The sequence below is a fragment of the Nyctereutes procyonoides genome, unplaced genomic scaffold (assembly GCF_905146905.1).
Source record: "Nyctereutes procyonoides isolate TBG_1078 unplaced genomic scaffold, NYPRO_anot_genome, whole genome shotgun sequence".
In the NCBI taxonomy this organism is placed as follows: Eukaryota; Metazoa; Chordata; class Mammalia; order Carnivora; family Canidae; genus Nyctereutes; species Nyctereutes procyonoides.
Window position 1 is genome coordinate 3252602 of NW_026575140.1, and position 72089 is coordinate 3324690.

The window sequence follows — 72089 nt, forward strand, 5'->3', positions numbered from 1 at the left end:
TCACCAAAAATACTTGTAGAAACAAAAGATGAAGAGAAAGGAATCAAAGTATAGCACAACAACAAAAACAGCAAATCAAAAGGAAGACATCAAGAGAGGAAAAAAGAAATTATGAAACAATGAGAAAACAATGAACAAAATGGCAATAGTAAATCCTTATCTACTAATAATAAAATTAAATATAAATAGGTTAAATTACTCAATTGGAAAATATAGAGTGGCTATGGATAAAAAAGTAGGACTTAACACTATGCTGCTTACAAGAATCTAACTTTAGCTTGAAAGATATCTATAGGCTAAACATGAAGGGACAGAAAAAGAAATTTTAGGTGAATAGTAGCCAAAGGAGAGCAGGGGTGGCTGTTCTTAGACAAAACAAATTTTCAGTTAATATCTGCTACAAGAAACAAATAAGATCACTACATAATAAAAAAAGCCATTCTGTTACAGTATATAGAAATTGTAATTGCATGTGCAACTAGCATTAGTTTATATATAAATCAGATAATAACATAACAGGAGGAACTAATAGCTATGCAATAACAGTAGAGGACTTCAATACCTCATTTTCAAAAACAGATAATCCAAAAAGAAAATCAATATGGAAACTGTGAACTTGAAAAACTCTATAACCAACTATGTGCCTAATAGATATTTATAGAGCATTCCATCCAACAATAACAGAATACATATTCTTTTCCAGTGTACATGTAACAGTCTCTAGGACAGATCATATACTAGGCCACAGAAAAGTCTTAACAAATTTAGGAAGACTAAAATCATATCAAGTATCCTTTTTGACGATAGTGTCATGTAACTAGGAATCAATAACAGCAACAGCACTGGAAAATTCACAAACACCTGGAAAGTAAACAACACACGAACAACCAACAAGTCAAAAAAGAAATCAGAAAGTACCTTGAGACAAATGAAAATGGAGTCATAACATACCAAAACTTATAGAATACAGCAAAAAACAGTTCTAAAAGAAGTTTGGGTGGTAAATTATTACATTAAAAACAAAACAAAACAAAACCCAAAATGAAACAGAACACCTCAAGTAAGTAATTGACTTCATACCTCAAGATACTAGAAAAAGAGTAAACTATGCTGAAAGTTAAGAGAAGGAAGTAAATAACAAAGAATAGAGTAAGGAAAAGAAATAGAGAATTAAAAAGTAAAACCAATGAAAATTAAGAATTAGCTTTTAAAAGATAAACAAAATTGACAAATCTTTACCTACACAAACCAAAGATAAGGGACAGGGCTCAAATAACAAAATTATAAATAAAGGGGAGATATTATAACTGGTACCACAAGTCTTAGAAATGTTAAGAAACAGATTAAACTACTATAAACAATGATATACCAACAGTGTGGATAATCTAGAAAAAAGGGACATACTCCTAGAAACCTACTGACCAAATTATAAAGAAATAGAAAATCAAAACCAACAAATTACTAGTAAGTAGATTGAAGCAGTAATCAAAAACTAGCTCCTCCTCCCCAAAAAACCTAAACCAGATGGTTTCATGGAAGTGTTCTGCCAAACATTTAAAGAATTAACTCCAATCCTTCTCAAACTCCTCCAAAGAAAATGAACGAGAAGGGAATACTTCCAAACTGATTTTACAGAGCCAGAATTGCCCTCATGCCAAAGCCAGATAAGGATGCTACAAGAATAAAAATTTTAGCGCGATATCGCTAATGAACACAGATGCAAAAACTCTGAACAAATTTTCAGAAATCGAATTTAATAGCACATTAAAAGGATCGTACACCATTTTAAAGTAGTATTGGTTCTTGGGGTGCAAGGATGGTTCAATATGCACAAACTGAATCATGGGATACACCACGTTAACAGAATACAGAATAAAATCATTTGTCTATCTAATAGATACAGAAAAAAGATTTATAAACTTCAAAATCATTTCAAGATAAAACTCAGCAAATTAGGTATAGAAGGAATGTACTTCACTAAAATTAAAGCCATAAAAAGAAGCCTACAGATGACATAAGCGGTGGGCTTCATCATGAAAAAACTGAAAGCTTTTCATAATATCAGAAATAAGTCAATGGTGCCTTCACTCACCACCTCTATTTAAATATAATACAAGAAGTTTTAGCCAGAGAAACTAGGAACAAAAATGAATAAAATTTTAAAAGCCGTAAAACAAAATAAAATACATGAATAGGAAAGGGAGAAGTAAAATTGTCTCAAATTACACATAACATGATCTTAAATACAGAAATCCTTAAAGGTACAACCAAAAAAATGTTAGAACTAATAATTTAATTAAAACTGCAGGATACAAAATCAGCTAATAGAAATAATTTACATTTTTATGTACTAACAATGAAGTATTCAAAACTAAAATTAAGAATATAATTCCACTTACAAATAGTATAAGAGCTGCTGTGTATCTTTCATAATTGAAAATCATTCCATTATGACAGCACCAAAATACCCAGGAATAAATTTAACTAAAAGAAGTAAAAAGTCTGTGTGCTAAAAATTAAAAGACATGGATGAAACAAATGAAGATGACACAAATGAATGGAAAGATATCCTATTCATGTATAGGAAGAATTAATACTGATAAGATAGCTATACTACACAAAGTGACCTACAGATTCAATATAATCTCTTAAATTTGCAATGATTCTTGCACAGGAATGGAAAAAAAGATCCTAAATTTTGTATGGAGCCACAAAAGACCCCAAAGAGCCAAAGCAAACTCAGAAGAGGGAGCAAAGCTAAAGGCATCACACTTACTATTTTTAAACTATATTAATCAAAATAGTATAGCGTTGTCATAAAAACAGTACTTTGTCCAATGGAACAGAATAATGAGCTCAGAAGTAAACCCACACACAACTATGGTCAACTAACCTTTGACAAATTCACCAAGAATAAAGTATAAGAAAGGGACAATCTCTTCAATAAATGGTGTTGCAAAAACTGGAAATCCACATGCAAATGAATGAAATGGGATCCTTATCTTACATAATAAACCAAATGTATCCTGGAATTAAAGACTTAAGTGTAAGACTGAAATTATAAAACTCCTAGAAGAAAATGTAAGAAAACATGCCTTCACATTGTTTTTTGCAGTGAATTTTTAGATATTAACTCCTAGGACACAGACAGCAAAAGAAAGAAAAATTGGGAATACATCAAACTAAAAAGCTTCTGCACATCAAAGAAAATAACAAAATGAAAAATCAACCTACACTATACAAGAAAATATTTGTAAACCATGTATCTGATAAGGAGTTAATAACCAAAATACATGAGGAATTTGTTCAACTCAGTAGTAAATACATGAATCAATAATCCGATTTTAAAAGGGCAGAGGATACTCGAACAACTTATGCCACAAATATGATAATTTAGATGATATGGATCAATTCCTTGAAAGTTACAATCTACCAAAACTCAGACAAGAAGAAATAGTTTATGTGAAAAGGCCTATATTTATTAAACAAATCAAATTGATCATTAATAACCTTCCGAAAGAGGAGGGCCAGGCCCAGATGGGTTCACTGGTGAATTCTACCAAACATTTAAGGAAGAAATTACACCAATTCTCTACATTTTCTTTCAGAAAATGGAAACAGATGGAATGCTGCTGCTGCTTCTTTTTCTTTTGAAGATTTATTTATTTTGTTTATTTGAAAGAGAAAGAAAGAGCACAGGAGCACAAATGGGGGCAGAGTAGAAGAAGAGGGAGAGAGATGCCATGTTGAGCACAGAGCCCAATGTGGAGCATGCAGGGCTCCATCCCATCACCCATGGGATCATGAACTGAGAGGAAACCAAAGCGGAACACTTAACAGACTGAGCCACCCAGGCGTCCCCAGAGGGAAGGCTTCTTAATTCATCCTATAAGGCCAGCATTACTCTAACGCCAAGACCAGACAAGACTTCACAAGAAAACTACAGACCAATATCTCTCCTGAATACAGATGCAAGAATCCTCAACAATATATTAAAAACTCAATGTAACAATGTATGAAAAGGACTATAAACTATAGCCAAGTGCGATTTATCTGATGTATGCAAAACCGGTTCAGCATTCCAAAATCAATTCATGTAATCCATCACGCTGATAGGCTAAGACAGAAAAATCACATGATCATTTCAACAGAGACGGGGGATAAAAGCATTTAACAAGACCCAACACCCATTTATTATAAAAATTCCGAGTAAACTAGAAGTAGATAGGGAAATTTCTCACTGTGATAAAGAATATCTAAAAAAAAATCTTATAGCTAGTGTCATACTTAATGCTGAGAAACCTAAAGCTTTCTCATTAAGATCAGATGCAAAGCAAGGATGTCCTGTCTTACTGTTCCTTTTCAAGAGGACACTGGAAGTTACTGCTAATGCAAGACAAAAAATAAATTAAAATAATAAAATAAAATAAAAGCAATTTGGAAAGGAAGAATAATAAAAACTCTTTGTTTGCTGATAACATTATCTGATTATATGTATAGAAAATCCCAAGAATTGACCCCCAAAAAACCCCTCCTGTAATTAATCAGCATTTATAGCAAGTGTGAGACACAAGGTTAACATACAGCAGTCAACTATTTTCCTATAATGATGGAGCGGAATTTCAAACTGAAAACACAATATTTACATTAGCATCAAAACCCAAATGAGAGGATCCCTGGGTGGCGCAGCGGTTTGGCGCCTGCCTTTGGCCCGGGGCGCGATCTTGGAGACCCAGGATCGAATCCCACGTCGGGCTCCCGGTGCATGGAGCCTGCTTCTCCCTCTGCCTGTGTCTCTGCCTCTCTCTCTCTCTCTGTATGACTATCATAAATAAATTAAAAAAAAAAAAACTTTAAAACCCAAATGAGAGATGCCTGGGTGGCTCAGTGGTTGAATGTCTGCCTTTGGCTCAGGCTGTGATCTCGAAGTCCTGGGATCAAGTCCCGCATCAGGCTCCCTGCATGGAGCCTGCTTCTCCCTCTGCCCATGTCTCTGCTTCTCTCTGTGTCTCTCATGAATACATAAATAAAATATTTAAAAAAAATTAAATGCTTACATACAAATCTAAAAGAAATATGTAAAAAATCTCTATGAAGAGAACTATAAAACTCTGACAAATGAAATCAAAAAAGAACTAAGTGGAGAGATATTCCATGTTCACAGATAAGAAGACTCAATATTTCCAGATCTCTGATCTTTCCAAATTTATCTATAGATTCAATGCAATCTAAATCAAAATTCAAGCAAGTAATTTTGTGGATATCAACAAACTCTTTCTGAAGTTTATATGGAGAGCCAGAAGACCCAGAAGAGCCAACATAATTAAGTAGAAGAACAAAGTAGGAAGACTGACACTATCTGACACGAAGACTTACTCTAAAGCCATCGTAATCAACACAGTGTTTTATTGGTGAAAGTATAGACAAACAGATTAATGGAATAGATTAGAGAGCTCAGAAATAGACCCATATAAATATAGTGAACCGATCTTTGACAGGGAAGCAAAGGCGATAAGATGGAAAAAAAGAGTCTTCCAACAAATATTTTTGGGACAACTGGACCTTCACATGAAAAAAAGTGAACCTAGACATAAACCTTTTACCTATCACAAAAATTAAATCAAAATGGACCACAGTCCTAAATGTAAGACATAAATCTGTAAAATTCCTAGAAGTCAACATAGAAAGACCAGGTAACTTTGAGGATGATAATGGCTTTTGAAGCTACGATAGCAAAGTTACAATGCATGAAGGAAATCATTGACAAGCTGGACTTCATTAAAATTAAAAACATCTGCCCTGTTAAAGATAATGTCAGGAGAATTAAAAGGCAAACCATAGACTGGGAAAAATATTTGTAAAAGACATATCTGATAAAGAACTATTATTCAAAATATACAAAGAACTCTTAAATTGAAACAACAAAAAAATAAACAACGTGATTCAAAAATGGGCCAAAGATCTGAACAGAAACCTTACCAAAGAAGATAGAGGACATTAAGCATATGAAAAGATAGCCCACACCATATGTCACTAGGGAAAAACAAGTTAAAACGACAAGTTGCTATTGCACAGCTGTTAAAATGTCTAAAAGCCAGAACAATGAGAATGCCAAATGCTGGTGATGATGTGGACAACAGGAATTCTCACTCATTGCTGGCAGGAATGCAAAATGGTACAGCCACTCTGGACGACAGTTACTCGATTTCTTATAAAACTAAACAGATTCTTATGACCCAGAAATTGTGCTCCTTTCTATTGACCCATAGAAGTTGAAAACGATGTCCTTACAAAAACTGCACATGGATATTTATAGCTGCTCTATTTGTAATTTTCAAAATAAAATGGCTGTCAGTAGGTGAATTGGTAAAAAATTGTGGTACTTCCACATAATGAAATATTATTCAGCGCTAAAAAAGAAATGAGCTATCAAGCTATGAAAAGACATGGAGGGAACTTAAATGCATATTAGTAAGTGATAGAAGCCAATCTGAAAATGCAACACACTGTTCATCCATGTGATATTCTAGGAAAGGCAAAACCATAGAGTCATTAAAAAAAATAATAATAATCAGTGTTTGCCAGGGTTTGGGAGTGGGGAGGCGGGGAGAGCCAGAATGGTGAAGATAGTGTGTATGACACCATGATGATGAATACAGAAGCCAAAGAGTGAATCATTATGTAAACTATTCCTTTGGTGATTATGATGCATCAATGTGGGTTTATTGACTACAGACAATGTCTCAGTCGGCTGGAGGAGGTTGGGGAAGGCTAGTGCGCAGAGGACAGACGTTATAAAGGAAATACCTATACCTTCCCTTCACATTTGTTGTGAACATAAAATTCCCCTAATAATCTAAATTTTTAAAATGGACGAAAGACCCTAATAGGTAAATAGGTATATGAAAAGATGTTTAACATCACTAATCATGAGAAAAATGCCAATCAATACTATGATGAGATATCACCTGGGTAGCCATTAGAATAGCTGTTATCAAAATGAGCATTGGCAAGGGTGTAGAGAAAAGAGAATCCTTGTACATTGTTGGTGGGTAGGTAAATTGGTACAACGAGTAGGGAAGGCAGTATGAGGTTTTTCTCAAGAATGTAAAAATAGAATTACCATATGATCCAGGAATCCCACTTATGAGCATATATCCAAAGGAACTGAAGTCAGTATTTCAAAAGATATCTGTACTCTCACATTCACTGTAGCACTATCCATAATAGCCAAGATATGGAAACATCAGTGGGTGATTGGAAAAAGGAATTGTGGTGTGCGTGGTACAACGGAGTATCATTTGGCCATAAAAAAGAAGAAGATCCTGCCATTTGCAGTAATAAAGATTAAAATGGGGGACATTATGTTAAGTGAAATAAAGCAGACCACAAAGACAAACCCAATATGACCTCATTTCTATAGAGACTTTTAAAAAGCCAAACCCACAGGGCCGAATATAACAGTGATTTTCCAGTGCTAAAGGGTAAAAGAAATAGGGACTATGTGTTCCAGAGGGTACAAACTTTCAGATACACAGTAAATAAATTCTGAGGACCTAATATTCAGCATGTGATGACTGTATTTAGTAATATTGTTCAGTAGACCCGAAATTTGCTAAGAGAGCAGATCATTAAGTGTTCTCACACATACAAAAATGCTATCTATGTGAAGTAGTGAATTTGCTAATATGCTTAATTATGGTGATTATTTCACAATACATATGATATATTAAAACACCACATTGTGCACCTCAATATATATATATTATATATATATAAAATCATATATACATATATTTGATTTTGTTTGTCAATTATACCTCAATAAGAAAAAATAATGGAAGGGAAGAATACAGATAATGAATTTGTCCCTGAGAATTGAAAAGATGTAGTAAGAATTAAGAATTTGTAGGTCAGTACTAGAGCCATGATGATCTGGAACCATCCAACAACAGGTCAGATGTAGACCAAAGTCAAGTGTGATTTTATTAAGATCAGCTTGTTTATCAAAGTATCCACATAGCTAGAAGTGCGCTGACATGAAAAATCTCTTTCTTCTTACACATGGAAGGTGACTTCCATCAGGATATGTTTCATTTTATTTTATTATAACAAAGTAATACATAAAATGAAAACCTGAACCTCGATAAAATAGTAGAGGCCCATTTAGGACTACAAAAATAAAAGCAATCCAATTTAAAGATAAAAATAAGAATGATGATCCCTGTTTAGCTACACTAATAAAAGCTTTTCGAAAGGAAAAGCTCCCAAACTTCAGGAGCTTAACACAATGTAAGATTATTTCTCATCTACGTGAAGTCAAAATGGGTGTTAACAATCAGTGAGTGTTCTCTTCCAGGACAGAATTCATGACCACCCAGGACCCAGGAGTTCAGCTGTCTCCCAGAGCTATGATCCAATGACAGGCCCTCTGCAAGTGGAAAGAGAGAACTGGGATGATATATCTCCCTCCGTTGGAGATCATCAGTCTCATGCCCCTGCCCATGTGCGGGATGGAGGAGGAGCACCGGTTTTCACTGGACATCTGCATAGACTTTTAAGACTGAGATCATATTGCAAATTTTATTAGCATGGTGTCATGAAAAATGCTTACTCTTCTGAAGATGTGCTGAAATGAACCATAGCACTCGTGTCTTCCACAGAATTAAAAAAAAAATAATTAAAGTACCTATTAAGTACTTCCTACCGTAGTCAACATTATCAAGAATACAGAAAAATATGATTGGACATTTAATGAAGAACGTTGCATTATCATCAATAAATAAATGAAGTAGTAACAGTTAGACCAAGATAAATGCAATAAATTCCAAATTCTGTGATCAGGGCAAAATAAGATATTAGGGAAGGGACCTTGCAGAACTTCATCATAAGCAGAGTGTAGATGGGCACAGAAAGAGGAGAAAGGAAATTCAACACAGGGGGCAGAGGAAAATCATGAATCATAGTTCTCTGCTTCCAAAAATCACCATTGTTAATCATAATTCAAAACTTTTATGAAGTTTTTATATATGACACTCTTTATAAATGACAGAAGGCTTTTAGCCAATTGGTGATAAAATCGGATTAATCAAAATTTACACAGGCTCACAGAGTATTGCAAACACTGTGCTTTACTCATCTATTCTGAAAAAAATAGTATAATTGGTGCAATTTTATCATTTTATCCCATGAGGCTAGAGAACGTCTTACTGTGGCATAGTATTTACTTCAATTGCTTTTCACTTTTTGTATCCATTTGGTTTAGCATTTAGAAAGAACTTGATGATATCAAAGAAAACCACAGCACAAATCACAACTGTCAACTCTTATAGTTTTAGGCTTTAAATGACTAAGATGGATTACTTCATCATTGAATAAATCATTACTAATCATAATTTGTGTATGTTCTTGGACTGTGCAATTGAGACTGGCAGTACTACAGCCTGCCCAGAACTAATTGCTATAAATGTGCCAGATGTTGTAAAAATCTGGACACATTTGTGATAAAGCCGAATGGTGCAAATTTGGTATGAAGCTAGAAGTGCATGATTTAAGGGTGTAATCTATATTTCTGACATTATAGGTCAAAGAAATATAGTAAGTATAGAGAGCCTTTATTAATATTGTAAAAGGTTATTTCCCTCTGCACTGAAGACCATTTTTTTTTTCCTTTTATGTCTTGATCCTAATAGATCTGAGCTCGGCTATAAATTTCTATGCTCCCACAAAGGGCATCGGTCTGTGGAAAAATAAGAAACCGAGGTTTAAATTAGAACCCTGTTCTTTTTATTTCAGGTATTAACAGAGACTTCTTCCTTGTTATACACAAAAATGTGTAATAAAATAGAATGTTTCTACTCTTTAAGAGTGCTAAGACCATTAGGACCGAAATAATACGTTAGGAGGAGAAAACAAAACAAAACAAAACTCCTTGGCACTTTCTGATTCATTTAGAATTAAGCTGCATATCCGTACATTAAATAATAAGCAAACAGTACTTAGAGGTTATGGGTATCAATATTTCCATTTTCTGTGCATTGTTATGGTAATAAAGCCTTTTAGTCAAGGAAAATATGAAGCCATAAAACTTAATGCTCTATTTGAGGAGCAATTATAGCAAATTATAAGCAACTGGGTTGTACAAAACTGCCATGAATAAAATTTTAAAGTATAATAATATACTGTAAGCATTTATATAGCTGATACTATCCATTTATTTTAAGTGTCAGTCTTTCTAAAGATAATTATTAAAAAAAGCTGGATTCTTGAAATAATTACCATGTTGATTACTTAGAAGGATAGGCTTCAAATAAATTTCAGATTAAAGAATTTTTAACAGAGTTCTGGCGTTAAATATCACATTTGCTATTCCATCTCATTTAATGCAATAGAGAATTCGGGCCTGCTTCATGGTGGTATCACGTTTGTGTGTGCACATGCACGTGTACATGTTGTGTGTGTGACCTGCTTACCTGGACAATTGTCCATCTACTGCTATTTTTGACTAGCTGTTGAAGACGTTTTGTAGAACTTTAAGGATTCTACTCATGACATTTCCCAAATTAAAACCAATATACTTTGAAACATACTGAATGAATAGATGTATTTCTATCAAACAGAGTTTATAAAGGACACCTCAATAGGCTTTTTTTTAAAAAAAAAGATTTTATTTATTTATTCATGAGAGATACAGAGAGAGAGAGGCAGAGACCCAGGCAGAGGGAGGAGCAGGCTCCCTGCAGGGAGCCCGACGTGGGACTCGATCCCGGGACCCCAGGATCACACCCTGGGCCGAAGACAGATGCTCCACAGCTGAGCCCCCCCAGGCACCCCTCAATGGGCATTTTCCTGTGCACACTTTCACCAAACCATAAAATACTGAAAGCAATAAGTAACCAAACATATATCTGTATTGTACATAAATCAGTTACAGATCATAAAGAATTATTAGTGCCAACGTTTTATTAAAACCATTTCCTAAATCTGTGTAATGCTGGTTTGGCAATTTGAGTAGTATTTATGTTTCACTATCATTTAATTAATTTTCTTGCTATTTGTGATAAGCATAACAATATTAATACACCAATTTGCTTGAATATCACTGTAAAATTTAATTATACATTATGTATTTAGAGTCTGCTTGATATCTGTTTGTTTCCCCATTAGTCATTTTTTTACGATATTTTCTCCCTTTGTCTATTCATATGGAGTATTTGGGATGATTTTCAGTTAATAATGAGATATTCTGATTAACTATTGGTTTATTTCATAATCTTTCACAGCACAGCTAGAGGAAACTCCTCAAATAGGGAGATTTTAAAAAAATGTGTTTAAATAAATGTACCTTGAATCATTATAAATCTCTAGACAATTCTAGAGGATTTTGATATTCTGAATATGTGTTTACTGGTCGCATGAGTGTGTGAACACAATGCAAAAATATACCCTAGACATGTAATTGAATTGTCTGCTTTATCCATTTGTTAGTAGCTTCTCTGAGACATACTGTGCCTGTTGGAACCACTAAAAGGGCAGCCCTACGGAATATTTTTATAACTTGACCTACTGGCAAACACTGATTGGCTCAGAGATGGGCACCGGTCCACCTAATTGGCTACAGGGTTAGTTGATTTCACTTAATAACGAAAATGAGAGAAATGGGATCTGCATGTCAGCAGTATTACCCCTGAGCTGAATTATCTGTTTGAGCAGGAGAAGAGTCAGGGCCACAGCAACCCAGAGACCCACCATAGCCAACTTTGTGTTGCAGGAGAAACTATTTGTAAGCATATTAAACTTTTTATCCAGGGAGAAGACATCAGCACATGGAAAATGAGCTCACACGCTCATGTGCACACGCGAAGAAAAATTAAACCATGCAGTTCTTACAAGTGAGAACTGGGAAGGCACTTCAGTTTTCAGATTTTATGTTCAAGTTTCAGCTTCCAGGAGGTGTGCTGTCCTTTCTTTTCGTTTGCTAACAGATATCTAAGGAATTGAATTTTGTGTCTTTAATTACTACCCTTTTACTGTATGCTACTTTTAATAATTTTCTTTTATTATTTTTTTTTTATTTTTTAAGTTTTTTTTTTTTAATAATTTTCTTTAAGTTGCAATCACAAGCCCGGATATAGGGAAAAAAAAGACAATAAGAGAGATGATAGATAGATAAAGAAATCTTTCTAAGGCTGCTTTCTAGGAAGTTGAAATTTTAAACAATGACTTTTAAAGAACAAACAGCCAAAAGCCTGTGGCTGGAAAGTGCAGATACTGGCTTCCCTGTAAAATGCTTCATGTTCTACAATCCCATGGTCCTGTTCCCAGAAAGCTTTCGAGAATTTTCCACAAGAGAATTCACTGCCAGGCATTCCTCCTTGAGCACACCTGATGAGAGGTGGGCGAGCCCTTTAGGCGACTAATTCTTTCTTCATCAGTGTATTTTCCGGACTAAGTTTCCTGTTCAGAACTCCCAAGTTCACTAAGATATGTGGCAAATTTCATAAGCCAATAATTAAAGAGAGTAAGAAAAGAACATTAGCAAGACATGAAAAGAGAGTAATCTGTGTGAGAGAAGGGAGCGAGGGGCAAGAGTGGCCAAGACCTAAGAAAGGGGCAGGGGAAAATATCAGAATATGAGAGGAGACCAACAGCAGAGTTTTCCCCCATCCACTTCTTTTACAACTTGAAGAATAGTTGCCATATTTTAGAATCAATCTCCATCACAATTGGGCCCTTATTCATCCTTTTCAGTCTTTTATTCTAAAATGTTCTGTGCCCAAACCCCCTGGATGAATTCTACTGAGAAGAACTCTACTACCCTTTAGGTGTGCCCCCCCCCCCATTCCTGCCCTGAAGCCTTCATTCTGTTACTGAGGCTTTTTATCTTTTAAACAGCCCAGATTTCTTATACACTTTTTCCTCATTTCTTTAGGAAAACAGTAGAGTTTGGTTATTGATGAACAACATAGAAAATGATTCTATTTTAACTATGAAATTATTATAGTTTATTTTCCATTAAAAGACTTCCAAATGTATTTTTTATAGCGCTGCATGAAGTATTTGGGATTGCCTTTTATAAAAATATACTATACGATTATGACTACTAATAAAAGCTTCTTACACTGAACTTTCCCATAATCTTCCATACTATTTTCTTTAGGTAGAGCATATGGCAAAAAAAAAAAATCCATAAATTAAATAAGTATAAACTAAAAAATAAACAAAACTAACTTCTGATGGCCTACTCTGTCTATAGAAAAGGGAATCTCTAAAGTTCCCATTTTTTATAATGTTTCGTAAATTTTCCCTGTAGCCATGTCCTTATACATCCCCTAAAGCAAATGTGTATGTTTTATTGGGCAGAGACCAATACATCTATGGTCCATGTTTCCTAGTGTACCAGGTCACATTTCTAGTTTTGAGGGCTAGAAGATTTCACACATGAAAATCACATTACAGCCTCTCTCTCTTGCCCCAGGCAGTCAGAGTGATCCAGATGGCCAGTCTGTTTCCTTACATGAAGACACCAAACCACATCAGGCACTCCAGTCCCAATGTTTTCTGTAAAATGGGCACAATTAATTGGAGTATTGATTACCAAATACGGTGTTATGAAGGTTAAAGAGGAATACAAAAAAAGTAGATAAAGCACTTACCAAGAATAGGTAAATATCCATTCGATGCTTATGAGCATGGTAGGTGTTGCCAATTTTAGATTTTATTGCTTTGTTTATTTATTTACTTATTTTTAAAGATCTTATGTATTTATTCACGAGAGATACACACAGAGAGAGGAAGAGACAGGGGCAGAGGGAGGAGAAGCAGGCTCCCTGCAGGGAGCCCGATATGGGACTCGATCCCGGGACCCCAGGATCAGGCCCTGAGCCGAAGGCAGATGCTCCACCACTGAGCCACCCAGGGGTCCCTATTGTTTTATTTTGATACCCATGATATCTAGGTCAGTAAAATGCAACACAGAGAGGAATTCAGGAATACACTCAGGAATACCTGAGTCAAGCCATGACTAAGTCATGATCTACTTCTTCCAGGTGACTTCAATATCTGGTTAATCATTTACATCCTAAATTCCCTTTAAGCCCCTAGAGTTCAGATTTACAGCTACTGTTGAACAACCAATGATTCATTGTTCGCACCGGATGCTCCTGCTTCAATGCCGGCCCACCCTGTGTCAGCCACCAAGCTAGAAACTTAGCTTCCTCCTCACTCTGGCCCCAAGAACACAGGGGACGCTAGATTTTTGCACATTTTCTCTGCTATCTACCTCAAGAGATCTAGCAAACGTTGAAAGGACTTGTTGCTTCCGTTTCAAGTAATTATTCGATTTCTGTTGTCTAGAAATAAAAATGTCAAAGAGAAGTAAAGGTAGTAAATCTGAAATGTGCTAAGCTATCCTAAGATGCCACTAACACAGCATGGCCGGTTTTCTATCAATCTATCATCTTGACATTATAGCACTTACTAGTTATTAGCCCGAGGAGACATGCATTTAAATCCGAAAGATCACAATAGAGGAATATATACTATTTTGATGTCATTATTTATATTTCATTCCTAGCCCTTTTTTTTTTGTTTCTCATTTATAATGGGACTAGATCATAATGGCTAAGGTTAATGAGACAATTAACTTTATACATGATACCAATCACAAAGATTGTTTTATTGTAATTAACCATGGTGACTTCTAGCAGAGTTCTCTGTACTCATAAATATATTTTTCAGGAGTTCTCAAGGCGTAAGGGAATTATTTCAAAAGTTTCAAAAGCATATCAAGAAGCTAGATGTAGAAATATTTAATTAAGTTTTGCTATGGGAGAGGAAATGAGCATGAATCATGAGAAATGAAAGTTTGTGGTAGTCAGCAGTATATTAGTTTCCAAATAGATAGATACAGGCATTCACGTGAGAGCTTTTAGTGGGTTTCTAGAACCTCCCGTTTGACCTTTTCTTAAGTCTGTGTTTCAAATGTGCTTGTTTTCTGACTGATGTATTCAAAATGCTCTTTTTTCTGCTGACAGTGCCCAATTTTGTTGTTTTATGGGATGCAGCTCGAGAAATTTGCAAAGACATGACCAGCAGCTCGTGTACTAAAGTGGATTTCAGAAATTGAAGAGCTGTAATGTTTCTTGTGTTTTCTCCCCTCACAGTGAAGCTTGTCAGCACCTCATGCAAATGCATCTCATAATTTTACAGACTCAGACCTTTAAAGGTAAACCCACTGTCAGGATTTCACTCGCTTGGTGAGGCTTCCCTCTCTTGCATATTCCTGAGACTTTAAGTGATTTCCTTCAGGTGCTTGGAGAGAATGAGGAGTCACTTTGACAAAGTGATAGGATATCAAGACGAGACAAACAGTCGCTACCTAAAAAAAAAACAAGTTTTTATCTTTAAACACATCTCTAGAGGTTCTTATTTCTATTATGCTCCCTGTCAGTGTTGAGTGAAGCAGTAATTAATTTGGTTCCTGCTATTGTATGGAGTTCTCCATTTCATTTAACTTTTTATTTATTTATTTTTTTTTTTTTGGAGAATTTCAATGTTCTCTTTTTTTTTTCTAGAATGACACAATGACATATCTCTGTACACTGGTGTCCTAATTAGTTTATCTCCTGACATAATTTTAATTAGCTTTATGATATGTCTGGCTGGCTTCTCCTTACTGACAATTGTTCCTGTGACTCAAAAAAAATGATGATATTTATGCTACAACCTCATTTACTTTTGAAATCCCCCGATCTTTAGCACAAAAAAAGAGAATGTTTTCCTTTCCACTAACGGAAGGCAGAAGTTACAGTAAAACAAACAATGAATTCCTTCCCTGATCAGCCACTTTTTGACATCAGGACCCTGGAGAGCAGTTGGAGAGTGTCTGGGAGGCCACCACTCGGCAAACCTGCCTCCTTGCCCTCTCCAGCAGAACCCCGGATTCCCAGCAAGGTCCCTGACTGAAGCAAGATTTGACCTTGAGGGAGTTCTACTTGTTGTTTGTTTGTTTGTTTGTTTGTTTGCTTGTTTCGGGAGGTTTTGAATCTGGTATATACTTCTTGAAGTTTTACCACAGTCTTTTACATTACTTCTCTACCAGTTTTTCCATTCTTTTAAATCCAAAACATACTTTTCTTTCTACCCAGCAAATCTTGAGTTTCCCTTGTGGTTTAGTACATACAGATCACTCATGAGATGGTGAGCATGTATCACTAGGCTCATTTCCGAATTACCCCAAAGATGTAGAGTAGGAGTTTAGGATTTAAAATCTATTGTGGAAGACCATTCCCTTCTTTTTTCCAGCTACCAGGTAACAATTCGAAGCAGTTATGGAAAACCAACATGTAATCTGTAGCTCCAACTCAGCTTTTTAAGGACACGATTGTTATGAGGGAAATTCTGGGGTCATAAATATCTGGTCTGTTTCATGTGTAACTGGGATAACTATATTCACATTAAAAAATGTTAACTGGTATATTTATAAAACAAATTCTGATATACTTTCTATCCGGTCTTTGATTTCTGAATTTGAGCTCCAAATCCCTATGAGGAGCCAGAAGAAGGTCCGGCTTACATGCACCTTAGGAATTCTCAAACTCCAGTTATTTAGAAGAAAACTCTAATAGGGGCACCTGGGTAGCTCAGTGTGACAACCATTCACTCTTGATTTCAGCTCAGGTCATTATCTCAGGGTCCTGAGAATGAGCTCTGCCTTGGGCTCCAAGCCCAGCATGGAGCCAGTTTAAGATTCTCTCTTTCCTTCTCCTTCTGCCCTTCCTCTTCTTCTACTTCCATGTGTGTAATCTCTCTCTCTCTTTTTAAAAATTATTTATTTATTTATTTGAGAGAGAGAGAAAGACAGCATCTGTGCATGTGCATATGCAGGGGGAAATAGCAGAGGCACAGGGAGAGAAGTAGACTTACTGCTGAGTGAGTTGCTCCATGCAGGGCTCAATCTCAGGACCCTGAGTTCATGACCTGAGTGGAAATCAAGAGTCGGATGCCCAATCAACTGAGCCACTCAGGTGCCTCTCTCTCTCTCTCTCTCTCTCTCTCTCTCTCTCTGCTCCTCTAAAGCAAAATAAAACAAAACTCTGTTTCAAGGAAAGGGTATCTCATAAAAAAGCAATAGTGGTATCCCAGATGACCAAAGACACAAGCGATAACATTGTGTTTTAGGAAAATATGTTTATTTCCTCACAAAACCTTATTAAATAATAAATAATACATAATTAATGCTTAAAAAAAACAGGGTCTGTAGTCTGTCGAATGAAGCTTGGTTCTATTCTTAGATTTGTCATCATAGGAAAACTACTTCATCTCCCTAAGTCCCAAATGTGTCATTTAAGTGATAGGTATGATTATAATATCTACTTGAAGATGGTTGTAAGGCTTAAAGAAACTAAAGCATGAAAATAATTTAACATAATGTCTTAACAAAATGATCCCTTATAAATACTGTCATCATCATCACTGTAGTTGTTAAGGCGTACATATTTAGGTAAAGTTATGTAAGAATGGGAATGGATTTTATCAATCTGTGTTCCTATTGATTAAATTATGCTTCTTTTTTGTCCACAAAATTACTGGGGGTTACTTTTTGACTTTTACTAAAGTGGGAACTTCTTATAAGTGTCTTGATTACTTTGATTGATTCAAGGCCATGACACACAGAAGAGTTCCTATAATTGATGCAGTCATGGAACAATGCCAGTCACTCATCTTTTTCAGATCATCTTAAATCTTCAAAGAAAAAAAACGTGAACTTTTCTTTCAGGGTTCTATGAAATTCACTTGACATCTCCAAAGCTAAGAAACTGTGCTTCCCCCCTCCTCCTCTCTATTTCAAACATAAAATTAATGACTTTGCAGCTGAACTGGTAAGAGCAGTGTCATTTAATGTCTCACATGAAATGAGAGGGGGCAAGAATAGTTGTGGAATCTCAGCTGCTAAGAGGCTCCTAAGTGGCAAAGCTCTTAATACACCACTTTACCTCTTCAAGAATTTTAATACCTCCAACTGGAATGCTGATACACCGCAAGGTAGATCTCACTTGCTCTTCCATAATCAAAAGCATTTGGTGCCATATGTGGGAATGAGAGACTGGCACCCAGGGGTTGCTCCCTGTGAATGTCCTCCAAAGTCTGATTATTTCAACAGGCTAGTGCTTCCAGTACCTTATAATGATGTGACTGTCCCCAGCCTGGTGCTGAAGGCAACCCTCTCCAAGGTCACTCAGCAGTGGATCTTGTTTCTCATATGTTTACGGTTTTTAGTTGCTTTTAAGCACAAACCAATTATAGCTACCTGGAATGACAGTATCTTTCTGAGGTTAACTAACAGAGACTGCTAAATATCCTTTTGCAAATCCAAGGGAGGGTGGGTGAATCTTACTGTAAGTTTTCTTCAGTAATGCATCATTTTGAAATCAAATTCTGGGTTCTTTTTCTTCTGCCTCAATGTATCATAATATAAGAAAACTCATATATTGTCTTGCTTCTCTCCATTCTTCTTTCTCCTCTTCCCTTACTTTCCCTCCTTCATCCTTCATTGAGATTATTAATGGGATTAAATGAAGTTCTATAGTGATAATATCTAATACGCAAAATATAGTGAACAAATGAATGGTGAATAAAATGTCATTGAAAAGCTCAAATCAAATACATTTGCTAAGGACTCTGATCAATTAACCTCTCACTATAAACATTGCCCTTAGTTTTACACATGCAACAGAATATCTTTTTCCCTTTTTTTCTTTCGTTTTCTTTTTGATAACCATTTTTCAAAAATAAAAATAACATCTGCTTATGGTAGGATGCCCAGGAAATCCCATCACTTCCCTGAGGACATCAGCATATCCAATGTGAGCTAGGACACGAATGTTGGTAAAACTTAAAGTCTCACACGGTTGCCAAAATCACTTTATCAGAAAGGATTCCTTTGTCTTTCTTCACGCTGTCTTTGACTTTAAATATATCTTTTTTTCAGTTTTGCATCATTGTATAGTGAGGACATCATATACTTTGGGTCATGGAAAATTTCAGCCTGAATCCCAATCATATCTAGCATTTGCTAGATATTAACTTTGAACATGTTATTTAATCTCTCTTGGGCATTTAGAACATGTAGATAATATATTCACCCCACAGAACTATTGTCATACATTTGCGTGTATGTACATATTTATGATGATTTCTACAAAGACAAACACTAGAGTTAGGCTCACAGCCTCTATTCAAAATATGATATCCACCTATCTAAACTACTTATGTCCCACGTGGCACTGTCCTGCCTCACAAAGGTATAAATTGAGCTAGGAGGACAATTGCTATTACTATTTTGTTTCTTGCTTTTCAGATACGTGTTTATATGTACATGTATCTGTGTTTGCATGCATGTGTACATCCCTCTATGTCAATGTCACACAGATGCATTCACCTCTGGATTTGTAGTAAAAGGACCAAAGGTCATGTTGAAGCTGATTCGGTTAAAGAAACTGTATTCTGAAGGGAAGAATATTTGAAGGAATATTACAATTATATGATTGTAGGAAAAGAATATCTAAAATTAAGAATTTCCACACTTATATATGAAATTATGAGTTCTGCTTGATTTGTTTGTACAGGAAAGGAAGATTGTTTTACTCCTTAAGATCGATACTATGCATGTCTAGTAGAGCCATGTAATGTGGGAGTCTGATTTTCTTTAAAATGTCCTATGGCGATACAGAGTAAACTGATACTCAGTTTGAGCTATGAAACTGCAATAGAAGGACACCAGCCTAAGATAAGTGAGCATCTGGTCGAGAAGTGCCTTGGAGGGGTGGACTCCGATAAGATTCTAAAGAAAGCAGAAATTAGGTGGTGATCAACTAGAAGAAATGCGGAGGATAAATGTGCATATTACGGTTTATAAACACTAAGCGTGTGAGCCATTATGCAATGTGTCCACCTGCGTATCAGATACAAAACATCACACTCTCTCTCGGCCCAAGTGCAGCCTCACAACTTTTTTATCAGCATAGCCTTCCAGGGTGCACAACCAAGCAACAACAACCAAGCCTCTAGATAAATCTTGCCTAGTGTCATGATTCCCCATCAGGTGGCCTTTCTGCAAATCATTGCCCTGGCTAAAGAATGGTGAGTATTGAGCCTGTGGGTAGGTAATCTGAAGGTTTAAGTCCCTTATGATTTCTCTTGCAAAATTCACCTCAACTTTCTAAAATTTGGCTATGCTCCTTTCCACAAAGAAAAGATCAGCTAAGGTAAGGCATGTGAGCGTGCTCTCTGACTTCCGAATGCTGCTAGATTCTTTTGTAAGTATTAAGAGCTACATTCCAGGCTCTTATTTTTAGAGATTCTGGTTTATTATGCCTGAGGCAGAGCTGTGGAATCTGCATTTTAGGAGATTGCTAGATGATTCCAATGAGCAACTCGAGGATGCACTACCTCAACATTCGACACGCAGGTACAGAGATAGACCATGACATAACGACATCAGGATGATAGAGTGGGAATGATGATAGTCCCAAAAGTAGAAGACACGTGAATTTGGACTAAATGTCCTCTAGAAAAATGTACAATTCTATTCAAATGAACTTAAAAAAAAAAAAACCTTACCTGGATGAAAATAACAGTCCTTCTTTGAACTTCTTACATTCCCTTGCATAATTCAAATTCCTTTAGTGCTTGAGGGGAAGTGCTTGGGCATTCAGAGATGAAAGACAGAATTTCATAGGTAAAATTACTCCAACAGAAGCTACATCAATGGCAGTGGAACAGCTGTGCTAGATGTCTTTCCCAGCATCCTTGCCACACCTCTTTTTTAGTTAGCTGAAAATCAGGTCATAAAGTTGAAACATCCGCATGAGATCTTAAATCAGATTCAGATTTTTTTTTTTTATATTTGCTTAATGTATTGAAGGACAATATAGAAAAAAAATCAGTTCTGGTCTCATAGACTTATTCTCATTCCAATTCCATCACTGTCAATTGGTTGTTTCTGTGCAAAATCCTTCATCTTTGGAAGTCTGAATTTATTCTTCTATAAAGCGATGACAGTAATTCTTATCTAGAGAGGTCGTTGAGAGAAATAGGGTTGAAAATATTTGTGTGTATCTATATAATGGCTTACCCTGTCCCTAGCATGAGAAGTTACTGGATTTTCCTTTCTGCTTGTTAATTCCACAGGGATAAGACAAAGAAGGCATCTGCAATTATTGCAAAGTGAAGCTATTGAGTATGGTTACAAGAGAATGATTTTGGAGTCGACAGATCTGTTGGACACTGGCAGAGATGATATTTAGGTCTCACACTGGGTGGGTGCAGCATTTCTTCCAAAGCGTGTCCTCTTGGATATGCAGATGTCACGAAAATACTCAGGCTGTTTTGCTCACAGAAAGTGCATGGAAGTAGTTGTTCAGAAGCCACATTGTTTTATTTTTAAGAACCAAGAGTAAAGAGAAGTGCTTAGAAGTAAGGAATAAAAAGAGAAAAAAAAAAAGCTTTTAGGAAGTCCTCTTGCCTTTTCCAGACCTCTATACAAATATTTCTTTACTTTGTTGGTGGAGGAGATCTCAGATTCCAATTTAACAGTTTCCTAACAGTATGTTTCTCTTCTAGAAACTACCTTTATCATTGACATCAGCCTTCACTTTTCAAGAAAGTTATCTATTATTCTTTTTCAGATTCCACCCAGGACTCTGCAGGGGCTGTTGTGTGACTTACATGTGACATACGTTACGGTTTCAGTTCAACTATGAGGTCTCCTTAACTGCTTGGATCTGTTCTCTGTGGGCCTATACTCATGTTCCTTCCTCCTAGTTCTCATAATTATCCTACTCTGGCTTGAAGCAGCCCTAGCCTGGAAATAAACTGGAGATGTCACATGGATCGTGGCTACTCTGAAAATAGTTTGTAGGTTAGGCTGGTCCTAAGTCTGACACAGACATTAAAAGATCCTTTATGTCTAAATGTGAGGTTTTTCTCTTCTAAGATTTGGAATGAGTAGGATGAGGGAAATGATCAGAATCCAGAAAAAGAAAGGACATGGAACGTCAAAAGAATTTTTTTGAAGGTCAAATTTCTTAAGGAAGGCTTCTTTTGAATCTTAATTGGGACATTAAATATGTATATTAAACATATAAAGTATGTATTAAGTATGTTAATATAAATGTATTAAATATGTTAACATATAAATGTATCATGTAAGATTTATATCATATTTATTAAATTACGTACATATTTGTATTTTTATATGTATATGTACATATATATACATATATATATATATATTATATGGGAAAGGAATATTCCTAGTGAGGGCATAACATCAGGAACAAAATGACGTATCAGAGGAGCGTTGAGGACAAGTGACCTTCCTCCTATGGACTAACCCAGCAGAACCTACGAATGCATGCTCTCACTGGGGCTGGAGAACATTCTAAACCCTAGTCTCTGTACCCTAAACCAATTTTTCAGTTTTGCTCCAGATTTGACACCACCTCTGACACACTTTTGGAGACATAATGGAGACTGGTGCCATTTCAATCCCATTTAATATGACCCTTCAGAAAAATAGTCTTGGCAGCCCCTGCCCCATAGGTCCCCGTTCATCTCAGTTTTCTTATTAGTTGACGGTGTGAACTTTCAGCATCTGTAAGACTAGCCGTGCTAAATTCCAGGGCAGTGATTATAGATGTCTGTTTCTGCTTCAATGAGGAAACGAGGACACAACATTCAATAAAGGAATGGGATGATAGTTTGCTGAAGCTTTCACTTGCGAGAAACAAGGTGGGCATTCTTCGACAATAATTTTTCTTTAACTTTGCAGAGAAACTTGGCCTTCGTCAGGTCCTTCCCCTTCTTACAAAGTCTTTAGGAGTTCGCGTCACCTCTACCTGAGGTCTAAGCCCTCCAATATGGTACTCACAGTATCTATAATCTTGCCCAATCTACTAAGCATGCCTCTGTAACCATCTCCAGCCATAACTCATACTTCAGCTATTAAATAACTTCTCAGCACCTAAATAACTTACCAAGGACTTAACACAGTACACACTCGCAAACCCTTATAGTTATGTTTCATCTACTCTGAATGCCATCCGAATTATTTTCTACCCTATAAAGGTCTATTTAGAGGTATTGTATGTTCTTTCATTATCCCTGGTTTGAAGCACTTTAATCCCATTCAGATCCCACTGGTCATTAGTTGTTCGGCGTGTCCCCTTGCCGCCACAGTTGTATCAGCATTCCACAACATTTAAGCACCTCTTAACACATCTGTTCTTTCTACCATATTTAAGCACATGAGGCTCCGGAGAGTTTTTACACCTCTATGTATCCCTCCAGTCTCTGCAGCCAAGGACGGTTGGGTGAATGCATAGATGAGTGAGGACAGGATACAGCCAGTCCGAATCGCAGTGGGGCTTGCGGGACTCTCCACAACCCAGAGAGCATATGGGTCTCTGAGTCAGGACCTGAAATAGTGTTTGTTTTGACTCACTTTTTAGAGGAAGCCTCTGCATTGTGTTCAGGGCCTACTGGCTGCACAGCAGCTTGCACATCACTCTCTAGATGCTTGGACCTTTTAAGCCCAAAGCCAGCAGCCTGGCTGAAGGAGACCACACAACCTTCTGTCAAGGCAAAGAGAACTTACCCTTCTCTGCAGCATCCTCAGTGAGGTTTTGCTTGTTACTGCAAAAGCAGTCTGCACATGCAAATCAAAAATGATAGTGAAATAATGTGACAACGCACAATAAAGACCCGAAAGTTCATGTGGAGGGCTGAATTGCACCATATGGCTTTCAGTTCTGTACCTAGACCCAATAGGGTGCATGAAGAAAGTCATTTAGGCAACGTCCTGTTGTGCCCGGTTGTAGAGGGGCATATGGTATATTATCCCACACCAGAGCAATTATGAATTTCCTTGTGTTGATCTTTGCCTCTCTCAAAGTTTTGTGTTTTTTGGCACAAAGGAGACTTCAGCAGGGATCTCTTGTTAGACTTCTGTGGTTTTGCTTCTTTCTTTATTATTCACATCTAAGAACTAAACTATTCACATGAAGAAATAAGTTGAAGTACTTGATTCAATTATTTCTTACAACACTACAGTTTAAAATAAGAAAAAAAGGGGGTTCTTGCAGAGTAGCAACTTGCAGTTATGGAAGAGCTGAATGTTTCTGACGTGTATTTACCTCATAGCTTGCCACGAGAGAAAGAGTTTGGTAAATGGAAAGAGATCCAGGGTGTACTCAGTTGGTCAAAAATAATCTAACCACACATGACTGGATAATCACTGAGTGCTTAACCCTATTCTAGGTATGTTGCATAATTAATATAGTTCCACTCTCATGATGTGTTGAAGTGGTGATTTTTTTTTCCCCACGTCCCTTACCACCTTCTAGCAGAGTAAGTTATTTACTTTGCCGTTAGAATTGTGATTTATTGCCTGTTTTTCTCACAGGCAATATGTAAACTCCACCAGGGGAAGTATTTTGCTGGGTTTTAACCAAGCATTATCCCATACGCCTAGAACACTGTCATGCCGCACAATAAATGGTCAATGAAAGTTTGTTGCATGAATAAATTATATCTACTTTGCAAGATGAAGAAGAAGCTGAGGATCATGAAGTTTGGATAATTGCATCCACGTTACAAAGCAAGATACCAAATGAAGTTGGGATTTTGAACACTAAGTGTGATTGCCAAGAGTGTCTTTTTATTCTAGAATGTTATAGCATATGTCCCAAAGGGAAAATATCTATATTTGCTCCCCAGGAGAACATTCACTGGATTTTTAATCTAAGGAAGTTACTCATTCTTCATGAATCTACAAACTAGAGAAACACAAAGATAATTGCACAGATATGGATCAGATATAGACATGGCTATAACTACACACGCACACTAATATACATATTTCCCTTAGTTATAACTCTAAAGTGTAGATGGGTTAAGTATCATGCCCATTTACATGTACATCTCTATCTAGTTATAATAATTACACACAAAAACAAATTCAGGGGTGTAAAAATCAATGAGCTAGATTACCATATGGTTATGAAACCCCAATAGTTTATTGATTGTGACAATGACTTTTGGTGTCACTCTGTCAAATCCCTGGCTCTGACACATACTACATGTGCGGCCTTCAACTTACAGGGTAATATCTCTGAGCCTCAGTTCATCCTGCATTAAATTATGGAGTCTTCTTTGTAGAGTTGTTAGGTAAATCAAACGACATACAGATAAATTGCTCAGTATATTACCTGAAACACAGTGACTCCTCAATGGTATTTATTCCTTTTCTTTCTTACTTGTGTTACATCAGTTTTGGGTTGGTGGTGTCGGTGGTGGTTTTGTTATGTTTTGTTTTGTTTTCATCACGGCCCTCATTTCAAAACCAAAATACCTAAATAAATCCATATGGATTTTGGTCTAATTCTACCTCTAGATGCCCATTAACTCATAGCTATGCTATCAGTGGGGAAATCTCTTCTGATGCCCTAATTTTTACTACTGTTAGCTAATTTTTATATTTTTCCTTTTGATTAGAATTGCAAGGAAAAAAAAAAGACAAGCTTGGTAAATTTTCAGTCACCCAAGTAAAATCCATTCATTTCCACTGAAACAATACTCAGAAAATAATGACAAATTATGAGAACAAGAGATAATTTTCAAATCTCAACTGTTTGGCCAAAAATTGGATTCAAAATTTCAGAGATTTTTGGGACACCTGGGTGGCTCAGCAGTTGAGTGTCAGATTGTGATCCCAGGGTTCTGGGATGGAGTCCTGCATGGGGCTCCCCGCATGGAGCCTGCCCCTCCCGCTGCCTGTGTCTCTGCCTCTCTCTCTGTGTCTCTCATGAATAAATAAATAAAACCTTTTTAAAAAAGTTTTACAGATTTTGGTTTATGGATTTTTTTAGGTATTCTACTTTTTTAAGTTTTAAAAGAAAATCCATATGATTTAGCATGTGTGCATACTTTTAAATATTTATATAAACGTCAATTTGTTTCCTCAATCTAAAAGAAAAAAAAATGGTCAGTTTCAAGAAAAGATTACCAGTAAAGGCAAGCGAAAATGCTGAGCATGTTGAAATGTAGACAATGTTCTGTTAAACACACTTTTCTCTTTCTTTTTTAACCTGAAAAAATTAATTTATAATAAAAGTTGTATAAACCTAAATATGTCCCCGAAGTTAAGTTCTTGGTAGGTCTTAAATGTTCTAAAAATGGCCTCTATGTGACATTTTTGCCCCACTTGTCAATTTCTTCTTTATATGGTTTCAGCGGTTTGAGAGTTGGGATACTGCTGCTAGGCACTTTTCAGCGAGTTTGAAGATTTAAACTTCTCTGCCCTGCTGTTTTATCTTATCTTCACAATTTCTAAAAGCATGAGACAAGTAAGTTCTTTGACCACCAGAACTAGCCATACCCTGAAGAGGCTTGGACTCTGGATGAAGACAGTGTGTTAATATTAACATATGGCACAAAACAACTGCAATACATTCATATTTATCAAGAGATTAAATAGAAATTTGAATATGAGGAAGTGGGGCAAAAATCCTACGAATGGAAGCTTAGTCTCTATGGCTGTGTGACCTGTTCGCCACCAGAATCCTTTTGCACTAGAAGCAGAGAAACCAAATGTTGGCCTCTCTATGGGTGACATTTTGGCAATTAGTTATATCTGCAAATGAGTAATTGCAGGTGCAACCCAGCTGGTTAGTCAACAATTTGTTAATGTTTGATGCATAGCACACTAAGCATTTTAGCAATTAGAGACCCGATATAACAATTAATTAAGGTCCCAAAGTCAGTCAGGCAAGAAATGCCATTACATTCAAAGGGTAAATTCAAAGAGATTTCAGAAAGCAAATGTTGCTAAAGAAAATTTAAAGGGAACCTCAAGAGAAATCATGTCTAAATTAATATACAGAGAACTGTTAAACAGATGACCTATTTCACAGACTTTATTAGTTGGCCGATATATACATATCTATGTTATTAATAATATATATATATATTATCCACACACACATATATACACAAAATATACATATGTGTGTGTAATAGAATTAGCATGAATGGGAAACCTTGGAATAAATAGGTAATTCAGTCACCTAGAGGAATGTCAGACTCTATCCTTACAATCCTTTGTCAAACATCAAGGAAGGAGTTCTTTGGGTCCTCACACTTATCCCATCTGACAGTCCTAAACTTAAGGCTCTTTTGATAGGAATAACAACACTGTTAAAGAGGAATGGTCATGAACACACTTAGAGTCTAGAAGAGGGTTTACTTCCCTTCTGGCTGCCTCCCCGATGATGTCAACTCTGCCTCATAAGACTGCCCAGCAAAATCCTTTCACTGGGCTCCCTCATGCCTTAGATTTGTGCCCACTTGCACACGGGATCCCCGCTTTCTCCTTCTACCACCCAGGGAGAGAAGTGTCTAGTCGTGTCTGAACGTGTTGCCTCCCACATTCTGCATAACGCAGCCCAAGGACAACAGATCTCTCTTCGCGCACCAACTGCCTCCCAGACCCTGACTGTTGCATTGTTGGGCCAGAACACACGTCGACTTGCAGGAGTGAGGACGGAGAAGCACAAAGGTAGCAGAGAACCGGACTCTATAAGGTATGCCTCCAGTCATGAAGCATTTTTTTTTTTAGAAATATTCTCTATAATTAAAGAAATGGCAAAGTCGGTAATATATTCCAGTCCCTGTGCCGAGCTATTAATGAGGAAAATACTAAGATCATAAGGGCTGTTAGCAGGGATCTCTCCTGAACTAAGACAATCTGGCAAAGATCTAAAATGAAACTGGCTAAAGAAGTGGCAGTGGGCGTAATCGAGAAAGCACAGAGGAACAGCCCACGTTGGTCAAGCTCCCCTTCAGCCTATTGTCGGGAGATTTCCCCACCCTAGACTTATGGGGTTGGCTGGTCACAGGCACCTGAGCCGGGCAGGTGGAGTCACCAGCAGTTTATTTGTCACATACACTCACAGCCCAGGGGTGGAGGATGATGGGGGTCCTGGGGGAGCACACAGAGGCTGTGCTAGGGATAGAGTTCACAGCCAGAGCCTTTAAGAGGCAGGGCCTGTCATTACAAGAGGGGGAGGCGAGTCCTGGTGCTTGAGAGAGGATACAGTTGGCTGGTTTGAATAATTCTGCAGCCTAGCAGGGAACTGAAGCCCACTACGCACGGAGCAGCAGTGCTGGGCCTGGCCCCCATGCTAGGAGCATTGTTGGACCCCATGACCTTGCTCGCAGGAGCCCAGTGGGCCTGCCTGTCCTGTTTTACTAAAGCTCCAAGCCGCACATTATACTGGATCTTAATTGCAAGCCTTCCGCTGCACAGACTGGCAGCGCGTCAGTGTGAGGGAACAACTGTACATTTGCCCCATGGCAGGGGCTGCGGCAACAACAGATGTGCTAGTCGGTCAGAGTGGGACTTATTTAATTCCTGGGACGGCCTCTGAAGCCTCGCAATTGTTTTAAAGTAGCTGCATTTGGGACTTTCTGACTGGAAACTGCTGTGTTTACCACATTCTGAGAGAACTGAGTGAAAAATAGCAAATCACAAACTGTGAGTCACTGGTGAGCCTTGCTCAGCTTTGGAGGGTTTAATTTAGATTCTTTATCAGATAACAACCTGCTTTTTTGTGTGTTTTATTTCCTTTATTTTTTATGATGGCACTAGAACGCGTGTGGGGCCACTCCACCGACATTCAGATAGCATTTCCATGGACACCACATCGGTTGAAGCACCTGCAGCGACACCCTAATGACACTGTTACTGTGTCTCTGCAAGTAAATGAACCACTTTGTTGATGTTGTAGCACCTCTAGTGCTTGCAGGAGGTGGTAGTAGTGCCTCGGGGCTATTGCTGTGGCGGTGGAGGGGCAGGTGGTACCCAGATGACCCTGCCGCAGACCTGGCACTAATACTTTCAGGAAACCCATGCAAAATGCATACTGACACATACACGTACATAAAGAGTTTTACACAAATGGCCGGTGGCTTTGACCACACTTTTAATTAATACTAATTACACACATGATGTATCTAGTTATTTTTAAAATATAATTGAGAAATAAGATCATATTCACCTGTATCGTATCTGTACATCTACACATGTGTATATTTATCTACATATACCTAAAGATAAAGACATATGTCACCAAAAATTTCATGTTGGTAAAAATACCATTAAAAATGGAATTTCATTAATTTTTGAGACTTCATAGAGTTAACGGTAGACATGCAGGAACACCAAGAGTTACTGGGGCCATCCGAGTTCCAAGGTGGCCTGAGATTCGTGCATCCTCGTACACAGAGCCCGTACAATTCCCACCCCTTAAGTGCGGTCAGGATCTATGCATATGATGGGGTATTGATCTCACGATTAGGTGACCGCCTATCCCAAGGTGAAGGGATTTCACAGATATAATTAAGATCCCAAGTCGGTTGATTTGAGTTCATGGAGGCAGATTATCCTGTGTGAGCCTGATTTAATCAGGTGAAAACCTGTAAGAGCGGGACTGGACCTTTCGGGCGGGGCCTCCTGGTTGACTGAGCCTGTTCTGAGAGGCCTGGAAGACAGGCCTGTGGCAGGGAACCTGGAGGGGCTTCTTGAAGCTGAGAGTGGGCCTGGACCACAGCCAGCAAGCAAACAAGGGCCCGTCACCTACCGTAGACCTGGATTCGATTCTGTCAATAACACGTGAACTTGGGCAAGGGCCTCAAGCTCCAGAAAGAAATGTGTCCAGGCACACAGCCTTGAGAGGCTCTGAGCCAGAGGGCCAAGAAACTGAGATAATCAACGAATGTGGTTTTAAGTTGACAGGTTTGTGGAAACTTGAGACACATCAATAGAAACTAATATAGTTTAAAAAGGTTATTACCTATAAATCATTAATATCATTTTTTAGCATTTGGGGCATTTCCTCTCAGTTCTTAAATTCACTTTGGGATTTTCTTTTTTTTTTTTTAAATGACTGAGGTCACCAAATATATAATTATACATTCTTTAAAATTTATACAATTGTCTCTAAAAAGTACTTCAAAATCTTCGGAATTATGACTTTAAAGGCTTATTTTCCTTATGGTAAAGTAACATCCGGGCATTTTGGGAGACACAGAAAATAGTAAGATGGACAAAACCACTCATAAACCTACGGCCCAGGATACCCAGTAAATAAATAATTTTTCAATTATAAGGTCATATATTTTAATTACAGAGAATTTAGGATGTAAAGGAAAAAAGTTGATGATCCAAATAAAGTTACCCGCCATCCTATCTATCAGCTCACCTTTGTTAACATGTAAATATTAAATGGAGACAAAGTCTAACTGGATTGATACAAAATTAGATTTGGTGGATAGATAGAACTGTACAATCAGAAAAGATGGGAAGATGAATTTTGGTTCTCAAATGTACCTACACCCTAAAATCATCTGCTCAGATTTTGTTTTTATTTTTAATGCTGATACCTAAGTCCTACCTCCAGGTATTTTGATTTACTTGGTCTAGGTAGAGCCAAGTTTGTTGTTGTTGTGTTTGTTCATTTTTTAAATTTTTTTTTTAAATTTATTTATGATAGTCACAGAGAGAGATTGAGAGAGAGAGAGAGAGAGAGAGAGAGAGAGGCAGAGACATAGGCAGAGGGAGAAGCAGGCTCCATGCACCGGGAGCCCGATGTGGGATTCGATCCCGGGTCTCCAGGATCGTACCCTGGGCCAAAGGCAGGCGCTAAACCGCTGTGCCACCCAGGGATCCCTGTTTGTTCATTTTTTAATAAAAAGGGGTCTGAACCTCTAAGTTGGCTGAGACAGAGACAGTCAAGTAAATAGAATGGTACTGGAACGGGAGAAAATAGATAATGAATCATTGACTAAGTGACAGCCTCATAATGGTCTCAATGAGGTGAAAGCTGGTCACATAGAAACACTAAATAGTGCTTCTCAAAAGTAATATGCATACGAATTACCTGAGGACCTTGCTAAAACACAGATTCTGTTTCATGAAGTCTGCGTGGGGTCTCATACTCTATAACCCTGAACAGCAAGGCAGTAAAAGCCATTAACTTGAAAGAAGCAAAGTATCACTAGAAAACACAGTGCCTGAGTTAGAGGTTATAAAGGTGAAGTAGGTTCAGGTAATGACAATTTTCAGAGGTGAACTTAGGTGAGATAAATGAGCAGGACTTAATCACAATATGCTTTGGAGATACTTGTTTCACTTTCCAAAATCCCACATGAGGTCTCAGTATCATGAAGTGGAAGTCTTTCCCCTCATTTGCTACTTGCTTCTAGTGTCATGGGCCAATGAAGGTGGTTGGGGTGAGCTAATATGCTTAAAAAGTTCTAGCCCAAGGAGCATCCGATTCTCAGTTTTGGCTCAGGTTGTCATCTCAGGGTCGTGATCGTGAGATCAAGCCTGGGTCGGGCTCCTCACTGAATGTGGACTCTGCTTGAGAGTCTCTCTCCCTCTTCCTCTACCCCTCTCCACCTAAAAAACAAACAAACCCAAAATAACAACAAAAAATTCGAGCCCAAAGTCTGGTGTTGGAACACAGACTGTGGTTTGCATATACATTTGCTCATTCTTGCATTTCACCATGGATGATACAGTCTTGCCTCATTATGTTCACATTGAGAATAAAATATTATGGAAAGCAACGACTATATATTACTTGCAAAAAAAAAATAGGTGCTCAATAAACTTCTTTTCTGCCCCCTTCCTTCCTCCCACTGATTTTTTTTTCTTTATATACGGGAAGCAGAGGTCGACCTCCTGAATTTTCATTTAGAATGGTGACCGTATGTAAATGAATCTAAGGTTCCAGATGTTGATATGAATTAGAATCTGTGGTTGCAGAACAACATGTACTTACCATCTAAATTATAACAACAATTACAGCCTCTGACAGGCAGTTTGGTGAAATCATCATGTAATAATTTCCATTATTTACAGTTGAATGGTTGTTAGAAAATGATAAAGAGAATAGCTTATGTTTGTTAAACAAAGCAGGGCTTATTTCATTTTCTATGTATAATAGCAAGCTAAAATAAAATACTCTGCAAGATTTAGGTTTTAAATAATTCCTGATGGCAATGCACATTAAACTCCCTCAACATATTTCCCAATAATATATAAATGATATATTTGTTTAAAATTATAGAGATAGATCCTTATAAGCTGACTTACTCTCCTCAAGAATTTCTATCCAAGTTTCGGCATGCTTTTCCATGTGAAAATGTACAAAAGTTTCATTTATTGATCAGATATACTTCAGGGTTGTTGAAGTTTAGATACCAGGCATATTGCGGTGAGCTCCACATGGGTTTTCTCCAGATAACACAGCCATATAAATTCAAAGACTTAACAAGAGCTCTTTGGGAGTCCAATATGGGGCTTTCATTAAGGATAAATGGAATGTAGACAAAGGGCTCTCTCTAAACCATTTTATTCTAATAATTTTGAAGCTACTTAGTGGGACCCGTAGGAGCTAAGATTTTTTTTTTTTTTTAATCTTCAAATATGTGCTGTGCTTCCCTCAGTGAAAATCCATTTCAAAGTTATTGTGGAATAGTGGGAATTCAGACAGATGTGAATCTGAATAGTTGCTATGCTGCTTATTAACTGGTTGGCCTTTGGAAATAAACTTTCCGAGCCTCAGTTTCTTCATTAGTAAGATGGAAGCTGCAAAGGTTCGTTGTTGTAGTTTTAATAGATATTGTGTTTAAATGGCCAGGCATAGCAGGTGCTTTGGTGTGTTTTAATTTCTCTCATTCCTCAGCCCTACCTATGACCCATGATCCATTTTCTTCTTGAGTTTGAATGTCCCAGAGGGATATAGAGAGCCACAGATTGGCGGAAAGGAGGATTGTGGTTCTGCATCTGCACTGATAGAATCACAAAGATAAGGGGTCATTCTTCACACCGACATCAATGAAAACAGATATCGGCAACAGATTGAAAGGAAATGCCATCAGGATATAAAAGCATTTATAACAATAAAACAAAGCAAACGGAATCCCTAAATTGCCAATAGGACAAAAAAATGGGGGTGGGCAAAAAGCACCGAGAATGTATAAATGTGAACTAAACATGGTTAAATCACAGTTGGAAAGAAAAATCAACTTTATTCATTTGCCCAAAAATATTGGGAAGTGCCTACTATATATGTCATATGCCATTAGAGGCTCCTAATGTCCAAGAAAGAAATAAACGTGTGTGACAGCAGTAGGTTGTCATCTTTGATGACAAGAATTGTCATCAAAGTATACACACATAAATGATAGCAGTTACAAAGATTATATGCAGAGGATACGTTCATGAAGTTCTAAATATACTTCAAATCTTGTCTGGTTGAAGAAGTAATTTTGCAATAACTGTAATCTATTTTGTGTTAACAGTCTTTTCTTTTTTTAAATTTTCTTGCATCATGTTAAGTGATTTCCTGTGTGGATTGTCCTCAGTTAACAGTTGGACACATTATATATCATTTGTTTGGTATTTCACAGTATTATATCTAACTTCCTTTCTTAACCCATTGCTATTTCAGCCCATTTTTCAACACTTACAATGGCTCCTGTGTTTGGCGAAAACATAGAGAATCAAATGTCATGGAGAAAAAAATTAAGAGTTGAAGAAGTACCAAAATCACTGAGAAGTCTGGATACATGTCCTGAGCAAAATTTAAACAGTACTGATCATTATGGTAAACTTAACAAATTAGCACCTTAAGAAGCGGCACGATGTAGGCAAGAGCACCAACCGCTTATAATTGTGTAGTTGGCTCGTAATTACAGCCTTAGATTCTTCATCAATTATAAATAAAACGATGTGATTGGTACTATTTCAAATGCTCTTTAGTAGAGAGTATCTCCGTTACGATGCGGTGTTGTTCTGTGTCAACCCTGCATGTTTCCAGCTCGAATAAAATGACTCCACTTTGTACTAGAGACTAAAATATGCACTAACGTATAAGGTAAAAAGAAAAGGGATAATGGGGAAGGTTGAGGAGGCCGAAAGAACACGGAACGGAATTGCCTGACACAGAACAGGGAGGTCTGAAAAGAGTCACCGAAGGAAGCAACGTTTAACCTGCCGTCTCAGGGCTAAAGACACTGTTTCAGGCAACAGAAGGCAAAAGCGAGGCACTATTTTATATCATAGAGAAGGAAAGACACCTTTTCCTCTACCCTCTAATCCCTCTACCAGGATCCCTATGACAAAAGACAGATTCACAAAAGAAAGACATACAAGTTTAATCGGTGTAGGTGGTCTACAACACGGGAGGCTTTATAAGGAGATGAAGGCCCAGGTAAATGGTTAAACCCCAGTGTCTTTGTGCTAGATTTGAGGAAGGGTGGAAAGTCACGGAAAGATAGGACAGGGCCGAGTGTATGCGGCAAGGGGAATAAATAAACTAAGGGGAACTTGGTAAGGTCTGCTCATTCGCGCTCCTCTCTGTAGTCCCTTGTCTTCAAGACAAGGATCTTCCTTCCCTCTGGGTATGAAGAGGGTCCCTCTTCCAAGAGTTTTGCAACCTGCTTTAAGTTTCAGTAGGCATCGGCCTACCCTTTTTATAGGCCCCCGGGGCTTCCAATTGAGTGTCCATAACCTCACCCCTTAAAAAATGCCAAAGATGGGGGGCATCTGGGTGGCTCAGTTGGTTAAGCGTCTGCCTTCAGCTTAGGTCATGATCCCGGGGTCGTGGGATCAGTCCTGGGTCAGGGTCCCAGCTCAGAAAGGAGTCTGCTTCTCCCTCCCCTCTCCCCCTCACCTCCACTCATTCTCTCTCTCTCTCTCTCTCTCTCTAGCTCCCTCACTCAAATAAATAAATAAAATCATTAAGGAAAAAAAAAAAAGATCCAGCTCTGCCCTTCATAGGTTCCCAGCTGACTCCCTGGCCTCATGTTTCATGCAGCCTCAGGCTCCATCAACTGTCTTGAGGGGGAGACTGGTAGTGAGCTGGAGGAAAGGTCTCACCCAGGCTGGGGCTTCACCTCCTAAATACTGTAAGACTGTGCGTGCTTTCACTCTACATTTTTGTTTTTTAGATTGTATTTATTTATTCATGGAGACCCAGAGAGAGAGGCAGAGACCCAGGCAGAGGGAGAAGCAGGCTCCCTGCGGGGAACCTGATGCGGGACTCGATCCCGGGACCCCGGGGTCACGACCTGAGCCCAAGGTAGATGCTCAGCCCCTGAGCCCCCGGGTGCCCCTCACTCTACCTTTTAGATGCATTCAGGTTACTCCCTCCCATCCTTTCCGTGCTATCCCCCAACCCCGGAAATACGCTGTGGGGATCACGGCCCATGTCCCTCAAGCCCTGGATTTCCAGCATGTGTTTTCATCTTCCCAACTTGTAGAACTGCTGGTTTCTCTTCTGCCAGCAGGCTGGGCCTGGGAAAGGGAGGGGAGAGGTACATACCCTCAGGGTCTGTAGAACAATAGCTGATAACCTTGGACTCACAGGCATTCTTGCCTTAACTGGAGTTTTTATTTATGGAAGCCTTTCAGCTTCCAGTTTTTCGATGCCTTAAAAGTATAGATTCCCCACCCCCCCTTTGGTAATATAGCCAGCAATATAGCCAGCATTTTCTATCTATGCAAAGGCATTGCTGCTCTGCCACAAAGGAATACATCCCGCCTGGAAATAGAAGGCCTCAACCATTTTTAAAGACAGGAATATTCAGGGTAGAGAATAATATCATAGATTTAAGATAAAAGGTTGGGGAGAGTATCCTAAGTAAGGATACAGGGCTGCAGTATTCTTCGGTCAAATAGGAATATTAAAAAATATTATTGTTATTTTTCTTCCTATGACAAGTCATCCTGTTGGAATTCTTGGAGTGGAGGCAAATGGGCACAGAAAAAGAACTACCCTTGTGACTCTGAGAAAGTCAAATATCCTTCCTGAGACTCAAATTTCTCATTTGTGAAACAGGATACACAATTTTCATGTTTTGCTTTTGCAGAGACTGCACGTCAAATCATGACAACAAGTCTCTGAAAGCAAATTAGATGGCGATCGTCTCGCTTAAAAGACATTACATCGTAACAAGCGGTCTCTCACATCCCATAGGAGCATATTTTGAGTCGATCTGGGATTTGCATACACCCTGTGAACTATAGCAGATGAGTTTGCTCTAGGCACACACAGTATATAATGACTGATTTGGTGAAAGTCAAATCATTGCATTTTGGGTTTCACTGTGTGAGTCTTCACACGACTTAGAGCTTCACTGTATTAAAACTGGCAAATTTCTGCAGGACAAACATTGCACTGTAAAGGTATCCCGATGCCCTCCTACATATTCAGGAAACAAAGAACCCAAAATATTGCTGAGGGCCAGTCCATGACAGGCATGATGGATTTTTTTCCCCCAGTCTTACAAAATAAAAGTCTACCATCATCTATAAATAAGGGAAGTAGTAAACATCTACAATCACCTATAAGTAATAAAGTATTAAGAATTCAGTGTTGTGAATATTACAGTATTTTTTTCAATATTGGTTTATGCCTTTTAACTTGTACAAACCTATGATGGTTGGGTTAGTGTTCAGCACATATTCACTCCCTTTCTTCTCCCATGGTGGACAGAGTTTACTGCCCCGGCCCATTAATTTCACATATTGGAAAAGGACTTGATTTGACTGCAAACATGACTCAAGTACAGGCTAAAAATGTGCTTGTCCAGTTTGGCCTGGCATTGGCCCAGTGACCTGCCATAAGAAGAGAAAGTATTAGGAAGCCACTGCCCCTTCAACCTGGCCCAAGAATGAGTACACATGCAGCAGACCTAAACCCAACCGTCTAAAATTGTACTCCTCCACCAAGTCCATTCTGGAAAAGCAAACACATCACTGACCCTCCGATTCATAAGTATAATTCAAATTTGTGTTTTTATAGGCCACCAAGTTGGGGGGGTTGTTATACAGCCCTATTATTTCAATGGCCAATTAACATAATGACTAAACCTGTACATCATTTTTGTTACTGCCCACAGGTGCCATTTCTCCCTATTAACGCAACTGACTCAGTTGATCAATTAAATAAGCACTGGAGATATTCAAGGCGGGCTCACATGTAGAGAAAGCAAAGCAACATGGATATTGTTGCAGTTGTTGCGGCCACTCTTTGTATTTACCAAATTAGGGATGAAGATGTGCAATCTTCCCATTAAAAAGCTATGTCAGCGTGCCAGCTGGCACAGCGCCACGATTTAAGGAACAGTAATGAATGAGGCAGAAGTAAATGGCCACCATCTGGGTAAAGCTCAAGTGAGCTTGTTTGGACAAGGCTCCAGGGTCAAGTAAATGAAACGGACTTTAATTTCAAGATGCAGCTGTGAGTGAATAATTCCCCACTCCCGCGAGCCCTTGCAGGTGTAGGAAGCCGGCAATATGTTTTCAAACGAGGTGGGATGCAGTTGTGTCTTGAAGGCACTGGCAGTTGTCATGTCTGAAGAACCATGGGAAGTGGCCCTTCAGCCAGCATCAAGAGACGGGAAGGTGTTATTAGAGCTTGCTTGAGCCAGAAGAAACCTCAGAGGGGGTCATACTAGAAGAAGTGTGTTTCTATAGGGCTCGTTACAGCGTGCTGATTCCTTTTTCCTCTGCAACCTGGGTCACTAACACTATTACTTTATGGAAACGCCTCGATTGCTAGCATTTTGTTGCTAAAGTGTTTAAATCGGTGGAGAAATCATAGCTAAACATATGGATCCTGGTGATTAATGTTTCCCTCTTGGGCAGTTGGGCTCCGAATGCATTGAATAATTTTATTTTTATTTTTTTTTTTGCATTGAATAATTTTAAAAGGGAGACAGACATGGGGTTTAACTTAAAAATTAGTGAGCGTAAAATTGGGTCCAGAGACAACTTCTTTGACTTTTTATGGCTTCCTTAGGTTCGTCACCCAAAAAAGAAACTAAGTTTGTGCAAGAAAGTATCCACTGACTATACTTTCAAAATAGGAAAAGTGTGAATTAAATTATATTCATTTTATGATGTAAGATAAGAAGCACTGAAAACAAATTGTGAAGAATATACAGGCATGAGAAATGTTTGATTTATCATAGTAAATAAAGAGTCTGCATGCAAAATTTCCGATTTTGCCAAATTGTGAAACAAGTACATAATGACTGAAGGCAATATATTACAGGTAAAATAATTACAAGATGAAGCATTTTATTAGTGAAATTCTAGTATGAATTCCAAATTTCATGTAACTTATAGTTTCACTATTATAAAAATAATAGAATACAAATTAATTTAAAATAATTCAGTATTTTCCATTTAGCACAAAGGACTATGTGAACTCTGGTGCTTCTGCCCTAGAGAAGCTTAGTGTATAATAAAAGATCTAGATATATCAAAATATTATAATGAATTCTGCATAGGTGCAGCTTGGAAAGGGTGCGGATTCTCGATGTAGGTGCAAAGACTGGTCGGGGGGTGTTGGTTAAACAGGATGAGAGACCCAAAGAGAGGGTAGATGTAAAAAAAAAAAAAGATGAATAATTCCTTTTTTTTTCCTTTTTTAATTTTTAAAAATTTGACAATATTTTTCCCCAGGCAGATAAACATGCTTTTTTGTGTCCAACGCAGAGGGACTAAAGTTTGGGGGCAGACATATAGCAATGAATTCAAGTAGGGTGGACGATGAGGTGGCAAAGGTGAGTAAGTGTAAATCTTGGGTTAAGGAGTTAATCTTTGAGTTGATGGGAAGTCAGCAGAGGGCTCTCAGAGGAGAATGTTCTGTATTCTTTTATGGGATGATCATTCAGGTACAGCCACAGGAGGAGACACAGAAGAGGCTCCGGAAAAAAACAAAGTTTATTATATTCACAGGTCCCAGAGCCAGGAGCCCTCCCCCCACCCCTCCGCATCATGCAGAGCCAGATGGGAAAGACATCTGGGTGATTAGGAGGCAGAGGGCAGAAGAAAGAGGAAAAGCTTTGGACCAGATCCTTTACTGAGGTTTCTGTAGGGAAAGCAGGGGAGGGCAGGTGAATGGTTTAAGGACCTGGTAGTTTAAATAATTTTGGAGAGTTTGGGGCTATAGAAATGGTCCCTTGTACCCTGGTACCTGGTTTGGAGATGATTAAGGCAGAGGGATATCGCCTCCTCGAGTGCATGCCCCACATGGAGGAGTAGGGCTTTAGGCTGCCTGATCTGCACGTCAGATACATGGTCCCGGCTGAGTCCTGTCCTACCCCTAGATTGGCTCGTCCTCGGAGGAGGGGAGGCTCTCCTCAGCCAGACAGACTGTTTAAGAGGTCAAACATCACGACGTGCAGACAATTTAAAATATTTTCAATGCAGGGAAAAAGAAAATGGATGCAAATACTAAAGGAAAAAAGAGAAGACCTAGTCTTCTAACTTACCAAAGAACAAATCGATCTGAGCTTCTAGGTAACAATCATTTATCTTGCTCTCAGATTTCTTCGTATGCCTTTATCATTTATTTTATACCTAAGACTCCTATGGCATTGGCATCCGTTTCACTTTACCAACATGAGTAATTTCCACCGCTTCTTTTAAAATAAAATCTATTTTTTTCATGTTTTAAACCTAAGGTAGGATGTAAAGGCAAATTGTTCTTTTTAACAGAAAAGAAAGGGAGTAACACATGACTCCAGGAGACCTCTTTTGTATTTAATCTCTTTTTGTTGCAAATAACATGAACCAACCATTTAACAATCCAGTAATGATTATCATTTTTAAATCAACATATAGGGTATCCCTGCATGGCTCAGCGGTTTGGCGCCTGCCTTTGGCCCAGGGTGGGATCCTGGAGTCCCAGGATCGAGTCCCACGTCGGGCTCCCTGCATGGAGCCTGCTTCTCCCTACTCCTGTGTCTCTGCCTCTCTCTCTCTCTCTCTCCCTCTATCATAAACAAATAAATAAATATTTAAAAAAATAAATCAACATATAGATGATGGGATATCATGGACTCAAGGAGAAGTGGTCTGTGGTTTGTCACATTGAGTCAAAGGGCTACAGTAACATTAAATTCCAAAGATAAATCGAGGATTTGTCCTCAGGAAATTAAACCAACCCTACTGCGTACTAACTACATTGTTCCCTATCATCTTCAAACCACACCCAGAAAGTTTTTAACTCTCATTTTCTATAAAAGAAAACTGAACTTCAGAGAGGTTAATTAGCTCAACCAAGGTTGCATACGTGTATGTACAAGTTTTGCCTCAAATTAAGCTCCTCCCAAACGCAAAATCCAATTCATTGCTTGTGATATGCTTTCTGTATTGTACTGTGAGCTCCTTAAACTACAGGAAACACTCCAGTGCACCTGTGCCTTGAATATCAAATGTATTAATGGTCCTGTCACAGGAGATGCATACGCAACTCACTTCATCAAATTAAAGAAGAAGAAGAAGAAGAAGAAGAAGAAGGAGGAGGAGGAGGAGGAGGAGGAGGAGAGGTATGTGACATGCTCCAGAATCTGGTGAAAGGAGATGACTCAGACCCTGTCCTTGTAGACTTCTTGGTCCAGTGGAATGACTGATATGTAAATAAATGGTTGAAAATCTTGAGGCGCTTAAGTGAAGTAACGCCAGTCGTATGAGGCATGATGTGATAATTTATGATGGACAGATGTCCAGAGGAGAGAGTCATGATTTGCACTTGAAGGACAGAGAAAGAGATAAGAGCACATTTTAGAGGGAGTGATGCCCTGCTAGATTCACCCATAGTCTGCAATACAATTAACCACCGCTGATATATGGCCTGAACCAGGGCCATGAACTTAGCCTCTCTCCCTCTGTCAACATCACTCCATTGAAAAGAAACAACATCTCATTCTATGATGAATATGTGGTCCCTTTACTGAGTGAGATTAGTTCACATGAGCTGACAATCTGTCACTCCGCATCCATTTTAGGAATGACTGGAAATTATTCTGTTGGGAGAAGCTTGGATGAAGGACTGGTTTGGGGATGCTGGCTCCTGCCCCTCACAACCAGGCATCCCTTTTCAAATCCTGGTTGCCATAACAACTACATAGCACTTTTGGTCCCAAACACAACAGAGTCCTTTATGGTGATGATTATTATTAGTCACTTTGCACTCCAGGCAGAAATCTGATTTACTTTCCCTGAGGAAACTTACCATATGACATGCAAACTGTCAGAGAGAGAATAATACAAACTGGAAATATGGAAGTGCTACAAAATAAAACATGTGTGGGAAAATACACCTTGCGAGTCCTTTATTATTTTTAAATGAAAAGTTGTCAGATTATTCAGCCCAGAGTGGGAGTTAACTGTGTCATGCCTGTGAGCTATAGAATAGTGATTGTGAGGGCCACGCTTGTAGATTATCTATTAGAGGGTGTTTGATAAAATGTGACACCCGAAAAACTGTGAAGGGGCATGGATTTTTGACATTATTCTGTAGACCTATTGATGGAAACTAAAAAAAAAAAAAAAAAAAAAAAAAGGCAAGGAAGTATTTTCCCTAGCATACCAACCAGTCAGAATGAAACATATGCCTGGCTTCCTTTGCAACAATTTAAGAATGGGAGAAAGAATCTCGCTCTCAAAATACAAGTGCTCAATGATTATGAATAAGGTATCCTGCTCCAAATGCTCCAAATGTGCTTCTTCCGAAAAGTAGGATATAAGCAGTGTTCTTCCCAAATAGAGCCAAACTGTTATTTTAACCTTTAATGAGGTTTGACCTTCAGGCCAACCCAGAGGAAGAAAACTTTTTGGAATCTCTTGTGTGAAAAAAAAAAAATTGCATCTGCTGTACAAGCCAACTATGTCTTTGTGGCATGTTTATCAGTAATGTGCCCCTTCCCAGCAAAATTGTGTCCTTGAACCAGGGATATAAAATGATACTATTAAGGGAGCCAAGCCAAGTCTGGTCAAAGAAAGCCATTTATTTTCACTGACCCAGCTGGTCAAGTGAATTTAGGTTCAGCAGCTTGGCTCACTTGAGAATCAAGCACTGCCATCATGCCTGTAATTACAGCTTGAAAGTGATTTCCAGGAAGGAACATCGAAAAGGAAACAGACTTTCCCTGGCAATATTATACTTCAGTCCAAGACGGTTGGCAAGGTGAAGAGGAAGCATCTATTTTCATGGGATTTATGTTATAAAAACACTTTCTATATGTATCAGCTTTTTTACATAGCAAACCACCCCGAACTTAATGGATTAACACAATAAACGTTAATTATTTGTTCAAAATTCTGTGAATGAGCTGGGCAGTTCTTCTAATCTAGACCAGCTCCTCTGGGGCTGAATGGTCTAGGATGGCTTAAACATATGGGGCTTCGGCTGCGGCCTTTCTCTAGGTGGTTTCTCATCCCGCAGAGGCTGACTAGAGCTTCCTTAAATGATCTCTGAGAGGTTCCCAGCATCAAGAGTGGCTGAGCTCAATGTAAAGCAATTTCCAACTTCTCCCCAGATTGTGTTTACTAATGTTGCATTGGCAGGTACGAGTCATATCACTAAGCTGAAATTAAAAAAAAAAAAAAAAAAAGGAGAAATAGATGTCTTGATGAGAGTTTCAACAAAGAATTCGTGAATTTTGTTTCCGATGTACTTCAGCACTCTTCCCGTATTTGAGGATCATAAAATCACTGATGTGTCTTAACACTAAATATTTTAGTTTAGTTTTCCATGATTTCTCTTTCTTATAAAGAATGTTGATGTCTCCAAATGCATCTAAAGGTGGAAACAGTTGCAGCAAATTTACCGAGGTCAAACACGTAATTACAGCTGCCTCCAAAAAAAAAAAAAAAAATCTCAATTGCATGACTTGAAATCTAAGCAGCTGAGTACGTAGTATTAGTTAGGTCTATCTTCGTTTTGTTTTGTTTTATTGTTGTATGTGACATAAGATAATTCTACGGTCTGATCTATTTTTACCACAACAGCTGTTTTGGCCCGGATGTCACAATATTTTGGAAAGACAGAATGAAACATTCTCTTGCCCAGATTGGAGATTATCAACAAATATTTACTATAATTCCCATCAACTTACTGTATTCATGAGAGGCGGAAGACCATTTATTAGGAGGTTGTAGAACAGCAAGGAAAGTCTCACAGCATTCAAGTCATCCATTCTGTATTTAAAAATCACCCTCAGCTCAGTGGCTTAAGACACAATCATTCATTCTCTCTTGCTGTTTCTGTGACATAGTCTTTAGAAATGACTCAACTGCAAGGTTCCAGCCCAGAGTCTTTGATGAGTTGGAGTTCGGAACGTTGCTGAGGCTAAAGCCATTTCCGAAGCTTCTGACCTTGCATGACGGGAGCCTGCGCCAGGAAATGCAGTAGCTGGGAGCTGGACCTACTGGGGCTCCTTCAGCGTCTCTGTTTCTTTCCAGGATCTCTTCAGCGTGCCAGCCTTGGGACAGCTAGGTTCCTCATGTGGACACGCAGAGCTCCAAAAGTCTCCAAGGGAGAGACAGGTGGAAAGTGCATCTTCTTCTCCAATCTAACCTCAGCACTGTCACAGCATGGCTCCCTGTGCATTCTGCTAATCCAAGTAGTCACTAAGGTCCAACCAGATCAAAAGGGGAGGACACAGACCCCCAACTCCCGATAGCGGAGTGACAAGATTTTGGAAGGGCATGCAGAGCTTGACATAATTTTTGGTCAATTTTGGAGAAGTGTAATCTACCATATTTAGGGAAACCTTAAATTTTCTGACATTTCAAGATGACCATTATATTTGTTTTGTGGACTTTGGTATATTCGATCGTAGAAAAGCCTGAGAAAGGACTTGAGTATAGATAATCTTATTTGGGAAATAATCCCAGAGAACAGAAACAAGGAAAGAGGACAAAACAATGTAAAGAAGCATGGCCACTGTGGTAGGTGAGTAGAGCTTTCAAACTTGCCAGAGCATTCTGAGAAGACTTATGAATTCTCTCTCAGAGCTATGCATTTAGCTAAAGTATGGGACATATGTCTTCTGGCATTGGTCAAATGTGGCTTCAGGATCACTAATTCCCCCTTTCCAGCTTGCTCCTGTATGAAGCCTTGTGAAGTCCACAAGCATCCTGCAAAAGGCATTCGGAGAAGCACCAGGGTGCAAAGAGGAGGCATCTGAAGTGGGTTCATGGTGAAGAGCCTCGGGCCGCCCTCAAACCACGCTGGTAGAAGACTATTCAGAACCAGTCACTGAGGAAAGAAGGAGGGGCAAGCTCATTTGTCGTGGGCAATGAGAAATAGAAGATGCCTGATTATTCAAGCCAAAGAATCAACACTGCCTGCTAACTGTGCACTGGCACAGGGGGTACAGGTGTAAAAATGTACGAAGGTCGACACCATGCACACTCTAGAGTGATAAAGCTCCAAGCGAATAGGCCATCACCACAGGACAAGCGCTATGAAGAATAATATGATGTGCTATTGACACATAAGACAAGTGTGACAAGGAAGAGAGGGTATGACTAGAACCCTCTATGGAGGGTTGATGACTGATTAAATCTTCAACAACAAAAAATATTTTTCTGAATGGGAAATGGGAGTAAGGGGGAAGTAGGCAGCAAAAGGGGGAAACAGCAAACATATGGGGTGAAAGTCATGAAGATTATATATTAAAGAGCCCATTTCTAAAGCCTCTATAGACCGCAGGACACACATATTATATACAAGTAAATGGAGATTCACTGAAATTTGTCATGTGGCCAGGGTCCTACCACTTTTCATTTGCTGCTTCAGATAAAACCCCCCAAATCCTGTGCTCTCTCTGTTTTTCTTTTCTATTTTATTAGGCTTAACAAATAATGATTTTCAATAATTTATTTAAAAATATGCATCATAGCCCATCGCCACTATTATTTTTTCCCCTTTCTATTAGTGCTTGTGTTCATTAACAAACTGAATCAATCTTGCTTGGTTTTGGTTTTCTCCTTACGAAGGGATTATAAAATGTAATCAAGAATTTACAGTGAATATGTTTTCCAGTGATCACTTATTAGGAAATCAGTCCCTCCCAGGTAGAAGCATGGACCAAGGTTCTGGTTTTGTTTCAGGCAACTAAGTTCCTGTAAACCATGTTTTAAAGACCTTAGATATAATAGCAACTCTAGACAACGCAGAATTGGTACATCTGACCCAGAGGTTAGGAATGTTCCGAGAGGACAGAAGCAAAGGCAGGCTCCGTAGGGATACAGAGCTGGGGAAAAGCAACAGGCACGCAAGACAATGGGTGTGAACAGGAAGGAACTGGCTTTGGATTCCTCCAGCAGCCAACACTTTAGGAAACCACCGAGTAGAGTGTTCACAAGATTGCTCAAGTGTCTTAAGCAAATATGTCAGAGAAAGGACAAGTTAGGGTTCTAGGAATGGATTCTTGAATCCCATATTATCTGGTACTGTTCAGCAATTTTAGAAAATTTAGAGAAATTTTAGAAAATTTAGAGATACAGCTACTGCTGGGTCAAGTATGTGATTCCTCTAGCCTTTCTGTCATTCTTTTTGGGGGTTAATGGATAGTTCACCTTTATAAGGAGCTCTGGAATGGACTAGGGGCAGATTTATTATTATTATTTTCTTTTGAAGCTATAAGGCTAGAGAAGCACTTCAAATCACTGGAATCACTGTAGCCACAGTGAAAGCCCAGATGAATTCATTCCTTTTCTGGGAGTAAGGGAGGCATAATTGGGGAGCCTTTCAGAAATTTCCATTTCATCTTTTAAGTATTTATGCATCTCCAGAAAAGGAATAGCTGTGCCAAGGAGGGGAGGGCCATTATTCAGGTACTGGGGAAGTAAAGAGTAGGATATTGGTGATTATGGACTCTATAAAACAAAAGAGAAGAAAAAGGAAGCAAACAGATAAATTAGCAAGTATTTAATTAGGTTTGAAGTACTTGAATGGAACTGGGGAGTTACTGCTCTTTGGGGGGTCCCAGTAAAGAAACGGTGCCCAATGCAGTAGAGCAGGAACAAAGAAGGAAGAGTAAGCATGTATTTGTCTGTTTTGGGATTTCCTTGGTAAAGTTTGTTTTCTTTTACAATGAAATATGGAGTCAATGTAGTATCATGTCAGCTGAGTCCACAAAGCCACAAACTAATGCCAAATTAGAGAATCAAAGCATGCTCAATTCTGACCGGTTCAAACATCTCTCCTGAGCATCTACAGTGTCAACAGAAATAAGCATCGTGTGACTACGGTATGTCTTCCACACATTTTGCTTAAGACTGAAATTGAAAGAGAAAATGATATAGTCCCTATACTTGCATAACTGGCCACCTATTATAGGAGGCCTAAATTTTCCATTCCAAATGATATTGTGATAAAGTCACCCAAACTATTCTAGGGGAATTTTGAGAAAGGAGGATCATATTACTTCATATTGAAGATGAGCTGTAGGCTGAATCTTAAATTGTGTGCTTAGTTTATCCAGGTAAATAAAGTGAGGAAGGCCATCCTAGGTAGGAGAAAGATCATGAGATGATGCATGGAGCCAGGAAGGAGACTGGTATTCATGGGATCTGTAAGTGACTCAACCCTGCGGGACTTTAAAATAGAAGTCAGACTATAGGAGGAGCCAAGGAGATGAAAAACTTGCTGGCTAGGGCAAAACACTTAGATTTTAGGATCCAGTTCTGTACATGTTATAGATATCTAAGTTTTGCCTTTTGTATATGTAGATTCAAGATCTTCATGTCTAGAAGCAGAAGAATTAGTTAGAAATCTATCATAATGAGCCAGACAAATAATTAGGCTTTGAAATAAAGTAGTAACAGTAAACGGATTTCAGAAATATGTAGGAAGGAAACTTGTCAGGATATAGTGGCTGATATAACCTGAGGGATGAAGGAGACTGAATGCCCAGAACAATTCCTGTGAGTGGGAGATTAAAAGAACAGTAAAGTCTGAAGAGTTGGCAAAGCATCATAGCCAGACCAGAGACTCCAACAAAGTTTGGCAGCTTGATGATGTGGCAACAGCTTTGAAACAGATTTGATGATGTCTGTGAGTGTCTTGACGGAAAGACAGCAACTAAAAGCGGGACAGCTTGCCCTGATCCCTCCAGGTCATTTTCATTGCCACCTCCTATCCCACACCAACAATACGTATCCAGCGAGTCTTAGATATTCAAGGGGATAAAGCAGCATGCACTAAGAAAATCCCAAATCGACATCCTTTACCTGACTTTAGGTGTCTGCTTCCTGATGGAAAAGGGGTGAGACTGTTTCCAACTGACTCAAAATGATAAAACAACTTTCTATACACCGAGTGTCTTCTGCGGTGTCCATGAGGAGTTTCAGATTATTAAGGATAGAAAACCAAACCGGAAATCACCAATATTTCAGAACACCAAGCTAGACATTACCAGAAGGGGGGGAGGGGGAGGGTATATACACTCTGCATGTGTCAGGTTTGACTATCGTTAGCATTTGACTTATTCTGATCCTCAGAATCACAATCAATAAGGAGGGGGTGTTAAAATGTGGTTTTCCAGGCCCCATCCCAGAGCTAATGAATCAGAATTTCTGGCAATGGGTCAGAATTTCCTGCTTTTAAATGAGCTTTCATTGTGAGTCTTAAATCCACCTAAGATTAGCATTACTGACCCTGCTCTTGACACACCCTAACTGTACCCTAACCTGTAACTGCAGCCATCACGGAAAACTCACAGGGCACTGGAACTTGAATCATAGAATCCCTATCAGCTACCCTTTCTTCATCCCTAGGAATGTCCTCACGAAACATCTCTGAGACCTACCTGGACATTTCTCCTCATTCTTTCTCTCCTCGTCTAATTCAGTTTTGATTTAGTGACTATACTTTTTTCCTCTGCCTTTATTCTCACCTAGAAACCCCTGTCCTCAGTCCTAGGACACTTCCAAGAGCAAAAGACAACCCATGCTTGTATCACGGCAGAGCACAGCATCCTCACAGCTCCTGGATATATCCTCCTTGCCTTTCCAAGTCAATTTATATGAAATTTTTATGACGCTATCAAGTACTCAAGCACCCATATGAAACTGGATTGCTATTACTATGCAAATAGCATGTAAATAGTTGGAAATATTTGACTTCCGGTCTTAAGACTAAAAAAAGCACATGTGACTTAGACAAGTAACTCAAGTTCTCTGGTGCTTTGGTTTAGTCATCTTCCAAGATGAATCAAAGCAGGATTTCTCAACTTGGACACTACCATAATTTGGGGCCTGACAAGTCTATAATGGAGGTGGGATGTAGTGTCCTGTTTATTGTTAGAAGTTGTGACAACCAAAAATGTCCAGGCATTGCCAGATGTGCCCTAGACAGGGAGAAAGGGTGAGCAAAATGGTCCTCATAGAGAGCCACTGGATTAAAGGTACCCATTCCACAAGAATCTTGAGATACTGAAGAAAATAGTGTATTTGCAAGTGATATTAAATTCTAACAGATTTTACAAACTAAGGAGCTGTTTTTATGATGTATAAGGATTTGATGGGGTTTAAAGTTAACTGTTAATGTGGTTTAAGCTATGTAACCATTGTAAGACGTTGGTAACACTGGTACAAGACTTTTAGGGAGCAGATCAAAGAGTTACACAGACATAAATTTAAGCAGAGTGTGACCTTGGTCAACTTTTTATGGGCTGAGAGGGCAACCGAGAATTGCACTACCTGGAGAGGGGTGCGCAGCATGAGTCTGAGCAGCCAGGATGCATTTGAGCAAGTCCTTTGTGCTTCTATAAACGCACACCCCTCTGAATCAGTCACTCGTCAGCTTTAACGATAAGAAAGGTATTCTGAACGAGGGGAGCTGTCATACTAAATAAAACAAATGTTGGAAGTATGTATTTTTAAAAGATTTAAAAATTTTATTTATTTTTTTATTTATTATCTGAAAGAGAAAGAGCCTGAGTGGGAGGAAGGTCACAGGGAGAGGGAGAAGCAGGCTCCCCGTGGAGCCCGACTTGGGGCTTGACCCCAGGACCCTGAAATCATGACCCGGGGTGAAGATGCCAACCTGGCTGAAGTACCCAGGCAGCCCTGGAAGCCTGCACCTCTAAGCTTCCCATCAGCATTTTAAAATACAAAATAAATAAATAAATAAATAAATAAATAAATAAATAAATAAATAAAATAAAACAATAAAATAAATAAAATAAATAAAAGTAAATAAAATAAAATAAATAATGAAATAAATAAAATAAATAAATAAAATAAAAAATAAAATAAAATAAAATAAAATAATAAAATAAAATACTGCAGCTGAAATAACGACGTGGCCGGAACCAAACTAAAACTCTAAGAAGTCTTCTTCAAGAGAGAAAATTATATTTTAGCTTCCTTCCATTTATTTATTTTTTTTAAAGTGCTACTGCTTTCTAGAAGCACTCTCAGCTAACAACCATGGAATGGAAAACACTTCGTTTCTAATTCTGGTGACAGTGGGATACAGATGTTCCTATTGCTCCTCTGCCTTTCTGCAGCTTTGTGTCTGTGGAGAAGTCCCCATTTGAAATCTCAGACTTCTCATCTGTAATGTGTAGACTTTAGCATTTTCTTTGAAATACAGCTGCGAGGGTTGAATGAAAATACAATATTTATATTGCTTAAACACTAGATTGATTGATTGATGATTGATTGATTGAGAGGGAGAAAGATAGGAGGCAAAGGGCAGAGGGAGAGATAGAGAACGCTAAGCAGGCCCCATGCCCAGTGCAGAGGTGATGTAGGGCTCGATCCTACAACCTGGAGATCATGACCTGAGTCGATGCCAAGTCAGACACTTAACTGACTGAGCCACCTGGGGGGCCCAACATTAGGTAGTTTTAAAAGGTTAATATCTTTCCTCCTCTCGTGCATTTTCCCTTAATCCCTGCTCGTGTAGCAGAGTGAAGAGCTTGTCTATTATTTCCTCAGGTAAGAGACGGGTGCCTTTTCACAACTTAGCTGTAGCTTTCTTAGACTCACGTAAGAGTCATGCTCCTGTAAACGTAGGGGAAGTATCCATCACGAGGGAAATCCGTAACACTATAGATTGGGATTTCCACTGGGAAAAATTATTTCGATTCATACCCGGGTCAGCAATGCCATGCATTTCTGGCCAGGCTTCCCTGCAACAGAACCCGAGACAAAGGCCTCTCTGGGAGTACGTGGCCGTTGAGTGTGGTCCCGCAGACCACCAGCGAAAGGTAGCTAAGGAGGGGGAGGCAACGCAACCATCTTCCTGGGGAGCATATGACACTCATTTCAGGGCCATCATTTTTTCTTGGTGGGTGGGGTAGAGGAGCTCCTTTTCTACATTGGTGGAAGTGTTAGTCCATGTTGCCATACCTTCTTGGGGAAAGAAATAGACACACAACTGGGTACAAAAAAACAAAAAACAAAAAACAAAAACCCAACAAACCTAATAAGCACCCATTGAGAGAGAAAAAAAAATTAGCCTTATCAAGCACTAGTTTTGTGGCTCGACTCCAGTTGATGGCTGAATCTTCAGCCAGGTTCTCTGACACCCAAGTGTTTTCCTCTGCAAGCAGAGGTGGCCTCTTGTCCTCCCCTTATTTGGGCTGTTGTATGCTTTACTATTGCAAGCATCACCGTTAGCGTGGGCCTGGAGGTTGCTGTCGGCAACTGGGAACCTTCTCCCTGGTGTCCAGTGAGGGTCCTTTTCCCACATGTTATTGCACCAGTTATTTTTCTTTAACGTTTTCTTTATTTACTCATGAGAGACACACAGAGAGAGGCAGAGACACAGGCAGAGGGAGGAGCAGGCTCCAAGCAGGGAGCCCAGTGGGGGACTAGAGCCGGGATCTGGGATCAACCACTCAGCCCCCCAGGGGTCCCGCACCAGTTGCTTATTACTTGGCCAACCTGCTGTACCCTTAGGGCGTGGGAGGAAGCTGGCCTCCTTTTGTCTACTCTCTGGCTTGAGAAATAGCTTCCTTGACTCTGTATTGGTGACTAGACTGAAGCTCTGGAACCGGTCAACTGCCTCGTCTCTTCTTCTGTGATCTCAACTGCTTTTCAGACTGATGACAGTGATATAAGCTAAAACGGACACTGAATTATTTTGGATTGGGCCTTCGACATGCCTTGTCTCATTAACTCCTCCCAACTAACCTGCCAGGCACGTGCTACCGTCTCTGCCATTCTCCTGAGGACTAAACTGACACAGATAAAGTGTCTAGTCGGTAGGCTCACAACTGGCAACATGGGGCCAGAATTTGACATATGTTCTGTTTACTGAAGGGCCATATTGCCACTTGCATGGCCTTTCAGTCCTTGAGAACCTGATGCAATCATGTCTTAATACAGGGCTGGGAACACTTCCTAGACTATTGATCCATATTCTCTCCCTCTTTCTCCCTCTGTGAAGTTGAGAAAATGCCAGGGAGATTACAATGATCTCCCACCCTTACCCCACAAGTCTCTCTCTCCATCCCCTGCCATCCCTCCCCCAAAGTTTGATTTTCATCCTTAAGCTTGATAACTATTCCTCTTTGGGGGATTTTACTTCATAATAATGCATTTCTTCCCATATATAATCTATAGGCTATTTATCTGTAATGCTTCTTTGTAAATGGCTTAGTGTGATATTGGGGAAAAAAATTATTGAAAACTTGGAAATAAAATAAAAGTTTGACCACATGTTCTCTCAGTCATGGCAAATATTTCTAGCAGGCCCATCCAAGGAATATGTGATTCCCTGGGAAAATGTACCTTTATTTGACTTTGCTGTTTGTTATTTGATTAAAGCTCAGGTACTATAAAGTTACATGTTAACTTATAGATTTCTGTCCAGTGGGAAAGACAGCCCAAATATTATAATGTTTTGCCCTAAAGGAAAGCAGGCAGCTTTGTATCTAACTTAGTAAATTTATTCTAACGTATTTTTATTTTTCTTAAATGTTCTGCTGGAGGCTGAAATAAACTCTTTCTCCTTAAAATCTGTGAGAATCGTTTTTTAATTCACTGGCCCCTCCGTTAATGAATCAGTTGAATAAAATATTTAAAATGTGCTCATTCCATATTTGCATAATAATCATGCTTTTAACCTTTGGGTAATTCTACTTTGATGATGGTTACTTCAACATTCTTTAATTTCTTGTTCATTCATTTGTTCAGGCATTCAGTCATTCATTTTCACAAATATTTCTTATACGCCTGGTGCTGGGCCTTGTAATAACCTGACTTAGTGCCTAGAAATAATTGGAGAAAACAGAGTGAGCTCCAGCTTTCATGGAGTCCAAAAGGGAAGAATGACCTGGGTGGAGGACAATAGATAAAAATGGGAAGATTGATTTGGGGCTATGGGTATCAATGTTGTATAGTATCACCATGGAATCTTAGTAGGCTTAATAATCATGTAATTTCCAGTGTGTCACCCATGGGTATTTTAATTTTATGTCTCTTATGGCAGCTAATTATCTTCATTTTAACCTGCTCTTTAAGCAATTCTGATGTACTTAGTCTTGGGAACGTATTTTAAGAAAAAGAATCAGAGATTTTTATATATTTTGAATGAATCAACAGATGGATGAATAAATAGAACTTAAATTTTTCTTTTTTGTTCCTTCAAATATTCAGAAATTTACTCTTGGACAACTTAAATCCCATCTCATCTCTAGGCTTCAGCTTATGTCATCCTTAAATAAACAGATCAGACAAGATGACCGTTTATGTTTCTTCCCACTCTAAATTCTAGGGACAACGTAAAAAGTTAAACATATAAATATCATTCATGACCTAATATTCATCTTTGCATAGGTTAATTTATTAGTATTAGAGTTCATTAGCAAATATCAGAATTAATTAATGCAACAGAGATTATGAACTTGTACAAAATTTTGTTTGGTTTTTGTTTTATAAGATATGCAATAAATCAGATCTTCCGCAAGTTAACATTTTGTTGAAATACTGATCTTTCTTGAAATACTGCCTAATGAAAAACAGCTAATTAATATGCTTCTAATAATTTACTGAACCATATTCCTGGCACTTGAAATCAGCATTCAGAAATAGCTGGAACCATGATGCATGGGCATGCCTGTGACTTCCAATCTTCAGGGAAGATTGTGAATTACATATAGTGTCTAATGAATTATTTATAACAGTAAGAAATGAGCTGAAACATGCATAGCAGCCATGGGGAAGAGTGAACTGTGATAGCACTTGGAGCAATGGGCAAAATCTGGCTGCTAGGCCTACATTTTACTTTGAAGTTCTTTGTAAGCGATTTGTGGTTTATTCATGCTTCAATTAAAAAAAAAATAAGATAGACCTTCTCAATTAATTTCCTCTGAGCCTGTGATCATCAGTATTTTGTGAAAAGAAGGCCATCTTCCCCAATGTTCTCCACTTATTCTATCCATCACATTTCTTTATCTAAATGTATTTGACATGATTTGTTGCTAAAGTTGACAACTGGGAAGCTAAAACCTGTTATGTGTTTGAGTTCTAAATGGACTTTAAAAATAACCTATTTTTGTGCTCTGCAAAATAGTATACAAAACAAATCTAAAATAGAAAATACTATCTCTATTGTAAATTTTTCCATTAGACCAAAAGCTCATTGAGGACAAAAACTAAAATTCATCTTTGTATTCTCCCAAAATACCTTGCACCTGCTCTATGCACTGTGCACACTTATTACCCAGCAAATATATTGAATGCAATGAAAAAACTGCCTAGTGCTATCTGGACAAGGAAGATGCAGTAGGAAGAAAGGTAGAAAAGGTCTATCCTTTGATGCAGTTTATATTCTAGTGGCACAAAATAAATGTTTATTGGATAACATGAGCAATTCTAACAATAAATCTTATTTATATACTAGGAACTAAAGGAAACTCCAAATGTTCTATTCTGCTCTTCCTCAGTGCTTTCCCAGTGTGTTCCTTAGGATCTGATGATTCCTTTTTTTTTTCTCTCTCTTAATGAGCTTTTTTTATAAATGCACTTACTATTTAATTAATTAATTAATTAATTATTTGATTTTATTTCTTTATTCATAAGAGACACAGAGACAGGCAGAGACACAGGCAGAGGGAGAAGCAAACTCTCTGTGGGAAGCCTGTTATGGGACTTGATCCCAGGACCCCAGGATCATGACCTGAGTCAAAAGCAGATGCTCAACCACTGAGCCACGCAGGCACCCCTCTTATACTCATTTAAAAAAGAAGTCTAGAGGCACCTAGTTGGCTCAGTTGGTTGGGCAACCAACAACTGATTTCAGCCCAGGCCTTGATCTCATGGGTCATGGAATCAAGCCCTGCATTGGACTCCATACTCATCAGGGAATCAGCTTGAAGATTCTCTGCCCCTCCCTCCACTCATGTGCACATGCTCTCTCTCCCTCTCTCTCAAATACATAGATGAATCTTAAAAAAAAAAGTCCAAAATAATATTTAAATATATATGTATGTACGTAGTCATCTATTATCTATCTATCTATTCATATATCTTATTGTCATGGACCCACCCACTATGCCATGAGATAAGAATATAATTGAAAATAAAACTGTTATAAAATCCTTCCACAAAATATGCAAATGCATTTAGAAGAATTATCTCAGAAGAAAAAAGAATATTATAATGATCTAGAAGAAAAATTATAATAAATAGCATCTCCAGAATTTCACTTTGGAAATATTTCAATGTATCACTTTTTGAGGATCCCAAAGGGCCTTGTGAATCATATGAAAACCATCTTAAAATTACCCAAGGGTTCTGAGGAATTTGTATTGGAGAATCGTAAAAATCACATTTACATTTTTGAAAATTTACTTGTCCCCGATATTTGACAGTAGCCAAGAACTAGGCAAGAATGGAGATAAAGTGTCTAGGAAGGGTCCCATGGTAGTAGTACTAGTGAGAGATAACGGTGATCTGGACAAATTTTTATCTTTCCAAACCAAAGTTTATACCCATTAAACAATAATTCCCCATTTCCACCTTCCCCCAGCCTCTAGTGACCACCATTCTATTTTCTGCATCTATGATAGATATTCAATGAATGCTGCCTAGATTGAACTTCAGGGTCAACATGCCATAGGCCAGTGATCAATTGCATTTATTTTTTCCCCACAAATTTTTGAAATCTGACTATATTCATCAATCCACTCAGAAGAATAGTTCCTTAAACATTGATTAAAATTTTTGAAGCTTTTCCTTCCAGGGCTTGCTTGATGTGACAGTTGCAGAATTCAAACTCTCCATAAAAACCCTCCATGGCTAAGATTCAGTCTGGAATTTCCTCTTTCCTAAGAATGGAAACCAGTAGACCTAACTTCTCTATGGCCTCATGAATGATAGAAGCAATTAGCATCTGGCAATGTCTTGGTCTGTGAGGGAAAGTTTTCTTAGTCTTCAATGACTCAATAGCTAAACAGAAAACTTTAATCCCAAAATCCTTCTACAAATATTAAGCATATTTTATAGGGGATTTTTTTTTTCAGATAATTTAGAGAGCTTACATGTAGAAGTATTTTTGGTCCCCCCACCCCCGCAAAAAAAAAAAAAAGTGTAACAAGTTATTTTGCAGCCAAATTGATAGTTGTAAGGTGGCTTCCAGCATGTCCCCTCCATTTACTTAGTTTTTTTTTTCTTTTTAAGATTTTATTTATTGATTTATTTAGAGAACATGAGTAGAGGAAGGGGCAAAGAAGAGTGAGGGAGAGAAACTGCAGCCAACTCTGTCTGGAGTGTGGAGCCTCACACAGAGCTTGATCTCATAAGCCTGAGATCATGACCTGAGCCAAAACCAAGAGTCAGAGTCTCAACTGACTGTGCCACCCAGGCACTCCAGTTTTTATTTTTTAAGTTCTCCCCAGGGCAGATTAAATCAATGGATAAATAATCTAAATAAATGTATATTCATGGCAATTTGCAGGTGAACTCTGTAAGGACTCAGTTATGTCATACTAGTGAAATAGCAAGAGGTACTTATGTGGTGTCACAGTTTCTAAGGTCTGCATCCTTCCTCAGTAACATATCTGAGGGCAATTGACTCCCAAGTTGTATTTACCAATTAAGAATTCAAATGCCTAGCATACCAATATTTGTTATAAAAAAATATGTTTGTTTGTAGATGTTTCTCTGAAACACTGAGATGAAATCCTAAGTAGAGGCCATAAAAATGAGAATGGACAAAGCAGAATAGTAAATCAGTAATATAGAAAATACGATTATGGAAAATAATGAAGCTGAACAGAAGAGGAAAGAAAACTATCATATTAAAAAGTTAGGCTTGGGGAACTCAGCAATTCCATAAAGCACAATAATATCCATATCACAGGAATCTCAGAGGAGAGGAGTGGGGAAAATGGGCAGAAATTTTATGTAAACAAATTATAGCTGAGAACTTCCCTAATCTGGGAAAGGAATGGGCATTTAAGCCCAAGAGCCCAGAGAACTCTTATCAAAATCAACAAAAATAGGTCAACATCTCAATATATAATAGTGAAAATTGCAAATTACAAAGATAAAGAGAAAAATCCTGAAAGCAGTTTGAGAGACAAGAGGTCCTTAACCTACAAGGGAAGACACGTAAGACTGGCAGCAAACCTGTCTACAGACCAGACAGACCAGAATGTACTAACACGATATATTTATCATGCTAAATTAAAAAAAAATTGCAGCCAAGAATGCTTTATCTAGCAAGGCTGTCATTCAGAATAGAAAAAGAGATAAAGAATTTCCAGCACAAACAAACTAAAGGAATTCATGAACACTAAACCAGCCCTGCAAGAAATATTAAAGGGGACCCTTGGAGCAGAAAGAGAACCCCAAAGCAACAAAGACCAGAAAGGAATAGAAACAATCTATAAGAATAGTGACTTTACAGGTAATAATGGCACTAAATTCATATCTTTCACTAATTACTATGAAAGTAAATGGACTAAATGCTCCAATCCAAAGCCATAGGGTATAAGAATGATAAAACAAACAAACAAACAAGCAAAACACCCCAATACTCATCAATATACTGCTTACAAGAGACTCATTTTATACCCCCAAACACATCCAGATTGAAAGTAAGGGGGTGGAGAATCATTTATAATGCTAATAGACATCAAAAGAAAGTTGGAGTAGCCATTCTTATGTCTGACAAATCAGATTTTATTTATTTTTTAAAAGATTTTATTTATTTTAAAGAGAGAGAGAGAGAGGGAGAAGCAGCCTCACCACTGACCAGGGATCCCACTGTGGGGCTCGATCTCAGGATCCTGGGATCACAACCTGAGCCTAAGGCAGATATTCAACCAACTGAGGCACCCAGGCTCCCCCAAGAAACCACATTTTAAACCAAAAAATGTACTAAGAGATGAAGAAGGAGACTATATTATCATACAGGGGTCTATCCAACAACAAGATCTAGTAATTATAAATATTTATGCCCCCAACTTGGGAGCAGCCAAATATTTAAATAAATACCAAAATTGAAGAAACACATTGATAATAATACAACAATAGTAGAAGACTTTAATACCTCATTTATAGCAATGGACACCTAAGCAGAAGATCAACAAGGAAAAAGGGCTTTGAATGACACAGTGGACTGGACAGAATTAATATACAGTTGGAGGATTTCATCCTAAAATAGCAGAGTACACACATTCTTTCTGAGTGCACATGCATCATTCTTCAGGACAGATCACATACTGGGTCACAAATCAGTTCAAAATGAGTGAGATCATACCATGCACAATTTTAGACCATTAATAATGAAGTCAATTTTTGAAGAAAAATATTGGAAGGACCATAAATATATGGAGGTTGAACAACATCCTACTAAAGAATAAATGGGTGAACCAGGAAATAAAAGAATTTTAAAAATACATGGAAGCAAATGAAAATGAAAACATGACAGTTCAAATCCCTTGTTGTGTAGTAAAGGGGGTCCTAAGAGGGAAGTACAGAGCAATACAGGCCTTCCCCAAGAAGCAAGAAAAGTCTCAAATATACAACTTAACCTTACTGAAAGGAGCTAAAAAAGAACAACAACAAAAAAAAAGCCTAACGCCAGTAGGAAAAGAGACATAATAAAAATTAGAGCAGAAATCAATGATACAGAGATTTTAAAAAATATAACAAAACAGAACAATGAAACTAGGAGCTGGTTCTTTGAAAGAATTAATAAGATTGATAAACCTGTAGCCAGACTTATCAAAAAGGACCCGCATAAATCTTGAATGAAAGAGGAAACATCACAAGCAATACCAAAGAGATACAAACAACTACAAGGATATTATAAGCAGCCATATGCCAACAAAGTAGGCCATCTGAAAATGGATGAATTCCTAGAAACATATAAACTACCAAAACTGAAACAGGAAGAAAGAGAAAACCTGAACACACTCCCAGCTAGCAAAGAAATTGAATTGGTAAAATCAAAAATCTCCCAACCAACAAGAGTCCAAGGCCGGATGGCTTCTCGGGGGAGTTCTAGAAAACATTTAAAAAGGAATTAATACCTGTTATTCTGAAACTGTTCCAAAAAATACAAATGGAAGTAAAACTTCCAAACTCATTCTATGAGGCCAGCATTATCTTGATCCCAAAATCAAAGACCCCACTAAAAAGAATCACAGACCAATATCCTTAATGAACTTGGATGTAAAAATTCTCACCAACATACTAGCTAATGGGAACCAACAGTACATTCAAGGATTATTCCCTGTGAACAAGTAGGATTTATTCCTGGGCTGCAGGGATGGTTCAACATCCACAGGTCAGTCCGTGTGATAAGACCGTACTAGTAAGAGAAAGGGTAAGAACCCTATGATCCTCTCCATAGATGCAGAGAAAGCATTTGACCAAATACAGCATCCATTCTTGATAAAAACCCTCCACAATGTGGGGATAGAGGGAACATACCTCAACATTAAAAAGCCATATACGAAAAACTGACAGTGAGTATCATATATATGACATATATGTGTGTGTGTGTATATATATATAAATAAATGAATATATATGTATGTAAATATATGTATAAATACATGAAATATTGCCATTTGCAACAATATGGATGGAACTAGAGGGTATTATGCTATGTTAAGTTTTCTCAGAGAAAAATAAATATATGATTTCACTCATGTGGAAATTAAGAAACAAAACAGATGAACATAGAGGTAGGGAAGGAAACTAAAGTAAGATAAAAACAGAGGAAGGCAAACCACGAGAGACTCTTCACTATAGGAAACCAACTGAGGGTTGCTGGAGGGGAGGGGGGTGGGGTGATGGGGTAACTGGGTGACGGGCATTAGGGAGCTCACTTGATGTAATGAGCACCGTGTGCCATGTGCAACTAATGTATCACTAAACTCTACCCCTAAAACTAATAACACACTGTATGTAAACGAAATTGAATTCAAATAGAAAATTTAAAAGAATGATGTTTGAGTCAAATTATTTGGGAGTATGCTCATTTTCAAAGCATCCGTGGCACTTACATTTCCCCTGGAACCTTCCATACCTCCTTACTCTCCCTATCAAATGTCACCAGCAAATTCTTTTATTCTACTGATTGTCCTCCATGGACTTATATAAGGCTTGCTGCGTTTGGAGTGATTTCATCCTAAAATCTTCCCTTATACAAATATGAACATAATCAAAACATCAGCACCTCCTCACTTCTTATCCAGAACTTTCCAGAGGCCAATTAGGCAAAATATTCCTTCCAAAAATGTAAGTACTCTTGGTAAAGAAAAAAAGAAAAAAAAAGGAAAAAAAAAACAGCCTATAATTGATTTCATGAGGCATCAAATATATATTAATGTCTACTGGGTATGGCTGAGTAATTTACATTTATGGTGGGAGTTATATTTAACTTACCTTGAAAATAGATCAATAATAGATAGAAAGAAGAAAATGAGCATTTGTGAAACCCCTACTCCATGCTAGACTCTGAGATAGATGTTTTCCTATATTAATTCATTTAATCCCCTCAAGCCCATGCGAGGGAGGTATTTTTATTTTCTTATTTTATAATTGAGAGAAGAGACACGGAATATTAAATAACTGATTCATGTACCCAATCCCTCTGAAACCAAGGCTATTTCTACCAAACACCTGTAGAACTATAAAAAATGTTGTAAAAATAGTAAAAATTGAAAAACTCATTTCTTTGTTTCTGCCTTGTTAGATTAATCCTATGCAGCAAAATGTCACCACCGAACGCAAGACGTATTTTATAAAATGCCTTAATCTGTTTATTCATCACTTAAGGGTACATTAGAGAGACTGGGAACTTGATCTTTATTTTCCTACTAACAGATGTTGTTACTAAGAAACATGTAATTGAGCACTTCGGGGCAATTATTTTAAAATATACTGCTCACCTTTCCAATAACTTTCCATGTGGTTCCCTGAAATTAAGACACATTTCATGTTGAGTCATCAAAGGGCCCCAAGCCCCCTCCTTGGAGACAATGCTACCTCAAAAAGTGGAGTTTTAAATTGCCAACCTAGTACAAAGAGGAAGAATGTCAGACCTCCTACATATTCACAGCCGTCTGTCACTGGATCTGGAGCAGCTTTTTGAGGCTTTTTAAACCTCTTTCCAGTGTTTCCTCTCCTTACATCCAGGTGATTATGGCATTCATAAAGCATTTTTCTCCTTTTCAGAAATTCTAGAATCCTAAAGTACATCTGTATCAGGTGAGATTTTAAAAGACAATTTAAATAGTCAGTGCAATTACCTGATTCCTCCAAAAGTGCTATCCTCTTACACGTCTTTTTGCCTTTCTATCTGCTGTTTCCTCTACCCAGCTAGCTGCTGCACTGTCCGCCCACCCCATCACCTCGTGCCACTATTTGTTCATTTATCAAGACCCATTTCATCATGGGCTTTGCTCCAAAACATGCCCTGACTCCACCTAATCCCATAGGCAGAGCTACATATACCTCCCCATTGTGGCCATACTGAGCATCAGGAAATCTCTCCTAACAGCCATTTCCCACAGCCGTTTACCATCTCTCTTGCTCTAAACTAATGCTGTTCACATGCATTTATATATATATATATATATATATATATATATATATATATATATATAAAATCCATACCTAGCCCAGTGCCTCATTCGGTGTTTGAAAACATTTTTGGCAAATGAATAAAAATACGATTGTCTGCTCTTTATTAGAGCAATGGATATTTCCTGAGCCCCTACTCTGTACAAATCACTGTCCTAAGTGCAGTGTGTGCCTCAGCCACATGGTTTTTGCTCAGGAGGAGGTGAAGAGCCCAAACTGGAAACCATACAGAGCTTTCCTCACCATTTACACCCTTTAAGATATGTGGCAATTTAATGAGCCCCATTGTACCCCATTAAACAATAGTTCCTCTTCAGGAAAGTGAAGAAAATAAGAGTATTCTAATTCCATATAGTCAACCTGTGCACTTAATGGGATAACTGTTTATTAGATAGTCACTAATAGACCTAGAGTATAAGCAGTAAGGACCTTGGTGCCCATTTGGGAACACAAGACCAGAATTCAGTCTTTAGAAAACAATTATTTTCCTTTGGATCATCTACACTCCCCAAGTCGCAGACCAAAATTCTCTTGGCAGTGGTGGTAGGAAGGAAGCTAAAGGGGTTGGGGGTGAGAAATGAAGAGGGGAACTGTTCTAACGCACTAAATCCTCTCTCCCACCCTGCTAACCCACTCTCCTGGCATTGACAACTGCTCCTCAAACTCTTGAGACGGAGGTTCATGCATGTTGTCTCTCTCCGCTGGCAGGATCCTAGGTCTCTGGGTAAAAGTTGCTATTATTGATTGTTCATATAGGTCCTCAGGGTAGCTCAGAAAGACAATTTAGGAAACTATTCCCAAGAACCTAGATGGACATCATCTCTTCTTATTTTCTCTATTCCTTTGGGAAAGGAACAGCATGAGGATAATTGCAGCCCAAATCCATCTTGACCGGAGGCCTCAAGACATTAACTGGATATTCAGGGATTCCATCCTAATCTCTCCTTATATATTACCTTATTTTAAAAAGAGTTTTAGAAACAGCTGGCATTTTCTCTATACTTTTTTGCCCTAAATCAGTGAGACTTCCACATATCTCCACAGCAAAATCTCCATCATTTTAAAAGGCACTTTATATGCATCTTGCAAACCATGCACTGTAATCAATATTCTTTACTGTGAAAATGTGCTTTAAAAATACTATGATGTTTACCCTATGCTGAATCTCTTTCGCCTTACATTGTCATATTCGAAAGTACATCAGCTCAGTGGTAATTGAAGGCTTACAAGTTCTATGTTTTTAAGGCAAAGAAACTGAATAGTGAAACGCAGAACACACATAAGGTAAAATGTGACTTCAGCTTCCTGAATAAACGAAAATGTTCTACTAAATCTACAGGGTTCTTGTTGATTTTTATCATTTATTATTATTTTTAGCAAATCTCACTTTAGATGTGGGACCTTACACAGAATGAACTTATAGACAATGTCATGATTAAAAAGAAAGTATACATGCAAAATTACATTTTTTTGTTTTTAAATTTAATGTATCATGTTCTTTTTTGTTTTTTTTTGTTTTTATTTCTATTTTTTTAAATAAATTTATTTTTTATTGGTGTTCAATTTACCAACATACAGAATAACACCCAGTGCTCATCCCGTCAAGTGCCCCCCTCAGTGCCCATCACCCATTCACCCCCAGCCCCCGCCCTCTTCCCCTTCCACCACCCCTAGTTCATTTCTATAAAGACTGTATCATGTTCTTAATTTGGTTCCACTACCTAAAAAAAAAAAGTTGCAAGAATATGTCTCATTTGGTGGGAAGGATTCGGTATGGCCTAATAAATGCTAGTTTCCTTTCCTACCTGGAGATCCATTTCAGTTATAAGTTTAATCGCACACACACACACACACAAGTGGTGATAAGAGTTTAGAAGAATAGTAGCTCTTACAAACTGCATAACCCAAACTTTCTAGCAGCACAAAACAAGTTGTCAGCTAGTTAGGTAGCAAATGAGGATTAAATTTTTGATCCCCTTTGCACATATATTTTGAGCTTTAGAATGGAAATCAACGAAATGAAAAAGGCAGAAACAATTCTAAGCTACTCTGAGTCACAGATAGTCTGTATTTCATAATCAGTATAATTTCTTTTACTTCACAGGACAGTTTATTATGCCTCCAGTCCTCGGAGAGAAAACGAGACAATACTTGCATTCTCATGGGCTTCCATCTTCTAAACTAAATTGTGCAAGTCCTACTAAAAATGATGTTCAAGGGTAAAGATACTACATGAATTTAGTGTGAGGAAGTCCAAAGGACCTGGATGTTCTTAATTAATCAATCAATTAATTAATTATATAGCTATCCTAATCTAAGATTTTTCAGCAGCTTGTTCAAACACTATTATTCACATTGAATTTGACTTAGCTTGACCAGGATAGATGAATATGTTAGATAACATTTGCAAGTTTAGTTTTTTATGTCGTGGCCGATCATTTATAAATTTACTTCTGAAGCTATATTTATGAGATGATATATTTTTAAAAGATTTTATTTATTTATTTGACAGAGTGAGAGAGAGAGAGCACAAGTAGGTAGAGCTACAGGCAGAGGGAGAGAGAGAGGAAGGCTCCCTAATGAGCAGAGAGCCCAACGTGGGGATCGTGACCTGAGACCAAGGCAGACGCTTGACCGACTGAACCATCCAGGTGCCCTGAGATGAGTTTTTTTTAAATAAAAAGACAATTGTAGAGGCATTTGGATGGCTCAGTTGGTTAAGCATCTGCCTTCACTTTAGGTCATGATCCCGGGGTCCTGGGATGGAGCCCCATATCGGGCTGGAGACTGCTTCTCCCTCTCCCCCTTGCTCATGCTCTCTCTCTCTCTCTAATAAATAATCTTTAAAAAAAGAAAGAAAAGTTTTAAAAATATAAGCAAAATATCTATTAAAATTACATTGAAGGAGCCAAGTACTTTGGATCATACCTGACATTTAATGGTATATTATTAATATTAAAGTCAAATTATATCAAGATAAAAAATATAAAAGCTGCAACACTGTATCTTTTGTGATGTATTTGGAAAAATGCATTAAGTACCCCAAGTATACTTACTGAACTCTGACATAGTAAATACACTTCTTGGAATGTATTTTAGGAAATAAATATTTTAGGAGCATTTTAAGTAAAAGAATCTCTGTAAAAAAAATGTGAGACACCGTAAATATCCAAATTCCATGCATGCTTAAGGAAACCATTACCTATCAGTTCAAAATTCTATGCAGCCATTGACAAAATCAGTGTTATAATGATCTAATATTTTTAAAAGGTTATATTAGATTAATCATGTATCTTGATTCCTCAGGGCAACTTCAGAATAGCTTTTTTTTGTAGACAAGTTAATATTAGTTAATATTACTTTCAGTCTTCCTTTCATTTTTAAAGATCAATTATAAGTTCATTGTAATTGCTATGTAATTGAAAGGGGAAAAAAGTCAAGGAACGAAACAGTATGCATAGCATAATATAAATGGGACAAATAAGTAAAAAAAAATAAAAGTTTAACTTTAGGGTCAGAGAGAAAAAATCAGAATAATATGTGTTTTTTTGGGGGTAAGGGCAATAGACAATTCTTCCTATTTTACGTTATGCTGTGGGTCAAATGGTTTCCACAATGAGCATGAATTACAATGAAAATGGCATAAAATAATTCTATAATAATAGAATCTTAATAATGCTATAAAGAGCATGTTGGTGGGTTTTGCCTGAAATAATTCTAAAATACTCAAGGCTAAATCTCCACTTTCCATTGAAACCCTTCATATATTGGATCTATGTCTTCTCATAAGGTGCTCTGGTGACTTCACTTTTCTGCTCACTGCATGTTCATTCATTCATTCATTCATTCATTCATTCATTCATTCTCCCACATATGATATGTTTTTTTATCAGTGAGAAGAGCTGGTAGTTTAGCGATCTCTTAGCAGGTTGGGAAGTTTGGTAAGAAATATCATATATAATTTACCTTTATCATAATTAGCCGACCTACATCCAAGTAACATAACTATTAGGCTTCTCCTTTTCCAAAAAACTCCATGAATGAAGCAGAGTAAGTTTCCTCATTCCTCTAATTTTTTGGGAAAATGGGAGAACGGAAAATGCAGAGTAATGCCTCTTGTCAATAAACTTCAGTGGGGATGATACCATACAAAACCTTTTTTTTTTCTTTCAAAGATTCATTTTTTTTATTTGAGACAGAGAGACAGTGCACACATGTACGTGTGCATGAGTGGATGGAGGGCCAGAGGGAGAGAATCTTCAGGCAGACTCCTGGCTGAGTGTGGAGCCCAATAAGGGGTTCCATCTCATGATCCATGAGATTGTGACCTGATCCTAAAATAAGAGTCAGATACTTAGCCAATTGAGCCACCCAGGTGCCCCATATAAAACTTCTTTGAAGTTTAGACCATCCTTACAGTCTGGAGCGTTGGAAGGTGTCAGTTTCATAAATTGTTCCAGGGCAGCCTGGGTGGCTCAGCGGTTTAGTGTTGCCTTCAGCCCAGGGTGTGATCCTGGGGTCCCGGGATCAAGTCCCACATCAGGCTTCCTTCATGGAGCCTGCTTCTCCCTCTGCCTGTGTCTGTCTGTCTGTCTCTGTCTCTCATGAATAAATAAATAAAATTTTAAAAAATTGTTCCAGTGCATGGAAGACTGGTCAGAGGGATGGTAGCCATGTCTCTTTCACATGATTTGGGTGATATAGATCCTCTGTTACCATAGCTTCCATGCGGTCTGGGAGGGCTTTCAAAATTTGACTATGCCCCTTTTGGAGTCTGGGAGTCAGCTCAGAGAGAAAAGACCAAAAGACACGGTGAAGAAAGGTAAATTGTGGACCACTGTTTTGGGGATAATAGTGAAAATGATGGTTTTGAAGAGGTCACAGTAGTAGAAGTTGAAAAGGAAGTTTAGACAAGAGAAGGATATTGTCTAGGTCTGTCTAAGGAAACTTTATATGTTGTTTTGACCAGGATGGCACCAGGCAGGGCTAATAAGAATGAATTGGTGTGAATTTAAGACAAACCATGATCAAGACTCCCTATCTTCTAAATTCCCTAGAGCAGATAGTAGTGAGGAAAGGGAAGATTTTTAGTGGAGTTTTTAACCTTAATGTGACTTAACTGTGGATCAGAATTGACCAATAAGTCACTGAGGTGGATAGAGGAAAACCAATCTAAAGGTTATCTTAGGTATATTAGATAAATCTCTCTTTAATTTGGTAAATTGTAACTCAGGCTCAGGAATCCAATTGAATTAAAGAAAGAAACAATGACAACTGTGATTTTGCACATGGAGCTTTGTGGCTGTGATTATAGCTATTCACATGTTTGGTCCGTCCTTTGAATGCAACAAATAGTTATCGTGGCCAATAATTAACAGTGAATTCTCTTGTTAAAACCCAAGCCTCTGAGCTTTTCTATTAGAGAATGTAATTACTAGATTATACACATTGTACCCAGGAGTGGAATCTGTTTTCAGCTCATGTCTCAGAAAGTCACTGCTCTTGCCAAAGTTAGAGGATCAAAATTCACTCCCAATGGCGGCAGAATAAAAAAAAAAAGACTAAAATAGCTCATATTTGCATCACATAGACATCAGGATCATGCAAGAGAAAAAGTAGCACTGCCTCACAAAGAGACAGAAAATCCATTTCTTAGTCAAAAAGTCATTAGAAAGTGGGATTTCTTCCCTCTTGGAAGGAATCAAAGTTTCCTCAAAATTACAACTGATTTCCACAAAATTACACATACCCCAGAAAACAACACCAAAGTAAATTATGAATTTTGAGACAATTTTTAAGACCAAAGTAAGAATAGGGATTATGAGTAGAGGAAAGCGTCTCTGATGTACTAGTGAGGAACTGAAAGACAGTACAGGACACACAACTGAGAAACAGGTGTCCACTGATGAGTCAAAACAAAACAAAACAAAACAAAAAGGAACACAGACTAGGCTGGAATGGAGGCAGTTTATTGAGCTGTATCTTACAAAGAATTTACCTAGTTACTTGGTGAAGTGGAAACCAATTTTTATTGTGCATAATCATATTAGATTGACTGTATGTTATGTCTCATTTAGTAGGGTGCGTGTAGTCATTTTACATTGTTTTCCTAATGTCTGTTAAGAAATTGATTGCATCTATCAATACTTTGTCTTGAAGAGGAATCCATAAAATTTAAGTATCTCCACTTTCCACAATTAATTTCTAGAGGAACTAACTCCAAGGAGTCTCAATGGGGGAGGAAGACATTTTTGTCTTTGACGTGTCTATCCATTTCCAAACACTCCTTATCTCCTACACAGATATAATTGGATTAGGGAAACTATGATACCCCTGAGGTACCTCGCCTTGAAATGGCCCAATAGTCATCTCCATATTGGATGGTGAGAAATTAGTCAAGTTCAACTCCCTGTCTTGGAAAAAATATGTATCAAATGCCCTCATTAGAAGATGGGTTTCCATGGTGCCTGGGTGGCTCAGTCGGTTAAACATCTGCCTTCAGCTCAGGTCATGATCCCAGAGTCCTGGGATGGAGTCCCATGTTGGGCTTTCTGCTCAGCGGGGAAACTGTTTCTCACTCTCCCTCTGCCACTCCCCCTGCTCTCTCTCTAATAAATAAAAAAATCTGAAGAAGAAGAAAAGAAGAAGAAAAAGAAGAAGAAGAAGGAGGAGGAGGAGGAGGAGGAAGAGGAGGAAGAGGAGGAAGAGGAGGAGGAGAAGGGTTCCTTCAGTCAACTGTTGAAGATGGTACTGAGCTATTAAAATCTCAATCTCTGAAGTCTGCTGGTCACCTTAGTCCCAGAGTAATTCAATGATCGCAAAATGAAATCACACACAGTCCTATATTTTGGGCACCACTCTAACTTATCCTCACTATCAAAAATGAGCTAAGCATGTGTTTTCCTTGCTTTGCTGAAGAGACTTCCTGGTGCATTTCTAGATTGGATGAAGACCACTTGATTATCATTTTCTAACCTTGGTGGCTATAAGGGTAAAATCTAAGTAAGGATCCCACCAAACAGAACATTGAGTATGCACAGCGCACACTATCCACTTACCCAATGCACATGGTTTCAGCCAATATGAATGAAACAGAACACAAGATTACTGGGGACACAATACTAGAATCAACAAACATGTAGATTCAGGGGGAATAATACCAAATACACAAATCTGTGCATGTACACACATATACATGCACAAAACACTCATACGTAAATCACTTCTGCTGAGTGAAATAAGTCAATCGGAGAAGGACAAACATTATATGGTCTCATTCATTTGGGGAATATAAAAAATAGTGAAAGGGAATAAAGGGAAAGGGGAGAAAATGAGTGAAAATATCAGTGAGGGAGACAGAACATGAGAGACTCCTCACTCTGGGAAATGAACTAGGGGGGGCTGGAAGGGGAGGGGGGAGGGGTGTGGGGGTGACTGGGTGATGGGCACTGAGGGGGGCACTTGACAGGATGAGCACTGGGGGTTATTCTCTATGTTGGCAAATTGAACACCAATAAAATATAAATTTATTTAAAAAATAAAGAAAAAATAATAAATAAATCACTTTCCTCTCTGGTATTATCTTTGAATGTCATTTGGAATAGAAATAAAATCAGTAAAGGCCTCTTCCCAATTTTTTTCCCAAAGTACCACCATCTTACTTACTGTCAATATCTCTTTTACTCTCTTGTGTATGTAGAACATTGTTTTTTTTTTAAAACATAACAGTATCCAATGTAGTATCTCAAAAGTAATTAATTTTCATACGAATCCTCAAGTGAGTTAGAATTATTGTGATGATATGCATTTCGAATACTGGTTTTCAACTGAACGGGTAATACCTTCGGAATTACCGGTAGCTTTAAAAAAGTTCCAGCTGTCTCAAATTTCCACAAGAAAAGGTGTGGGATAATAGAGTGTTCAAGTTATATTTTAGACATAGAATTTACCAATAATTTGCTATTTACCGAATGTTCCTGTGTCTTGCAGAAGACTTGGCACTGCACAAATAAAGATGTGATTTAAGATTCCAAGTGGCTGAGGAGGAACTCGAATTTTCCCACGCATCATAGTATTGGCCCTGAGTGACCCCTGACCCTCAAATGCTGAATATAATATGTAATCCCGGGGTTAACAAGGCTGTCCCTGCCTTTGATGTCAGAATAAAATTACTTGAATTCCTTTTTCACAAACTCAGAAGTCCCACCTCCTCTTCAAGCCAATATTTCTGTGCATGACTCATGGCCACCTGCGGCTCAAAGCTGCCATTTCCTCTGAAGTAATTTTTCAGTAATTTCCCCACCGTCCTATTCCTATTGCCCCATTATGCTCCAAATGTCATGATCTCTGAATTCCTCTTATTTTTTTATAATGCTTTGTAGAAGACCTTATTAAAGTTTAGGAATTCCCAGATAAACAACTTAGAAATTGATGTGATATATTCTCCTTCCAAAAAAATTGTCTTATTTTTGGAAATAAGACAACCTGGACCCGACCTTCCTGTTATTGCTGTACCTTTCCCTCTTCTTGTTTCTCTTCTGCCTTTACTCTCTCATCTTTCCCATCCCCTCACCTAATGTCTTAAGTATTTCTTTTTTTTTTTTTTAAGATTTCACTTATTTATTTGAGGGAGAGTGCACACACACACACACACACACACACACACACGGGGGAGGAGCAGAGAGAGAGGGAGAGCATCCCAAGCCTACTCCAGATGTGGGGCTCCATCTCTTGACCCTGAGATCATGACCTGAGCCAAACCAAGAGTCAAAAGCTTAACTGACTGAGCCACCCAGATGCCTCTTAAGTATTTCTAACACAGACGGATTTAGCTATCATTTCAGCATATCTTGATTGCTACAGATCTATGTTCCCAGGGCTGTTATTTGCTTCCCGAATGATTTATCAGATAATATACCTATACAAGTACTAATCCCACCTAGAAGGAATTCTGGTGGTAGGTGTTATGGTAAATATATCCTGGAATAAAAAAATATATGTGTGTCTTTGGCGCATCTATCTTCATATTTTCTATCTATAGAATCAGACGTCATGATTTAAATGATTGGTTAAAAGGGAATGGGATCACTCTTTCTTCTAATATTATTTTTTAAAACTAATTCTAATAGGCTTTATTTTTTAGAACAGTTTTAGGTTCCAAGCAAAATTGAGCAGAAGGCACAGTTTCCATATACCCCGTATCCCAACTCCCACACCACCTTTCCCACTATTAGTGTTCCACACCAAAGTGGTATATTTGTTACAATCCATGAACCTGTATTAACACATCATTATCACTTGACGTGCTGAGTTCACATTGGGGACACCCTTGATGTATATTCTGTGGATTTTAGTAAATGTATAATGCCGTGTATACACCATCACTGTATTATATAGAGTGTTGTACTGCCCTAAAATATCTTCTGTGTTCTGCATTCATTTCTGCTTACCCTTAACCACTGACAACACCGATTTTTAGCGTCTCCATAGTCTAGCTTTTTCCAGAATGTCATATAGCTGGAATCATACAGTGTGTAACCTTTTCAGATGGGCTTCTTTCAGTTAGTAACATGCATATCAGGCTTCTCCGTATCTTTTCATGGCCTGATAGCTCGTTTCTTTTTAGTGTTGGATAATATTCCATTGTCTGCATGTACCTCAGTATTTTTATCCATTAATGTACTGAGGGCCATTAACCTACTGGGGGGCATATTGGTTGCCTATAGGTTTTGGCAATTATGAATAAAGCTGCTATAAATATCCACGTGCAGGATTTTTGTGGACATAAATTTTTGACTCATTTGGGTAAATGCCAAGGGATGCAATTGCTGAGTATTATGCTAAATCTCAAGAACCTGCCAAACTGTCTTCCAAAATGACTGTACCATTTTATATTCCCATGCACAATGAATGATAACTCTTATTGCTCCATTCCTCACTAGCATTTGGTGTTGTCAGTGTTCTGGATATTAGCCATTCTAATAGATGTGTAGTAGCATCTCATTGTTGATTTTGTTAGCATTTCCAAAATTACATATGACATGGAGCATCTTTTCATATGGCTATTTGCCATCGGCATCTCTTCTTTGGTGAGATATCCGTCTGTTCAGTTTTTTTGTTAGTCTTTAAATAGAGTTGTTAATTTTCTTACATTTGAGTTTTAAGGTTTTTTATAAAGATTTTATTCCTTTATTTGACACAGGGAGAGAGGGGGGAGAAAGCACAAGCAGGGGGAGTAGCAGGCAGAGGGAGAGGGAGAAGCAGACAGAGAGCCTGATCTGGGGGCTCAATCCCAGGACCTTGAAATCATCACCTGGCCGGAAGGCAGACACTTAACTGACTGAGCTATCCAGGCACCCCTAAGATTTTTAAAAAATATTTCAGATTAACCACTTTTGCAAATATTTTCTCACGATTTGTGGCTTATCTTTTCAATCTCTTGATATTACCTTTCATAGAATTTTTTGATATTAATGAATTATGTAGAACATTTTCATGGATGGCAGGAAAAAATGTGGGAGGTCGGTTTTTAGTTGCTCAGAGTTCTGTATGTTGCCACATGCGAATTTAGAAAAAGGGCAGAGAAAGAGTCAATAAGAACAGAAACTTAACTTATATTTGCCTTTTTCTTTTTTTCTCCTGGGTGATCTGCTTCCATCTCTTCTGATATATTTTGTAAAGAACATCAGTATTTTGCATATCCCCCATATTGCAGTTTTAAAACGAGTCCAATATTCTCATATTTCTTTGTATTTTTTTTCTTAATTTAGGTATACATTTACTCCTAATAAGCCCTAAATGAAGTTTATCAATGTACAAGACATCAAATATAATGTAATTTAGCCCCCTATGTGTTAGGTATTTTCCTCAAGTTGAGCCTGTGCTACTGTATAAGAATTATAGAAGAAACATGAAACTGTGCTTAGACTGTATTTGGTTTCTACTTGTATTATAACTCTCCATATGGACTCAAATTAAATGTGTTTTTGTCAGCTTTCAGCGTATGAAATAGTCTCTGCAGTTAATTTTTAATAATAAGAAAGCCTCCCAAGAAGTTTAATCAGCAAAGACTATGCCTAGAAGATTA